Here is a 72,089-nt window from a genome sequence, read left to right as displayed (position 1 = left end):
TGGCCCAGACCAGAAGCTGGGGAGCACTAGAGCATGCCTCCCTGCTCTGCTGGAGTAGACAACTTGGGCCAAGACTAGCCTGCCCACCCGGTGAGGCGGTGTTTCCAGGGGAGATGCAAAGAATCCTGGGATGCTGGGGGACTATGAGTTAACTTGAATCTGGAGGGGATCTAGGGCTGAAGTTCAGTAAACTGATTTAACCTAAATCAGTTAAGTCTGATACTACATCCATCCAGGTGTATCTTAAACTAGTTTCAGCCATTTTGAAAGTGGTTTATATGCACTGAACTTCTGTTGTGTTACAAATATATGTGCGCGCCAGGTCTGACCCGGGTCGCTTTCGTCGCTCTGCACACAGGCTGTGGCCAGCAGCCCGGGCAGGCCGGATCGGAGAGGGCGGGCGCCGAGCTAGAATTAGGCACAGACACGTAACGGTTGATTTTAAGATTATTTTACTTACACCGAGATGGTCGTGGTGTAGGCTGAGAACTTGCTTGAGTTGCAGTTACAACAAAAAACATGAACACACGTGGAGGTTGCAAGGCTCCACGCAGACAGAACACGAACAATCACGTGGAGGTTGCTAGGCTCCACGCAGACAAACTCCAGATGTCCAGGACAAGCGCGCATTAAACTCGTCGTTACGTCTTATAGTAGGCTCCGTTCGAAGACGGGAAGAGGTGGGCGGTGGATCAGGCCGCCAAACCCCTCTGAGCGACACACAGGGTTTCTATTACCCTGCCGCGCACACCCAGAGTCCCCACGAGATGGATGCGGAGTCCTCTTCGGCTTGGGTGGAAACTGCTCGAGCCTCTTATACAGCTAGCAGGCCAATCGCTAGCTGCCACATGTGAATAATTTAAAACTAGCCAATTGCGGGGCACGAATTTGCATACGACGAGCGGGAAACCTTTGCACCGTGCATTTCTGTGCTGCAAAGGAAATGCACCCTGCAAAGATCGCTGCAAAGTGGTGGGAACACTTCCCTGCACGCGGGTTCTCTGCGCAGCAGAACTCCTCCATGCAACGAAGCGGTATACCCACGGGGATAATTCTTAGTGCCGAAGCACACACAAAAAAATCAGACCTTTGGGTCATGACAATATAAACTGGTCCAGGTCAGGAAATTCAGCAGTGGGGGAGAGGTGGAATCTGCACGCAGCTGGATCCAGCTTTGTGGGCCAGTGATGCACAGCAGCATCAGGGCCAGGCCCACACCCCACCCATCTAAATGAGGCTGGGCTGCTCCCTGTCTCAGTTCTCTACCCCCCCCCCCCCCACTCCTTCATCCTGCACATCCTGTCAGGCCCAGGTTGCTCTGCCCCACAACAGCCTCCCGTGCATCAAGATCAGGGACAGGCTTTTCCCTCCCCTCTCCCTCCCCCAGTGCATCTGGATCAGGGCTGGGCTACTTCCTTTCCACACCATGCATCAGGATTAGGGCTGAGCTGCTTCCCACGTCCCCCCCATGCCTAGATTGTGGTTGCACCACCCCACCCCATTGCCCTCCCCACATCTCCCAATGAGAGCAAGGCTGGGCCATTCCCTATCCATCCCCCCTGGGCGGCCAGATCAGCATTGGGCTATGCAACCACCATAGTCAGATCAGGCCTCTGCCAGACTTAGCCCACCAGCCAGATTCAATCCACAGATTTGGCACCACCCATCCTACTGCTGCATGAAAAATTTAGGCACCACTGAGCTATACTAACCTATTTTCCATCAGTGTTGTGCATGGATTGCCACAGTATAACTATAGTATAGATAGTAGTCTTGTACCATATTACTATATTAATACACCAGCAGAAGTTTTTTTTACTGTATACAGTTTCTGGTTTCTCTGTTTTGAGGCCACTAAAAAGTGCTCAATAATAAGAGACAAAGTTACACTGTATTACAAATCCTTAGTAGCAATATCCAAGGTAATGGCTTTACCCATAATGATTTGTCATGCAATTTTTATTTTCAAAGCTCAAAATTAATTACAAACATGAAACAAATCATGCTGTTAAAGCATATATTACAAACAAATTGTGCTCTCAAAATAGATAATTTATATCTTGGAAAAAGTAATTGATAAACCAAAAGTGGTCACAAATAGCAGTAAAAAATGAAGAGCAAAGCAATCCTCCAGGGATTAAATATCAGAACACTTAAAAGCGGAAAATAACATCCATAAACTGGGACCTTTGCTTCTTTTATCACATGCTGTAAATAAACCATATGGCTTTGTGGGTTTTGTTGTTGCTATTCTTGGAGGGCATGTCTAAAACAAAACCTTTTGCCAGTGACAAAACATGGGCTGGACTTCTGAGGGAGTGCCTGTCTCTTCTGAATGACAGCAGGAAAGGAGAAGAAGGGATTTATGGTGAAAGCAGTAGTGAGATGATTGGGGTTCAATTCTTTTTTCTGTCACAGACAACATCAGAATACTGTGTTGATCAACAGTCATTCAGTACCAAGGAGTCTGACCGAGGTCTGCTTCATTCATTCTCTGAGGTCTAACTGCTCAGGATTGTGTATCTTGAGCCACTGCAAAATACAACTACTGGGTCCAAATAGGCCCTGGAAAAGGCACTTAAAGACACTGTTCCCAACCTTTTCCTTCCCAATCAAATATTTAAAAAATAACAACTTGGAGTCAGCATTAACACAATACAGAATTTCCAAAACATATAACCACCTATTAATGAATAATGTTCAATTAACCTCTAAGGTTTCCTGTGCTGTTGCATGGACTTGTGGGTCTCTCCTGAAACCTTTTTGCCATCCCTGCTATTCTGGTGGGACTGATATCCTATTTGGAAGAGTCTGTGTTATTCTCAAAAGACTAAAGAGATACATTTATAAAATTATAACACTTGTTTATTCAGAGAGCCTTCTTAGCCTACTAGTCTGCTGTTCCCTCCTGCAATCCCCAGGGCCAATGTAACAAATTATACATAACATTCTTAAATGTATCCACACACAGTCCACATTGCATTGTCATGGTACCTCAAGACTGGAATGTGTGTAACTCCTTCAGATTCTCAAACGCTTCATTAAGATTTTCATCTCATCTCCATGGGACATCTTTGCATGCTAGAGTTCTCAGGTTAACAATACACAGATTAGGCACATTTTTCTCACCCTTCCAAGGAATCACTATATTCTTCCTTATTTCTTGAGGCAAGCATATTGGTGATGTTTCAAACTCAACTGCTATCTTTGGGCACCTCCTTCTCTGTTACCTTTTAACCCAGGCAGTAGCTTAAAGATGGGTGAGTGAGCAGTGCAGGGTGGAGGAGCCAGAGGGCAGAAAAGTAGAGACAGTATACAATACAGGAGCAGCACCCAGAAGTTCACTGCTGTGGGGGGGAATGACATTTCCTTCGTTGCTGCCAAAAGTTACATCAGTGGCAAAAAAAGGAGACATCTCCCCCCACAGCAATGGACTGCTCACTGCTGCTCCTGTACCATGCACTGCAATGATCTAGGGTTCAGTACTCACTAGTTTCACCTTTAAACCCAGGAAAGTTATTTTCCTTGTACAGAATTTACATTCTAGCTCATTGCACTTTTGACTGCCAGCCATAGGCGGTGGAAGGAGAGGGCTACCGGGGCTCAGCCCACCCCAAATGCCAGGGCAGCCTGGCTACAAGCTGCTGCAGAAGGGGAGGATGGGCGCACACATTCAGATACCCTGTGCAGCCAAGATCGCAGCAGGCAGGTAAATTTCTTTCAATCTACTTTCTTCATGACTGCCTGGGCTTGGGGGCACTGGGGGAGGAGGGGACAGACTGAGACCCTGCTCTGGCTGTGCAGGGCCTGGCAGGGCAGGCACAGGGGTCCTGGGGGCTCTGTCCCCTCCATCCTGGCCGCGCAGCTGAGGCCGGCCCTGCTCCAGGCCTCCCCAGGCAGTGCAGGGCCGGGACTGGGACCAGTGCAGGGAAACAGCCAGGGCCAGTGCGGGGCTGTGGGGTGCCAGATTCGTTGGCATGGGGGGCACTGGCACTAGGCAATGACCCTGGGCATAGGGGAAGGGGCAGCTGAACAGGCACAGCAGGCCCAGTTCTGATCCCAATCCTGGGCCCAGCTTGGCTCCACTACTTTCCAATCTCCACTACCAATCCCTGCCCGGTCCCAGCCCCAGCCCCACCCCCACAGCCCTTTCCCCTCCCCCCACCCTTTCCCCCACAGACTTTCTTGTCTGGGGGCACACATGCACCCAGCCCCCTCCCCCCCCCCCAAAAAAAAAAATGTTTCTCCCTCCGCCTATGCTAACTGCTGTTTCCCAAGCAGTTCAGAGCCTCTGGGTATGCTCTTCTACTGCTTTTCTCCAGATCAAAATTTTACCTTGACCTCAGTGCTATCTACACCATCAAAAATGTCTTGTGCTTTTCACTGAAATGCTTCAGGTGCTAAGCACAACCCAAATAGAAACAATATCTCCAAAGGGAGCACAGAACCTGCAAAACACGCATGCTGCTTTTCTAAGGATACCTGCTAGGGCCTGCTGAGACAGTGCATATAGAAACATATCTGAATCAGACAGCTCACAAAGATCTGGTAAACATTCCCTCTGCTCATTCATTTATTTCCTTTGGGTCTACATAGAAGCAAAGGGTTTCATCTGTTTTTTTCTACAATGGCCAGTGAGTTCCTCAGTATTTTGATTAGTCTTGCTTTTTGATTCCCAGAACAATGAGCCTAACTAGCATCTTTTTTAGTCCCTGCCTTAGGATGAGAATGATTTTTGCCCCCTATTCACTAATTTTTTGAGAGCTTCCCTCTTTTCTGAAAGATGCCCTCAAATGCTTCCTCAATAGTATTGGTTCTTTATCCCATCACTGAATGAAATCAACACCATACAAAAATTTTCCTTCAGTGACTGTACTTTTCCCCCTCTGGTATTATTACAAATGGTATTGTTTTCCAATTTAGTTGATTCTATATCTAGTTCACAGATGTCCATAGTGGGGACAAGCTTATCTATGTAAGCTATTATGTCTATCTATTTCCTGTCTACTGCGAATGGCTTTTATTTCAGTGCTAATATTCCTGTTACTGACCTCACATAAATTTGTGCATCTCGTCCAATTTAAAACTCAATCATACTTTATTATTATACTCTATTTATGTTTATTCCTCTTCTGTTGTAATCTTGCCCCTTGCTCCTATAAAGAATCCCTCTGGGCTAGAGGTACTGTTGTCTTCTCCACTGTCCATGCTGCGCACACACTGTTCATGCTTGCAAACTCTTGCAATTCTAGCAACCTTTTCCAAATGTTGGGTTTTGCCTTAGCTAGTGTTGCTTGCCACAGCATATGTAGCCCCATACTGTTTTGGGGATTCCAAACAAAGCTTGGAGCTCTACATTCCACATAGTATTTTGTATTCTCTATAATGTTCATAGTGTCAAAGCTCTGTTTATCTGTAAGCTTCAGCCTAGACTGGGTGAATTGTAACTTGTCAAGGGTTAATTCTGGGTTTACCACTAGTATCTCTCTCCAGAGGCATAGCAAGTTAGCTGAGTGCCTGGAGAGTGGGGGGAGTGTGGAGGTATGTGAACCACTCTAGATGGGAGGGAAGGGGGATTGTGGGTGAGGAGAAGGGAAGACTTACCTTCCTTGGCTACTACTACTACTGCTGCTGCTGCTGCTGCTGCTGCCACTACCACTGCTGTAGCAGTGTCAGTTCCTCTCTGGTGGCAGCAGTCCTGTGGCTGAACTCTCTGCAAGCCAAGGTTGATGTCCTGTGTGCTCCTTCCCTCCCCACCCCCCCCCAACTCCATTCTTCATCTGCTCTGGGTTACGGCATGGGGGAGCTACAGCACATCCTGGCTTCTTGCAGGATTGGACTCCAATGTTTCTTCTGTAGAGAATACTCTATTTATTTAAACATGAAGGGGAAAGAAAAATAATCGACTACTTAGCACACACCGTTCATTTTTATATCTGGGCTTTCCCTCATTTACATCCTTAAGTCTTCCATAGACACAGCTGACTCTTGGTTGTTATTAACATTTTTTCATGAATTAAGATCTTCACTGTTTTGTTTTGTTTTTTAAGATATGAGCAAATTACACTCTCCAGTGTGTAACATACAACCCAGACAGGTAATTTTGACTATTTGTATGCACTTCAGGTTTGCCAATTACTTTTCTAGGCTGTATATTGCCTGTTTTGAGAGCATAATTTGTTTTTAATGTTAGTTTCGACAGCCTGGTTTGTCCTTTGATTTCTTTCATAATTTTGTAGCAAGTTTTAAGCTGACAGGGCTGGATTCTCATTCACACTAAAACCACTTTCCACTCCTGCTCTAAACTGAGGTGTACCTGGGCACTTCTACACCCTGGGCAGTGTCAGTGGCTAGAGCATGGGTGGGCAATTATTTGGGCCCAAGGGATACATAGGGAGTTTTGATGAGCTGTCATGGGCTAAATCATCACTCCCCCCAACAACAACTCACCAAAACTCCCTATGGGGCTGTGGGCATGCAGGGAGCAGTGTTTGGGAACAGGATGGGTGGGTGACCACCATCTCCCTTCCTCCTGCCCCTTAAGGAATGCACTCCTTGTAGAATGAAGTTACACCTTGGACCATTGTTAAAAACTGCATTGAAATTGTAATTGTAAAGTGATAAAATCTGCGGTATTGGGCTGGTCCCTTGAGTGAATGCAAGTATGAGTCAATAGATAATTGAATGACAAAGCAAAAGCCTCTGGCTGTTAACTGACAATAACCTAACCAGAGGAACTTACCATCACAAAACTGTACAAGCCATTTTAAGCTAATCTAGCCACCTGAAACCTGCAAGGACACAGCCATTCAATCAATCAAGTCAAGGGTGGACTCCCAAAACTACACCATTGGGCGAAACCCTCAGTGACTGTGACTAACAGCTGTCATGCACTACTCTAGGCCCACATGAGACAGCGACCTCCAGATTGGGCAGCCAAGATGATGCTGGGGGATCACACAAGTATGCCAGAAAGGGGTAAAAGGCAGTGAAGCATGACCCTCAGTAATGCCCTCTCATCCAGCACCCGACCTACGAAGACAAAAGGACAAGCAAGTGACCCCTTTCTGGAGAAGACATCACCCTGGAGGAAGCTGACCATCAACAACAGACTCTAGTGCCTTGGATAAGTGTAAACCAATATTGATGCTACACTACTATTGCAGCAGTTGTGTGTGTGTGAGTCTATGTGTGTGTGTCAGTGTGTGTTAAGGTGGCCGGTATCCCTCATAACTCAAAGTTTGCATTGATGATTTTATTGGTAACTTCACATCCCATACAATAAATTAGAATTCATTATGATCCTGTGAGTTGGTCCTTTGTAGCCAACAAAGGTACATTGGCTCCTTGTACATGCAAAGGAGATTTAATTTGGTTTAGTTCTCTGTAAATTAAAATGGTGAGTTTTTAAAAACACTGTTTCAATTTAGGGAGAATTAAACCGAACAAAACCCCCATGGTGTGTACACAAGTGGGGGAGGGAGGCAAGCTGCTGATGGGGCACTTGAACCGGGTGGTCCTGGGGGGCACCACAGCCGCAGAGGAAAGCACTGGCCCCCTCCACAGCTGCAGAGGGAAGTACGGCCACCTACACAACTCAGGCAGGCAGGCTCCAGGGAGAAAAAAAGATCAGGCTTGCCGCTTTTTTTTCTTTTCTTCAGTGGAGCCAGCCTGCACAGGTCCCAAGTTCCACAGCCAGATTCCAGCACCCTGTGCGCTGTTGCACTTTGTCAGGTAGCAAATTAAACCATGGAGGTGGTTTACCTTGCTACATACCAAAGTCATTTAAAGCAGAATATGCCACCAAGCGTGCAAACAGCAACGCCATCAAATTGGAATACACTGCTGAGTGTGCAAATAGCAATGCCATTAAAGTGGTGCAAAAGGGCATTTAAGCTGCTTTAAAGGCCATTTTTGTGATATGTACAAAGGCCCTTAGACTTTTTAGTCCCATACACAGGGTGTAGGAATCTAAACCTAACTTCCCCATGAATTTTAGGAATATGTAGCCTCTGAGTTATAGATATGGATCACTCTGCTAGGTTAACATATGTCCATAGTGAGGACAAGCTTATCTATGTAAGCTATTATGTCTATCTATTTCCTGTCTACTGCGTATGGCTTTTATTTCAGTGCTAATATTCCTGTTACTGACCTCACATAAATTTGTGCATCTCGTCCAATTTAAAACTCAATATAAACACCAAACAAGAGAACAATCAGTGTCCCAAGGGCATTACCATCTAAACATATTTCTTGATCATGTTAATTGGCTCATACTTTTATGAATTATCAGAAATTATTTGGGTGGTGACAAATAATTACTCCTACCAGGTAAGCTTGTATTACAGCTGCTTTATGTCAGCAGAGCAGAGCTTGCCAATCTCTTGCCTTTTCCATTCCTGTATCATTCCCAAAGGCATTTTTTAAGGGCTAGATCCTGTATCGTTCCTTTTCCATTCTGGTATCATTCCCAGGCATTTTTTAAGGGCTAGATCCATTGCTAAGTGGGCACATCTACACAAGATGCCATAATGTGTAGTAGCCTATTCTACTATGCATTAGCACATCATATCAAAAACTGTACTAATGAATTAGTCTACTGCTCATTAAGCATCACAAAAAAGCTGTTCACCTTTGCTACTGTGCATTAGGAAGGGCTACTGTGCCTTTATGTAGTACCTCATATTAGAGGTACTAAACTTAATGCACAGTAGCAAAGGTACATTAATGCACATGTAGACACCTCCACTGACACCTAACTTTTATTCCCTCTGCCTCTTAGTGGGCATGTCTACATGTGCATTTACTGTGCAGTAAATTACTGTGTATTAAGCTACTGCGCAGTAAGTGGTTTTTATGTCAGCATCTACACACGCAGGTAAACAGCGCAGTAACACCATGTTACTGATTTGATTCAGTGGAGATTTTGCCTGATTCGGGAGCCAAATCTCTGAATCGAATCAGGAGACCCTTTCATCTCTCCGAATCAAATCTGAACCCTCTGAATAGATTTGGAGAGATTTGGAGGGATTTGATGATTCAGACTTAGACACAGCTTTAAATGTTTTTTCTACATACCTCAAGGTACCAGGTGTGGCTCGTGAATCATGAGATGCTGGGGTGGATGGAGCATCCCACAGGAATGCGCTTGGCAGCAGACCCAAAAGTGGACCAGAAGCACTGGGGGGGGGGGGGGGGGGTTCTCCCGCACGCTCAGCAGTGGACCGAAAGTACTTCCGGCCACTTCTGGGTCCACCGCCAAGCAGACAGGGCCCACACCTCTGCCCCCCCCCCCCCCCCCCCCCGCACTCCTGTGGGACACTCCATCTGTCCCACCATTGTACCATTCATGAGCTGTGCCTGGTACCTTGAGGTATGTTGAAAAAACATTTAAAGCTGTGTCTATGGCCGAATCACTGATTCTCTGAATCAGCATTGAATCTTCAGAGTCAGATTTGGCAGAATCGAATCACTGTCCCCTGATTTGGGCTGAATCCAAATCCAAATCCAAATCAAATATGGCCCGTTTCACACACTCTGCAGTATGGGCATGCATGTGCAGATGCATGCCCATACTGTGCAGTAATTTTTGGTTACTGCGCAGTAACCTAAATTACTGAGCAGTAACTGTACATATGTAGATACACCCAGTGAAATTCACAACATCCAAGCTGGGCAGATAAACTCCCTGCATTATGCCCAGGGGACAGTTAGCCTTCTAAGATGGATGCCAACACACTGAACAGGGAGAGGTTTGTACTAGCTTGTAAGAGATGCTGAGAAGAAGGCCATGCATGGTTTATGCCCTTCTCAGGGATATACCAGTAGGTCCCTAACACTGTTCAGTAAAAAGACTCTGATCTCCTGGCTGGGATTTACACTCATGAACCCTCTCGTAGAGTTAGAAGTCAAACCCTCTTCTTTCAAAACTTAAGGGAAGTATTCAGTACTTAAAAACACAGCTGGAAAAGGAGGGAGTGCTGCTTCTTCTTCCTTTTATCCAATACCAGAGTTGTTAGAGCACTCATTTAAGAAGAGAAAAGTTCAGGTTCAATTTGAACCTACATCCCCCATTGCATAAGTAACTTCTCTAAACACAGGAATATTGGATAAGAGAGGTTAGACATCCTGCAGCATGGTTAGCATAGGGTGAAATACAGTCTGTGCATATCTACTGGATCAGGTCACAAAAATAAGACAGATGGCTGGACCTCTATTCTGTGCACTATTCTCTATTCTATTCTCATGGCACTTAAGAAGGAGCTAGATGCCAACAGGCTCAGCATGGTCAGGATTTATACATGCAGTAGAAACTTAGATCCCCAGAAATTTTAGCTATCTGAAAAATTATGTAGCAGAAAGGAGAGAGAAGGGTGAAAATATCAGTGGCACCTGAATGTTAGACATCCAAGTACTAAAGCCTCTCTTGTGAATCTAGGCTTAAGGTTTTTTTTATCCATTTAAAATAAGAAATATGTAGTTTATATATTTTTTTAATTATTTTGTTGGAGTAGTTGAACCAAAGAATTGTTTTTCCTTGGAGAAAAAGCACAGTGATTTTTGGCATGCCACATGGGCATGACCAGATCTATAGAAACTGGATCTAAGGATGCAGAATATTAAATCATTATGGAACTTCCATTAAATTTGTGTCCCAGGGAGGGAATCATGAGAAAGGTGGCTTTGTGCTTGAGGCACTGGACTCAAATGAGTTGGGTTCAACTCCCAGCTCTGCCTTGTGTGACTTAGGGCATGTCTACAGTATAGCAGCAGAAAACTGTTTTGCCACTGAGGAAATATATGCCACAAGCTGTTGCTTTTTGAGCAGGCTTGAAACCTGAGCCACATTTTGTCTGTCAATAAAATCATTATGCTGGCATTGAGAAGGATGGACAGAGAAGCTAACAGAGGTTAGTTAGGGGCAAGGAAATAATCTGAGGCAAACTACTTACCAGTATAAATATACATAATGGGATAAGTTTGTAGGAGAGACAATCTTACTTGTTTTAAAACTATATCTTATTAAGAGTAGTGTGTGTATCTGGAACCCTGCATGGTTGTGTCTATAGTGCAAAATGTGCCATATGGTTCATATATATGACTACAGAACACATCATACCAACTGTGCAGGCCGGGGGCGAGCCGGGCCCGTCTTTGCGCACGCGGACTGTGGCCAGCAGCCCGGGCACGTGGGGCCGGAGAAAACCGTGCGGCGGCAAGGCACGCACAGGCTAGAATTAGTCACAGAGGCGTAATGGTTGATTGAAAAGATTATTTACTTACACCCAAGATGGTCGCAGTGTAGGCTGGACAGTTTTCCAGGTGCAGCTCCGCTTGAATCCTCGTTGGAGGACTCTGACAAATTCGGTTCTTTGGCCCGGAGTTGTTTAGACTCCACAGGTTCGGCAATTCTTCCCTCACGGAGTTGTCGAAGCTCCGTGGGCTCTGTTCGGTTCCCAGGTCCCCAGAGCTGTTAAGACTCCATGGGTTCGAAAATTGGGTATATAGGATAGGGCTACGTCTAGGATTGCGCTCGGCGACGGGGAGAGGCCAGAGGCTGTTTAGACCTCTGTTGCCTGCTTAAGAAAGGCGCGTTGGGTCTGCAAGGGTCCGCATCGCTTAGAGATCTTCACACAGCACGAAGTCTCCTCCTCCTGGCGAGTTCTGTCTCTCTCCAGCTTTCCCCTCTCTCCGACTTGGGCAGAAACTACCCAAGCCTTTTGTAGGGCTAGCAAGCCAATAGCTAGCCGCCATGTATGCCTTTATTCAGAACCGGCCAATAATGTGGCGCAAATCTAAATACAAATGGCGGGAACTCCTTTGCACCGTGCATCTCTGAGATGCAAAAGAAATGCACCATGCAAAGAAGCTGCAAATCTGGCGGGAAATCCCCCGTTGCACCGGAGTTCTCTCCTGCAGCAGAGAACTTGATCGTGCAAGGAAGCTGTAATTTTAGCGGGAACATAATTTAGCGTTGCCGAAGCACACACAAACAACAAATCACAACTTTGGGTTGTGACACCAACAACCTCTCCAACACTGAAGTGCAGCACAATGACCTTTCACTACCAAAGTCACTTTGTGTTGCTACTTCTCAAATTAACAGTATTGGAAGGGATTTGGGAAGTGAAATTTGGAGGGAGGGAGAGGGAGAAGAGCAGCAAGGAGTGGGGTCACTGGTTCCTTTTAATGATTTACAGTAGTTGGGATCCTCGTCCTATATAGAACAATGGAGCTATATAGACTTCAAAGGAATTATACCACTTGAAACCAGCTGAGGAATAGGACCAGTATCTCCCATCAATACTGTATCTGGCTGTCCTTTACAGCATTGAGACCCAGTGAACTCTTCTAAGACCCTTCCACAACTTCACTAAACTCAGAAAACAAATTTACCCCAAAAGGATTTACACACAAGGTAACTACCAGGCAGGGTTGTGACACCTCCAGAACCAAAGTACACCACCCCGCTAAGGGTTAAAACAGCTTGTAAACATGGAATTTGAACTACTTCTCCCTTGGCTCTAAAACAGGCAAATCTTTTTAAAGCAGCAAGACTCCTCAGCAGGGTTTCTCCTCCACCCTTCAAATAGCCAAAGATTCGTGACTTACATGAGAACAGACCCTTACTCTTTAGTCTTTTGCCATCTCATTCACCTGACAGCCTCCTCCACAACAGACATCTTATCAGACATGACTGATTGCTGTAATCTGTACTCTGGGCAGCCATTAAGCAAATTACCTGAATCATTGCAAGGATTAGTCTCATTAACACATGATTAGCATCAAATTAAAATAATGAGTGTTTAACTTCTGATGTCTTCCAGTTGTTTGAACAGCTTGATCAGCCACACCAGGCTGGCAGGGAGGTGATGGGTGTCAAGGAGTCAGGGAAAAAAAAGGTAGGCTGCACCACACAAGACAGAGTATAGTTCGCTAGCAAAATGAAGCACAGGCAAATTCACAGCAGACTGCCTGTGTGGTTCCCCTCATCCCCCACAAATGGTAGAGGCAATTGTCAACCCTGACCCTGCTCCACGCCTGACACTGCACTGCCTCTGCTCTTGTGGAGCAAGGTTTTACATGATAATGTCATCGTCACCTGCCTCTCAATCCCTCACTTGTCATTTTCAGAGGAGGTTTTGCAATCACAAGAAGGCAATTCAATAAAAGGGTAGGAAAATTCCTGTGTTTAAAACTTACAAACTGAAGGTGAAAAGAAGCAGGCAAGAACCAGGATATGTTTGGTAATATCCATTATTAGACCTACTAGACCATTTGGAGAGATGTTAGACAAGGTTTCAGGCACACAATGGCCTTCCTCAGGTCGCGTGTTGTGTCTGAAGGATTGTCTAACTCTTCTCCCAAATATATGGTTTGTATAAGAAAAGAGATTACCTAACTAATCCTGCTCTTTAATCATTCCCTGAACTACAACACCAATACAAACTGATGCGGCAAGACAGCCATTCTTTATTTTGTCCTGCCTATTTATTTACTTTGGTATCTGACAAAATAACATGATTCTAATCCCAAATTCAGAAGAGCACATGACTTCCATGAAACTGCACACATACTCAAAGTTAAGGATGTGCTCTAGGGCTGGATCCAAAGCCCACTGAAATCAGCCCCCCTAAACACTTTGCTGAAGTGGAACCTTAAACATTAGGGGTCCCATCCTATGGGGACCTATGTTGCTTGTATGCACTGAACAGGGAGGATGTAGGCATGTCTCTCAGCATGTGCCCACAATGAATCCATGTACCACATGGGCTGGATTCCCACCTAGCAGCTGAAGCGACCTTTGAGAACCACATGCTAAAGCTCTGTGATAACACAAGCGTATGCATCTTGCTAGGCATACTTAAGCATATCTGCAGTCCCTAGTGCACATGTTTCAAAGGGGAAAGCATACTGAATGGGACTGGAAGGTGCTCTTTTTTAAAATTATCGTTATGAACCCCCAAGCTACATCTCTCCTGACACTAAGGACACAGTAGCAATGCTACTGGAATCTAGGCACAGCTGACACCAGTCCCCTGTAAGCTTAAGTCTGGATTTTGAACTCACGCACCATTTTTTCCCCTAAGGTAACCCCACTGTCTTCAGGGTATTCTTCCCTCAGTAGATCTGGCATAAGTGATGGATGGATCTGGCCATTTATTACTGACAGGGGGCCTGCAACTGGGCTTTCCTGGGAATGACATGAAATGAGTTTAAAGGGCAGGCAGGCAGACAGGCAGGCAGGCTCCACTTAAAAAAATGACCGTGGCCAGAAAAGAAGGACTCTAGACATGGCAGAGGAAAACATCTGGAAGGACAACATGTATACATGACTAACCTGTGCAACACTTGATCATGCTGGTGAGGGACCATTCCCTTATGCAAGAAGTCTCCTTGAAGAGTAAGGACTGCACAGTTGGGCTCACATTTAGTTCATGATTCAGTGCACATCAACATTTAGTCTCTCAGGAGAAAAGTACGAACTTGCTTCATTTTGATCAATATTTCCCTTCCAGGTCAATAATTATTGATGTCACCTTCAAAAGAAGCCAATACTTTCTGATTATTTACATTAAGGCATTACTTACAGGGTAAGCTGACTGAGAATCAGGCCCATTGATTTAATAGAGTTTATTTGAATGACAAAATATTATCCAGTGTGAGTAAAGGTTTCAGAATCAGGTCCATGATCATAAATAGCCATGCATGCCTCTATCTATATTTGCCTATATTCCTCTGTCTGTTTGCTTATATATGCAAACACATATTTTTTTGGTTTGAGGCACCAAACCCTATAGTATTCATTATTTTAAGTAATGGAACATTCCACATTAAATGATTTTACTGGCAAATTTTCCTCTCTGCTGAATTCTTCATGATAGCCTTATGTTTTCCTTGAGTGTGTTCACAGCTCAATTTATATGGATATGTACTGTGGATGAGGGAAGAAAAAAAGAACTGCCTTTAGGCTGTGTGTAGATGAAATGAGGGTTGTGTGTGCATGACACTTTAAAGCGGGCTAGATGCTTTTGCATCACTTTAATGGTGTTGGTTCTTGCACACCTCGGTGGTGTATTGCACATTAATTCCAGCCACTGTAGCAAATTCAGCAGCGTAATCCACCTTAAATGACTCGGGGTGCAGCAAACTAAAACTCCTTTAAGGAGTTTTAGTTTCCTGTGCCTACAGCCATGGAGTGAAGCACTGGGCTTCATGCAGCTCCACGGCACTACAGGAAGCCCGAGCAGGCAGCCTGACAGCACCTGAGGAAGGCAAGCTCTGCCCAAGAAAAACGGTAAGCCTGATTTTTTTTCCCCCCCTAGAGCCTGCCTGCCTGAGCTGCACAGAGGCCCAGGACTTCCCTCCATGGCTGCAGTGCCCCCTAGGACTCCCTGAGCTGGGTGCCTGCAGGCAGGTGCCACCTGGGGAGGGCCCACCGCTGCCACAGAGGGAAGCACATTCCTTCCCCTCCCCTGCAGCCCAGGGGCTGCTCCACCCACGGGCAGCTCACCCTGCCCTCCCCACTGCTGGAGAGGCAGGTGAGTCAGTGGGGTGTGTGCACAGCACAGGGGTTTAATAGGTCCTAAATTGAAGTGGTGTTTTTAAAAACCCACAATTTCAATTTAGGGCCCCCATTTCATCTACATCACACCCTTAATTTGTATGACCTGCATAAGGACCAAATAGAGCAAAGCTCCAGGATCATCCCAGTGATCCCAGTGGTGGCAAGGAGGATTGGAGTGTAGACAGATTCCTGGACTTGCTATGCCTGCTGGGCAGCAGTGATGGCCAACTGTTCATGGGGAGTATGCTCCACCCCTTCTGTCTCCACAAGGCATTATGCCTGCAATGCCCTCTCTCTCTGGAATGTACTGAGCTTATATCACACCTTCCCACCAAAAAACAATGCTGAAATGATGACAAAGTTCCCAGTACTTAAAATTCTTAACTTAAATAAGTCAGGACTGGACTGCCTTTCACTGTATGGGAAGGGGACTAGGGATGGAGATGGGGATGTGAGGCACTCTCCCCTACTGACCCTCCAATAAACATGTCGCTATCTCACAAGAACAAGTCCTCAATTACATCTCTCTACAGGGTACCCCTAACCTGCCACACCCTTGACCTAATCCTTTGACTAGCCTGGAATAACAGTTTGGCCATAACCCTGTGTCTTCCTTACCCCATGTTGTCCACTTTGCTATGGGGAACCATGCAACCCTAAGTGCAGCTCTGCCTGGGTAATACACAAGCACTACAGTTTTGGGGGAGTTTTCTAGTGGCCCCCCCCCCCCTCCACTTCGCATCTGTTTCAAGTGATTTAATTCTAAAAGTGAAAAGGTAGAAAAATCCCATAGACTTCAGTGGAGCCAAGATTTCTCCTTTAGTCTGTATTTGACAGTTCCTCCTGAGTATTTGACATTTCAACTTAAAGCCATGTCGGTTAGTTTTGACTGGACATACAGGTCATATGATGGGCTTCTAATTGTTAATTGGATGATTATTATTCCTTAGAACCAAGCTGTGGGAATGAACCCTTACATCTTCACAGTTATTTACAACACTCTGTAATATTGGCTTGATTTTTGCTGTTTTAATGACCATAAGATCATTCACAGAAAGCAAAGAAAGCAGCATCACAGACATGGATATAAATTAATTTAAAACTTCAGCCTGGTATCTGGGAAAGTTTTGCTTCAGTATTCACATACAGTCTGCAATTACCAACAATGATTTTGAGATCGGTTTATGATTTTTTGCCCTGTGGAGGTTAGATGGACTGACCCTTTATAGCTAGCCTGGACTTTTCAGCACAATTCCCATTAAAGCTGATATTTTTCAGGGAAGTTTTTTCTTTGTTCCCAACCCAATTTTTATTAATGAAAAATGCCCACATTTTTCATTTGAGGCAAAATAAAAGTAATTGTCCACCTACATCATAAAAACTCTTTTTAACAAGATCACCAGCAACTTTTCCTTTTCCCATACAAATAGATTTTTCAGTTTTAAAAAAGGATATTTTTTTAAGGATTTTCTCTGAAAAATAAAAACATCAGTCTGCAAAAAAGTCAACATTTTGAAGTCATTTATCGTTTCCCATGTCTGAAATATCTGTCTCCATTTTAATTGTCTTGAACCTTTTTTTTTTAATATTCTCCTCAATAGTTCAATCAACCACCCCTGCAGGAATAGCCTCAGGAAGTAACCATACACCGCAGTGATCCATGGTTACATCCCAGCTTCCCTGATGGTAGAATTGTACCAGTCAGAAATTACTATCTCTTCACTCACTCTCTCTTGTAGCACGTCTGTAATGGCTAATGTACTGTTGAGGATGGATCAAAATCTCTACTTACTTGGCCCCACCCAACTTACTCCATGTCCAGCTTCTCCAATTTATTTATACTCAGGAAACTGCATTCAAGGCGGTTCTTGTTCCATCTTCTTATTCTACATGGCTAGCACTCCAAGGCACAATCTTTCTTTTAATAAATGACACTGACCTCTTCAAAGACATCTGGAGCTCACAAGACATTCAGCTCCTCCACTGTAACAATGAGCAACTGGAACCATAATCCTTGTAATCCTGAAGTCTCTTTGAAGTCAGTGGTCCTGTCTGAGTACAGAGGAAATCTAAGATCCAAACCTAAGTCTACAAGCAAAGAAACATTTCTCTCTTGATGAAGAAATTGACAGAACATGTGCAGCAGCCAATGTTTAAACCTCAACATCTTGGTTATTTATTCTTTAAAATGCCACAAACCATAAGTACATATTATAGACAAATCACTTGTCAAAGCTCTTTTTAAATTTAATTAAAGCCATTTTTTATTCATGGCAGTGCAAAGAAGCAACTTAAACAGCTAACATTTTTCACACTTGCATAAAATGAAAATAGCCCAACTGAATTTGGCAAAGCATGTAACAACAGAAAACCCAAGCAAAGACTATATATGTGCCAACTTTCATTTTAGCAGAGATGTTACTAATGAGTTTTATACACACAGAGACTCCCAGTATATGTTCTTCTGGGCTCCTAGCTAGATTTATATTTAGATCGCAACACTGATGGCTCATTGGAGGTGGACAAACAACCATGCTTGTCTTTTATTTTTTTAGTGTTATTTCTGATTTACTCTGGTGTAAGGAAGTAATACTCAGGACTGTGTTTCAATTTAATAAGTAGAAGTACATTGCCCTAGAGGAGGCATCACCCTCACAGACATTCCTATTTTTTTCCTTATGCTTATGAGTACAATTTTACATTGGCAAAACGTATGTGATCCAGTAATTTATCCACCTACCTGACCCACTTGGGTTGCATCACAGTGGACCAGCTGAGCACGTATCTTGTTCTGGTGGTAATACAGTATATAAAGCGCATGAAGGCTAAAATCTCTGTAGGATTGCTTTCATCCCAATGCAGTTTACTAAATCAGTTGTGTGTTGTACATCCATAAGGAATTGCAATGGTATATGGGAATAATGAAAATTGTATTAAGCAATTACCTCTGTCAAGTACCTCTAAAGAAATACTGCCGCCATAATGGTACCAGACAGACCAAGTACAATTCTACCAATATATTAAAAGATCACTTCTTTAAGCAACTAGCCTTAGAACAGCCCTTAGAGTGGTCATTAAGGCACCAATTCAACAAAAGTTTTAAGCACACAATAGCTTTGCTGAGTAGTGGTGGACTCCAGGTTCTCGGCCTTAAGGCAGGTGTCATTCAGTTTCTCATTGGTACAAAAAGGGATTCACACATGCCTGTGTAAGTGGGTTCATATCTTGCACTTGTGCATGTGTTAAAACCAGCAGTAGTCAGTTTGCTGAGTTTTAGAGGCCCTGTCCTAAACAGTGTACAAACTGATTGGTCATACTGTAAATCAGCCTGGAGTTACATTTTCAGTGCAACTTGTGACAAAGGTTCTTCAGACAAGGTTTTTTGGGGTAAATCCAATATCTTTCATTAGACCAACTCAAATAGTTGGAGTTGGTCTAATAAAAGATATCAGATTTACCCAAAGAACCTTGTCTGCCTATGTCCTTAGACCAACACTGCTACAACATAAACCCCTGAAAGGTTCTTCAGAAAATTATGAGGTCCTTGGTTACACATGCCTATTCCCACAAAATCATTGTAGAGTTCTAAAAATGTCTTTATGTTCAGAAACTCTGGTGATGGGCAACAGCAAAAACCATAACAGAGATTAGACCGACCGACCGACCAACCGACCTGTGGAAATACCTGTCATTCAAAACTTTTAAAAAAGGTGATAGTTCAGTAGCAGGAAACAGCTTTCAAAGCCAGTCTAATTGGTGAAACTGACAGGTAGAAAAGAAAAAGACCTAGCCATCTTCAAACTGAACAAAAGTTCTTTGGATTCCCTGAAACACAAACATAAAATGCCAATAAGACATTTCCTCAGAGGCTCTTTGCTCTGCAGGGCCCACTGGAAATCAAGAATTCTGCTTCGCAAATATTCTTTACAGAATGGAACAGCTTGAACAGAAGAGATTAGAAGAAAGAGACAGACTTCCATGACAGCCCCATGGTTAGAGTACTCATACGGGGTGTGGAAGATATGCTTTAAGGACCCTTCTTTACAACAAAGTATCACTATTTAAAAAGGAAAACAAGGGGGACCCAGAGAATTATAGACCAGTCTGCCTGACTTCAATACCTGGGAAACTACTAGAGCAAACTCTAAAACAGTCAATTCGTAAGTAACTTGAGGGTTACAGGGTGATTACAGCAGGCCAACATGGAATTGTTGAGAACAAGGTTGATAACTTTCTTTGATGGGGTAAATCATTTGGTGAATGAAGAGAATGGGGAAAACATAATGTACCTGGATTTTAATAAGGCTTTGGGCATGGTCCCATGGACCATTTTCATTAGCAATATCAGCTATAGATTTACCAAAAAGTGGATACATAATTGGTTGAGTAACTGCAATTCTCACACACTTGATTCTGCAGTACCTCTGGGTGCCTGGTTTCCTATTCTATTTGCCTCTCTTGGGCCAAACCCAATTCACTTAAAAGATCATCTTTTTTATATGTAACTTTTTGAGGGGGTTTAATTTATAAACCAGATAAGGAATTCCACAACTGAATGCTGCATAGTTAAAATGCCAATAACATTAAGTTCAGGCAGATCTGTTTAAAAGACATCCCATTTGCTATGTTCAAGCAGCTGTTCCAGCTTACACTGCTAAGGGCTATGCTAACTTAGGAGAGAGGCAGATAAGTGCTTTAAGACAGTGTTTCCCAACTTTTCCAGCCCAAGGCACACTTACATAAATAAAAATTTCCTGCGGCACACCTGTTAAGGCATTCCCCATCCTCATACCTATTGTAGCTCATCACCATGGCAAAACTCCAGGGCATACCTGTTCATTTCTGACAGCACACTTTTGTTCTGTGGCACACTGGTAGGGAAAAACTGCTTTAAGAAGCCATTGGCCAACTCTGATGCTATTGAAGGATGAACCCTTATTCAGGGCTTCATCAGGGATGATCTTTGCAATATTTAAACCTAAGATGTGTCAGCAATACCACACAAAGCAGACATATTTACACAGTGCCGTAGCAAGGGGGGAAGGAGGGGAGAACGAATGGGGCAACCTCCCTGGGCACCAGAGCAAAGGAGTGCCAACAGGTGCCTCCCAGTCAGGGCAGGGTGCAGGGCAGAGCTGTGAACAGCTCGTTTGTGGGGGCACAGGGACAGGAGAAGGGTGGTTCCCGCTTCTGTATGCACACCCAGGCAAGCATGGCGGGGGGGGGGGGTGCCCCCCTGATCTGTGCATGGGACAAAGGCGAGCTGCCACTGAGGACTTCGTCCCGGGCACCGAACTTCACTGTGTTTACAGGGGAGGTTCTATCTATCCTTTTAAGTCCACCTGTGATTGCCCTGAGTCCCATTCACCTAAGCAAAGGTGCCAGAGGCCAAAATGTGGATATGCCACCAAGCCAACATTTGGGTAAGAATGCCTTAGTTCAGGTGAGTCAGTGTTCTGTTGCTAGGAGCAACACTGATTTTTCTATTTTAATTAATGCAGTTTATTTTTGCAAATAAGAGTGACTGCATATAGAACTCCTCCCTGTTCAAAATAACAATCTCAGGACTGTTTCTATTATGGAAATTAAACCATGCACCTACAAAATATTTCACAGGGGAAAATAAAACAACATATCTGAAATCCACAGTAAGAATATCCTATGTTCTTTTAACACATTTTTGTACTGGGAGAAAGATTTAGGTAGGGGAACTTCACGAGTACATTCTCATAGGTACGATAAACAGCATTAGGAGAACACAGAATAGTTCTGGTCCTTTGAGAAGGAAAAGAATTGCTGCCTAGAAACCCATTAAAGTTTTGGTCTTCTAATCATGTATCTGTCAGTTCTACGCATGTTGTACATAGATCAGAATCCAGCACCCTTTTGAATCAAAATTCATTCATGATGTAATTTATAACATAAAGTGGGAGTCTGAATGCATGAATAGACCAGCAGGAATTTTCCAATACTGAATGCCAAATTCTTTACAAGAACGTTTATCTCCCTGGTTAGCAAAAAGAACCTTGCTTTGGATCTCATTGGAGTGCATGGTATCAGAAGAGGATCCTAGATAGAGGAATTGTACCCAGGTCTAGAAAGCCACAGCCTGGATCTCATTTACACCAGGGAAAAATGCATATAAAAATGTGACCAAGTCAGACTAGTGGTGTTTTTGCACTTTAGTACATTATCTGCACGGCAATGGAGAACTGGACCCACAGGTCTGATTTAACTGATGGCCTTAACGGCATATCTTGGAGTGATTTGGGGAATCTATGTGCAAGTTATGCATTCAGGTTGCTACCTCCTCCCCATATGTATATCCTACTGCAAACTCCATTTGAACGTAGATCCTATTCACTTTCTCTGTTGTCTTTTGCCTGAATGTGATGTGACTGGAAACATTTTTGCACCTACTACTAGCATAATAGTGTTTTAAAACTTTGACAAGCATCCATTCACAGTAAAGCATTTGCAGAAAAAGAGATAGCTACATCTCGGGGCAAATCATTTTTAAGTGTAAACTCCAGGGGTAACTGAACAACAGCTTACTTTATAGGGTGCTTTCAGCATTTGCTAAAACAGATAAGGTCATCTGATAAACAGGACTAAACATATGCCAGCCCCTCCACTGCCCAGTGCCACCACCCAGAGCCCAAGGCTGTGTGGCCCTGGCGTAAACTGCTCTACTCTGGCTCAAATTGCTGCTGTCCCGGGCACACGGGTAGACACTGTGCCCATGAGTAGTTTACTCCAGCTCAAACTGCTTTGGAGTTTATTACTTCATATTAATCGCACATGTAGATTGGCAAGAGCCAATATGAAATCATTGTTAGTTGGCTAGTGGCAAGAAAATATAGCTCGTGCTGGTCAAAGAGCCTCTTGAAAAAGACGAGGACAGAATATTGACGCATCGTACTTAATCTTGTTGAAAAGCCAAAACAAAAGAAAAGCCTGACACTCTTGAGCAACAAAATTCAAAATGTCTCTTTAAGTTCAGTGAGTTTTCTTGCTGTTACTCCACTGGCTTAAGGAGAAATATGTATGAAACAGCTGAATGTCTTGTTAATTTATCCTCCCTTCATCTGCTTGGCTTTTCACTCTCTGAGTGTGGTTACTGCACGTTTATTTAGCACTGGTATAAGCAAGTACTAAATAAATGGAGTTACTGTGCAGCAGCACCAGTGAACGTCTTCTAAGTGATGCTACTGCGCAGTAGCCTAATACTACTGCACAGTAGTGTCTCAGCATAGTTTTTGCCATGCAATGCTACTGCAAGGTAGTATCGGTGTGCTGCATGGTCAGTGTCTCATGTAGACGCACCCTCTCTGCCCAGTCTACCTAAGATTGGACTGTAGAATCTTAAGGTTAAGGTTCCTGGGCCAGATGGTGTAAAGCACTGTGGTTCCACTACTTCATTGTAGCCACACACACTTACACATGACGATGCCATGGCTTTATTTTTTAACATGTGCCTAAGGAATCTGTAAGGGCTGTTTTTAAAACTGCTAAGGGAAAGGGAAGAAACATGCATGCAAAGGAGAACAGTGCTTAGTGCAGATGATTAGAACAACATTTGCAAGGATTCAGCATGTGTATTTAATACACATCAGAGCTTAGCAGTCACTGTGACTGCTGATGCTCTTCCCAGGAAGCCACTTCAGCCAAGCTATTTCATTTAACATCTGTTGGACTTCATTTTTAATACTTGTAATATAAAATTCTTGGGGTCTGCTCCACCAATGTGTCACTACAGTTGTGCATTGGTAGGTGAGGGAAGGAACTACTATTTTACCATATACTCGCTACTGGCCCACTGTTTCCATTTTAGAAACTTGACAGAGAGAAAGCACTCACAGAGAGAGATCACCCAGAGGCATCTTTCTTTCATCCACGGGAAGGGACATCGCATGCCAAAGGGCTCATAATATGTAAGGTCTGTATGAACTTCTCTCTATACCCACTCTTACTTGGTATTTACCAAGGGTTTCCAGATCTCTCAAGTAGGCTGCTGGTGGTAAGAATCACTGCATTGGTGTTCTAGTTTCTAGCCACATCCTTTTGCCATCATTGTGATTCTGTGCCTATCTTGCTCCTTAATCATTAGAGCTGTCCCATATAGACTGAATAGTTGAATCCTCACCACTAAAATTCTGAGCTCTCCTCTCCCCTTTTCTCTTCTGTTATTGTCCAATCTAACTCATTATTTCATCCTTGATCTTCTTTGAATTACTCATTTCTTCTGAATTTCTCCCAAATATGAATTAGGACCCTCCCTAATTATAAAGTTCATCATAACATTTCCCTAGCTTCTACTAGAAGGAGCTATTAATTGAAATCCAGAGTCATTCTTGTACCTGTACAGGGAAACAGGAGACAACTAAAAATACTCATAAGCTAATTTTTCCATACAGGATTGTGCCTTTATCTGTTCTTTGTGCTGTTTTAAGGAGAGATTATGGACATCTTACACCTCATATGCTAATAATACCCAGCCTTTTATTATAGGGTTTCTCATTTAAAGATTGATAAAGATACATAGATCTATCTACATATATTACATAAAGCAGATAACATTACAGTAGAAAACACAGATATTCCAGCACACCAAGGCAAAGACACTTGAAGCACACCATGAAGTGTACTGGAAACGCAGCTGGCAAGCCTTCAGGGAGGGGCAGAAGAAGGGGTAGAGGGAGAGCTGTAAGATCTGCCCCCACAAACTGAGATGCAGCTTCTTTGCTACAACAAGCAGGCATGAGGCTTCCACTAATTCTACAGGCAACAAAGAGAGGGGAGCAGTGCCAGTGCCACGGTCTGTGCCTGAGTTTGCATCCCCCTCCAAGAGCACCAGTAATAACCCCACCCACCACTACCACCATGACAACAAACAGCAGCACCAGCATGACAGTCTCCTCTACCCCCATTTCACTTCCCAGCCTGAGCCTTCCACTGCCAGAGGAAGAGCTGGAGCTGGATCTGGATCTGAGTTCCATAGCAAGGGAAATTCTGGGAAGGAGAAGGAATCATCATCCTCTTTTTTTGGATCTGGAAATATGGTAAACCTACAGCCGAGAAGATGGGCAAGAATTGACTGTGCAGGCCCTGGTGGGCGTGGGATGGGGGGAGGCAAAGGAGGGGTCACGGTGGCAGCGCCTCCCCGCCATGTGGCCCCAGTGCCCCCAAGTGCCCAGTCGGGCAGTGTGCCTGATGCGTGCTTGCACCCCACAGACAGCAGGGAGGGGGAAGCAGTGGGGAGGGAAGGGAGCTAACCACTGAGATGGCAGTGGTGAATGGGAGAGGAGTGGGGGGGGTCACAGTGGCTATGCCCCCTTGCCGCCCAGCCCCAACAACAGCTGTCAGGGAGGGGAAGATGGTGGGGGGGGAGGGAGTGGGGATGGAGGCAGGGGGAAGCCCCACTGCTCAGCAGAAGAGGCAGAGGCAGATGGGGGAAGGGAACCCCCGGGCCAGATGCTGAATGAGGAGGCTGTGGTGGTGAAGGGAGGGTTTACATGGCTGCCCTGCCCCTCCCCACCCACCCTTCAGGGCTGGCCATGTAAACACTTCTTTGAAATTTGTCATTCATGATGAGCAATTGGCTAGTGTTAACATATTTATTTACTTTATAGAGGTATCATCAGTGATTTCTCAAGTTACAATATATGGAAGAATTTGCCTCTAACATCCTTATTATCTTCTGATTCAGATAAAGTTCTTTCCTGAGTAAGAACTGCAAGAGTGAACCCAATCATCCTCTGTCCTGTGGTATTTTCCTACATACTTCTTGTTTACTCAAGGGCTCAAAGCTATTAGTAATGGACATGAGGTTTTTTATACTCATGAATGAATACCAAAATCTTTCCACATAGTACATAACCTAAATCCTCTTTCCAAGTCTTGCTATTCCCTTTTCTTAGGCTCTGCACTGAAGAGAAGGTGCTGACAGCTATGCTTCACCCCACTTATTCACAGTTCCTGCCTGGCCTCATAACTGTTTCTGCTATCAGCAAGACCCACACACCCACTACAGAAGAACAGGATTCAGCCTTTAACTTGGATCTTCTATTGGATTTAGCACAGTCTTAACCAACAGAAGGGGAAGAGGTGACGTGATTATGTACAGTCTACATGTATCTAAATGGAGAGCAAGGCTTGAATGACCACTTAAGTCTAGCTGATAAAGTTGTAACAAAAGGGAGTAGCTGAAAAACTGAAGCAAGGTTTACTTAAACTAAAAACAACAAAAATAATTAACCGTCAGCTTACCAAGAATTTAGGGTGGATTCTCCATCGTTATAAGTGTTTAAGTAAAAAATTTATTTTTTGTGAAAAGATGAGCTCTGGTTCAAGCAATAATTAATTCAGTGAAGTTCCATAACCTATGTTATGCTGAAGTCAAACTCAATGAGCACAGTGGTCCCTCCTGGATTTGTCTATGAATGTACTGACATTGGGGAGCAATGCCTCAGATCTTCCTATATCTGCATCCTTAGCCCATTCCAGCTGGCATCTCAGCAGGAAAAGGAAACTTGCAGCACTAAGAAAATTAGCACCATTTCAATGTGATATGCACTATGGCTGAGATGAGCAAAGGGATTTAGATACCCATTTAACACAACAAATTGCTTCCCATCTTTTCTCTGTGACAACACTGGTGTCACTGTAGCACATGAGGCACTGTAGTATGAGTCACTGTAGTGTGTTTATAGAAATAATGCAAGCCTCAACTTTTTGTTAGGAATTATCATAATCCAGTAATGACCTATTTAGCAGTTTTAGGACTATTCAAGTCTGCCTTTTTTTTTTTAATCTCTTTTCCCCTCCAATAGATTCATAGATTTCATAGACATTAGGGGCTGGAAGGGATCACATAAGATCATCAGGTCCAGCCCCCACCCCACCATAGGCGGGAAATCAGCTGGGATTAAGTGACACCAGAAAGAAAGAAATCCAGCTGTTTTTTGAAGGAGTCCAGAGTAAGTGCTAGCACCACCTCCGGGGGAAGTTTGTTGCAGACCCTGGACACCTGCACCGTAGGTAACATTTTTCTTATGTCTAGTCTAAATTGGCCTTCCTGAAATTTTTGGCTGTTTGACCTTGTTATCCCTTGGGGAGCTCTGGTGAATAGCTGTTCTCCCAGGTCCTGATGTACCCCTCTTATATAACTGTAGGCTGCTATCAAGTCCCCTCTGAGCCTTCTCTTCTCCAGACTGAAGAATCCCAAGTCCCTCAGCCTCTCCTCATATGGCCTTCCCCCTTCAGGCCTTGGAGCATACTTGTGGCTCTTCTCTGGACTCTCTCAAGCTTCTCCACATCCTTCCTTAAGCGGGGTGCCCAATACTGGATGCAGTACTCCAGCTGCGGTCTCACCAGGGCCGAGTAAAGTGGGAAGATGACTTCCCTGCTTTTGCTTGAGATGTATCAGTGGATGCACGCCAGAGTTTGGTTAGCTTTGCCAGTCACAGCATCACATTGGTGGCTCATATTCATCTACTGGTCAGTCAAGACCCCAAGTCCCTTTCGGCTGTAGTGCTAGTGAGCGTAGCACTGCCGAGCCTGTAAGTATGCTGGGGGTTCTTCCTACCAAGGTGCAGCACCTTACACTTCTCTGCATTGAAGGCCATCAGGTTTGGTTGGCCCACCTTGAGAGTGTGTCCAAGTCAGCCTGTATCCCTAGCCTGTCCTGCAGTGTGACCGTTCTCCCCCATAATTTGTTATCATCTGCAAACTCAGTTCACATCTGACTCCGGAATTCCGATCATCGATCAAGATGTTAAAGAGTACCAGCCCAAGTATCAAGCCCTGAGAGACTCTACTGGTCACCTTGCACCACGTTGATTTGCTGTCTTCAACTAGTACTCTTTGCGTCCGACCCGGAGCCAGTTGCCTAGCCATTGGACTGTATGATGATCAAGGCCACAGTTCTCCAGCTTAACCATGAGGACATCATGGGGAACTAGGTCAAAGGCCTTCTTGAAGTCCAGATATATGATGTCCACATTATCTCCCTTGGCCTTGGCCAGGGCACATGTTACCTGGTCATAGAATGAGATGAGGCTGGTCAGGCAAGACCTGCCAGTCACAAAGCCATGTTGGCTGGCCTTCAGAAGCGTGCCTTCTGTTAGTGTGGCGTTGATGGATCCCTTGACAAATTTCTCCAAGATTTTTCCAGGGACAGACATAAGACTGATTGATCTATAGTTACCCGGGTCATGCCTCCTCCCTTGCTTGTAGATAGGGACCATGATGGCTCTTTTTCAGTCATCCAGGACCTTGCCTGAGTGCCATGATTTTTCAAATATCTCTGCCAAGGAAGATGCAATGATGTCTGCCAGCTCTTTCAAGACTCCTGGGTGCATTCCATCTGGGCCCACAAACTTGTGAATGTCAAGTTTCTTAAGGTGTTCTCTCACCTGATCCATATCAATTTTAGGCCTGTCATCTGCTCCCAGATTGGTTTATGCTGTTCCTGACAGTGTGATCTTCCTGGGAGGGTGAAAAACCAATGCAAAAAAGTAATTTAGGAGATTGGCCCTTTCTTGGGCATTGGATGTCAGTTGCCCCATTGGATCTCTCAGGGACCCAATGCTATCTTTGTTCTTTTTCCGACTTCCCACATATCTAAAGAAGGACTTTTCGTTGTGCTTGATTCCTGTAGCTAGCCTAAGTTTGGTTTGTGCCTTGGCTTTTCTCAATCACTCTCTACAGGTGCAGGTGAGTATAGAGTAGTCCCCTTTGGTAATTCTTCCTATTTTCTAGCTGGTGTAGACTACTCTTTGAGCTTAATGAGGTCCAACAGATCCTTATTCAGCCATGGGGGCTTCCTTGCCCATTGACTGCATTTCTTGCGAGATGGTATGGCTTTGCCCTGTGCTTCATGGATTATGTTTTTGAGAGATGACCATACCTCATGTACTCCCTTTTCTGGGTGGGGTATGGCCTCTAATTGCCTGCCTGATCAATTCTCTCAGTTTGCAAAAGTCAGCCTTCCCAAAGTTAAGGACTTCTGTTTTACTGAGGGGTTTGCCTGCTCTTTGGTGAACTAAGAAGGTAACCAATTCATGGTCACTGTCACCAAGCTTCCCCTTGATCCAGTGATTGCTCACCAGGTCCTCCCCTTTGGCCAGGACCAGATCAAGCAATGCCTCTCCCCTAGTCAGCCCAGAGATCTCCTGGGTTAGGTAGAGGTCATCAATGCACATGAGAAAGCTATGCGACCTGTCAGATTTGGCTGAGTGCTAATGCAAGAGATGTCAGGGAAGTTGAAGTCCCCCATGATGATCATGCATCAGGAGTGCATGGCTTCGACCACTTCCCTATTGAATTTCTGATCTAGGTCTTCCTCTTGGTGAGGAGGTCTATAGTAGACTCCTACAAGTAAGTCACCCTCCCCATGTTCTCCTCGTATCTTGACCCAGAGAGTCTCAAGATGCCCTTTCTGGTTTGGAAACACAATCTGCAGGGAGGTGAGCTGATCCTTGATGTAGAGAGCAACACCCCCATCCCTCTTCCCCACACAGGGGTCCTCTGAGGTTGTTGGGGGTCACTGGAGGGCTTCAGGGTGCAGGGGCGTGACGGACTTTCACCCGTGCATCTCTCGCTGCTCCCAGAGCCAAACATGTCTTTCTCCCATGCACCCATGTCTTTCTCCCATGCACCATCTCTTCCTACCTGTGATCCACATTTCTCTTGCCTTCTGTCCTCCCCTCCAACTTCTGAGGGATTGAGGGATGACTCTTCTGTGTAGAGCAGCTAGGACCTCCTTAATGTTGTCTGCCATGGTTGTTGTTTTCCACTTGTGAATTGAGCAGGAACATTGAAGACAAGGACAACTGGCAAGGTTGCCTTGTCTAAACAATGAGTTGCAGGGGTAGTGCCTAACCACTAGACAAAATCTCATGAGCATGGCATTTGGCTAACAGATCTGATTTTCAGCCAGACATTCCTCTGTTCCAGTAGCATAACTGGGGGGTGCAATTTAGAGTGATAAGCCCATGAAGTGGCAGTCAGTGGAGCAACAGTTGAAGTCTTTGAGTCTCCGGTAAAACTCGTCTCCCATGCTTGCCACGCACACACACACACACACACACACACACACACAGCTCTCCAGCCCTCAACACAACTTCCCCTACCTCTCTCCTAATCAGGACTCCCTACCCAGAACACTAACAATAAGTTTGCTAATTACACCTCTGGTGTGTTCCCTCTTACTTATTTGCTGAGCCTGCCAATTAGAGACTTCTGGTACAATAAAATAGCATCCCTAAATCTGTGTGCTGGTGCACTGTACGATGCAACTGCATGGCCCTCAGTGACACCATGATCCCCAGATACCCCTCTGAACCACATTTATTCCCCTTCTTCCTGCTCGCTCCTAGTAAGCAGTGATCGATTAGTGGATGATGACAGGCATGAATTCAGACTCCACACAACTCCTGCTAAATTGGACTAGCCAGGCCACAGTAAAATGTTGACTCTCCCCCTCCTGCCCATATGTGCCAGTGGGACTAAAGGGAGCACCATATCCACATACTGCTGCTTATCTGGATGTTAGGTCCAGGGAACCAGAACAAGAAAATAAACGGGGAGAGGGAGAGGGTATAACTGTGCAATTCAAGTAACAATCTGTATAATTAAACAGATAAGTTACTATAAGTAATTGCAACTTCCTAAAATGGCATTTATTAAAAATGCATCTGGACCTCAATAACCATTACCTTCTGCCACCTCCAGGTATAGAAAATTATCCAAGAGTAAACGATTACCTATGCTATAAATTACCTACAAAAATTTGGGCTGGGTTTTTGCCAATCACCATTCCAATTAATTAAACAAAAGTGACTAGCTGGCTTAAAACCAAATATGTCCTCATCAGTATTCATCACCACTTCCAACAGGATGAAGAGGGGGAAAAAACCATCCTAGAAAGGTTAGGGAGAAATTAAATGAAAGGAATGCAGAGACAAAGAAAAATGTTCCCAAATTTAGTGGTGGAATCTCTTTCTTGGTTGCTTCCTCCACTGATCTGTGGTCTGCAGGCACCCTGTTATAATCAGCAAAACATTGTTACATCTACAACAGTTTTTGATCTGGAGCCTGCCCATGACCCCATGAAAGTCAATGGGAATGTTGCTTCTGAATTCTGCAGAAACAGGAAAGATGGAGTCTGTTGTATTTGCCTAGAGATAGTTAACATTAAAGCACATTTTTCAGAAGGGCTGTAGAGTGAGAAAAATCAGTCAAACTTGTGCATGAGGGCAATGATTTTCACAAGATATTAATAATTTGAAGCCAACCTGAGATACTTTTAAAGAATCTCATTTTAACCTGGTAGATGCTTTGTTCTTGCTAAAGATCAGGCTGCTCTAAGGCACCTCACACTACAGGCTGAAAATTTTGACACCTCTGAAAATAAGGCCCTTCATATGCAGAACTGCACATTAGTAGGAAAACATTTTCAAAATGTGCACAGACTTTTTAGGACTATGCATGCTGAATAATAAATCCCTGAATTTTCCAATTCAACTGCTAATGCATTTTCTGTTACATGCAGGGACTTTTAGATGTTAAAGCATGCTACAAACATTTCTAATGGCAAGATTGCTACTAACTGATGGTGTAGTAAACTAAACGTGAAAACAGACACCACTTACAGAACAGTGCTATAGGAATTGCTAATGAAACCACAATGGAGACAGAGAAACAGAGGGCAGTGACATAAGTGAAGGCTTGTTGTGTGACTGGGCCCCTGCAGTGCTCTACAACCATGCCCTAACAGAAGAGCATAGCTCCAGAGCACTTTAAAAATGACTGATTGTGCAACAATCTGAACCCTCAGTACAACTCATGGGGACTCCAATCTACCCTCCCTACTCTCTGGCACAGGCTAGACAAACCCCAGACAGAGCTCCCACTGCTCCCTTCTCCCCCTCCCATTCTGAAGACAGTACCAGAGCTGGAAGAGGAGTGGGGGCAGGTCTAGGGGAGAGCAGCTGCAGACATGCAGCCATTCCAAACTGGAGCTCAATCCCCCAACCTTTTGGATGCAATAGCAAGTGTTTTTTGCGTTCGGGGGATCACTGTAAATGTGAGAGGTTGGTGACATGCTGCCTGGAGCCAAGTTGTCTCCTCCTGCTGGAATGGGATGTGTTTTGTCCCTAGAAACTCACCTGCCACATCTTGATGTTAGAAAGAGAGATGCCAAGACACTATTCTTGAGAGACAAAAGATCTATTATAGGCTCATGAGGTCAGCTTCTCTTCGCAGGGCTCCACCATCCCCATACCCTGCCGTAACCGCACCTGATGTTCCAGACGTGTTGTTCTTCATCTATTGGACTAAGGATTCCAGTCCCGGTCTTATGTACTCCCTGTGAGGGTATACCTCTATCTCAGCCTCTTGCCCTGTTCTTCCCTGCATGGGTCCCAAGATGGCCATTCCTGGGTTCAAATCCCACCCTTAATCTTCAGGGCCAACCAGATTTACCCCTCTCCAGGGTGTAATCTCATCCTTGTTTCCTTGTTCCTCTAGGTTCCTGAGAAGGTTAACTTCACTCCCTGGGACTGAACACACCAATGGTGAAGTCCCCTCCATCTTGTTGCTGGCCCTCACCAGGTAAGTCGGATGCTGGGACTCTCCTCTGAGCTGCAGGGTTGGTCTCTCCCCGCATAGGCTCTATCTGTCCTCTCCAAGTCTTCTCTCTTCTTTTCTCCCTGGGACCAATGCCAACCACTCTTTTGGTGTCCCTTTAAATTTCCTTCCTGAGCCAGCTGAGCTGACCCTGGCAGACTGTAATTTGCCGTCTCCCCCGATTCCCAGCTGCTCCTCCTTTGTTTCTTTAGTGTGGCTCTTTTCTTTTTTCCTGGCCGTCTCTCTTCCCCCTGCTCCGGGCTTGAATGAGGGCAGCGGGGTTTGCTGTGGCAGCCTTTGATCTGTCATGGCCCCAGATGATTCCTCTAATCAGCCATAGATGTTAGGGTTAGGGTCAGAAGGGACCTCAATAGATCATCGAGTCCGACCCCCTTTTGTTTTTTGTTTTTGTTTTTTTTTTAATTTTTATTTATCAAGAACAGCTAGCCTATGATTTAGCTCTTCTTCATCTTCGAATACTCCAAATGGCTTCATTGCTTCAGTTAATTTCTGCGTGTGAATATAATCTATTTCCTTAGGAGGAGCCAAGCTAATTGGAGATGTTATTCCATAATGCCTTTGAGGCTGGTTCTCCAGCCTAGAGTTCCCGCACGTCTCCTTCATGGCCGCCGCTCACGTGACGCCGGCGCACCCTTCGCTCGGCACCATGGTGTAGCATTCTTCCTGCCCAGGTTTACCACCATTTTTCTTTTCTTTGGGTTCTCCCTTGGTAAGTTTCTCTTCTTTGTTTCATCCCTCGAGCTCTCATGACAAGGTGTTTCAGCCACCCTGTCACAGTAATTCATGACACTTCCTGCAAAGACCCATGAGTTACAGTGGGGAGTACACATCTGTCAGTGCCCAAAACACCTATGAATCCATAGCACACTGTCGATAACAGAAAAATTCCTAGTGGGTGCATCTACACATGCAGTTGATGTGGAACCAGTTTATTTGCATGTAAACTACTCACAAGTAAATGGTCTTAGGCAGGCATCTATACATGCAGGGAACCGGCAGCAGATTTGCTGCTAATGGCAGCAAGCTGCTTCTTCTTCCTGGGGCCCTGCAATGGGCCCCTGCCACCACTGCATGAGCTCTAGGGAGGTCCTAGCCCAGGGGTTGGCAGGGAGCACCAGGAAGCTGTCTCCTGGCTGGGGCTGGGACATTACACCCTGATCTCATGGGCTGCCCGCTGCTGGGGCAGGACAGTGTCTCCCAGAAGGCAGGGAGTTCCAAGCCCTCTGCTCCTATCCATGATAGGGATCTCCCAGGCCCCACTCTGCCTTCACAATTAGGGGATGGAGACCTGAGAGATCGTTATTTCCCGGTGCCGGCCCCATGACTGCAGAGCTGGCACTGGGAGGTAAAGGCCTCCCAGAGCCGACCCTGGGGTTGTGGAGCTGGTGCTGGAAGATGAGGATCTCCCTGATCATGATCCAGAGCAGTGGGCTTGGAGGTCCCTGCTACCAGGGCAGCAAGACAGTCCCCACCCAGGATCCTGTGGTGGAGCCCTCCCTGGCAGTAGGCAGCTCTTGAGGGCAGGGAGCAATCTCCCACCCCCTGGTGGACTGATGACTGGGAGCAGATTTGCTCCTGGTCAGATGTCTACACAAGCACTATTGTGATGTTACTAATCAGGAGTAAATTTGCTACTTGCATTTGCAGGTAGCAAAGTTACGAGTAGTGAGGTTCACTTTGTAGTAAGCATGTTCATGTGTAGATGTACATACTTACTGTGCAATAAGCAACACTACTGTGCAGTTAAGCATCTTGTGTAAACATGCGCATTGACTTCAAGAGGCTTGGGATTGGGACTCATTCTACATGCCCAAATACACAATTGGTTCTTTAAAAATATAATAGCAAGGACCAGGCCCGAGAAGACATTTAGGTGTCTAAAGTTCCTCTGATTTCAATCTTTCAGACTTTCATGGGAGTTTACAGATTAAATCAATGGGTGTTTAGATGTCTAAATATCTTTCTGAGTTTTACCCTAACAGTATCCATTATCATTAAAACACATGAATCAAGCTGTGTCTCTGTGCAAAAATTTATAGTTATTCAGCAAATCCTCTGTAGTTCTACTCTTGTTATAAATATCAAAACCAAAAGGATGAGCAAGATTGTGTCACTTTTACTGATATATACAAGCACTTACTAATACAAATTGTTCTATTGATGTCAACAGGACTACTCACATGACTAAGTACCCTCTGATATACGTAAAGCTTGCACAATTAGCCCTTGCTGGAAATTCTCACATTAAAAAATGATTGAGAAATGAATACATACAGCTTTCAAATTCTTACCCCTACAGGTATTTTGTGTAAGCATATGGTACAGCATTTCTGCCTTGCAACCCAAGACAATTTAATATCAGATACACAGTGCAGTATATCAAATGTTTGTTAATACAGACATCTTCCCTTTCTTTATTCATTCTGTGATGAGTTTGAATGTGTGTCTCTGAACCATCACAAATTACCAGCATTAGAAAGAATTAGAAAACATATTCAGAACACCTTCCTCTTAAGCAAGATCCATTTTTTTTCCAAAGCTTTGCATCCCATCACTAAGATTTGTCTTAGGAAAGAAATTGAGTGACACTAACACCTCATCCTGTAGACAACCCAGCAACACTGCCTGGAATACAGAATACCCATATTTAAAAAATAAATAAAAAGGCATGTAGGTCAGATTTCTGTGAGATATCTCTTCTCAGGACAACTACCCTTCTCTGTGATAAATAGAAATGTGCATTTAGTTGAAATGGGACTTAAAAATTTATTTCACAGTGATTTTTAGTACTTGTTCTTGAAATCAGTAAGACTTCTCATGCATCATAGGAAAGATATATTGAAGCTATAAGCTCTGACAAAAATGATGATTAGCAGCCATTGGCAGCTGTTTTGGAGATCTCATCAGAAATCTTATTTCACACCAAACAATTCACAATGAAAATCACTAGAAAGGATAACCTAGTACCTTCCGTTTCACTTTGAAATCTGTTTGAAAAAAACTTTTCTAATGGGGTTCCCAGATATTGAGTTATTAAAAGACAACAAAATATTTCATTGCATAAACTTATTTATTCATGCAATCATGAATGTGGTGCATGGTTGATATTACATGCATGCCATAATTAAGTCAAAGTCTAAACCTCTGTGAATGTGCTAAGCAGAAATCTTATATGCTGGGTTATAAGGGAATAAAATGGGTGTTGCTCCCAGGAGCAGCAAGTCCATGTCTGACAGGCTATATTGATGACAACAACACCTAGGAGTGCTTTGTTCTTTCTCTTGGTTATGTTAAAATAAATTCATTTACACTTTAAATCTGTGTCTATACAGCAGCATGTGGGGTTGAGAATGGGGGACAGAGGGGAGGACGGTCAGGAGTGTGGGGGGGAGGAAACGTGGACTGGGTCAGGGGTTTCTGCCTCCATGTCAGTGGTTTGGGGAAGGAGACATTACGCACCATCACCTACGTTTGAATCACCCCACCCCCTTGGGTGAGAAGGTTAACTATACCTCTTGGCAGTCTAAGTTTGTGGGGGACCAAGGCAAACAGCAATCCACATTTTCAAAAAGATTTCACAACAGACCTCCAAAAGCCATATGTGGCACTACACAAACAGATTGACAGTGAATCATGGGCAGGGACCAGGAGGGTTCCAATGGGAGCCCCCTTTGGAAACTGTATGAAGATCAGTGAGCTTGGGAATGCTGGGAAATGTAATCCAACCCCCCCCCCCCCCCGAAGCCAGAAGAGCTGGCTGCCACCACCAACACTGACAGCAATTATCAAGCAACCAGGCAGCACGAAACACCCCCCCACACACCCCCGGCCCCGCTACTCTAAACCCTAAACATTTTATGATATCATAGTAGTTATCATAGCAGTTATCGTAAATAAAAGAAAAACACAAATATTTGTAACATGGTGGGATGGGAAGGAAAAGGAACGGAAGAGGAGGATTCATGGAGCTTCTCGTTGGGATTGTGATAGGGTCTTTGGGCTTGCGTACTGACAGAGATAGACCAGACTGACTGAGCATAGGCAGGAGCAAGTGACAAGGATTTTGGAGTGACCATACCCAGGGGAGATTCCAAGTGAGAGTCCGGACTGTCCAGTGAGAGTCTGGGGGTGTGGACTGGGGAGATTGGTTGGTTTACGTGCGCCTCCTGCTGCAATACATTAGGAAAGACATTGCAGGGGTAAAGTGGTATTTGACTCCCCCCTGTGGGGGGATGACACACGCCATTCATGCAAACATAAACACTGTGTCGTGCAAACACAAACACACCACATCAAAAAAAAGCCGCTTTAAAATTTTCAGGCACTCTACATTAATGCCCATGTCATCAACACATGCCCTGTGGTAACAATTCGCAATCACCTTCAGTTGTTAAGTCTGGACCCAGTTTTTCCCAGAGTTCCATGGTGTTCAGTTACAGCACTTTAATTCTAGTGTATGTCTAGTACAATCTCAGGTAAGAATAGGGAAGCTCTTGAAAGCTGTAATATATAAGTGAAAATGCTGATCATTTTAAATCAGTTCACCTTAGAATCTGGCTGAGTTTCTAAGAGTGCTGAGATCTTAAGGATCCCTTTTTAATGTCAGAGGAAAATATCTTTAATGTTGTCAGAGGAAAGAACCTAATCAAAAGAGGACCGATGTCAACAGCAAGTCTTCCCACTGACTTACTCAGTGAGCCATGGATTGCCCCTCTCCCCCCAAAAATGTGTATGCAAAGCACTTCCAAGGTAATTATTTAAAGCACATATCTGTACATAGAAACAGAGGGTTATTTGGAAAACAATACCTATACAAACTTCTAGCTTATTGAAGGATGGAGATATATTTAAGAAGAGAAAGAAAGCCTCAGATTATATTTATATACCTCCTACAGGGCAAACATCATTCCTGCTTCTCATATGAGGGGTTATAAGCATTACTTTATCCCAATAATGTTTAATTAACAATATATCTTTTGGCTACTTATGATTTGCATAGTTTAAAAAACTACTGTATGCATTTTATTAACAGCTTTCAAAATGCAAAACCCAATTTCCTTCCTTAAATAAATCCCATATTACAGTCTGAAGACACTGTATATAGCTTTAGAAAATGTTCTGGATCTACTTTAGAAGGCTCAGATCATGAAAATATGTTCCCCAATCATATTTGGAGTAAAACTATTCCAAAGTACTCAAATCTCATTTATATCCCAAAATGAAGTCCCTAGTTACTACTGGAGACACATTCTGGGCACTTGATTTCATTACTAAATTGAAGCTGTTGGATGCTGAGCTCTTCAAAAAACTGAATCTGACATGTTCAAATACACAGTACCCTCAACTCTCCCCTCTGTTATGGGGTGCAGAAGATGGATTAGGGACTAAAATTACTCAGAGAAAGTTCAGTGGTAAATATGGAGAGGAAGTGCCCTTGCAGATCCATTGACAGAATCCTTTTGCCATTTAAAGACTTTGTTCTCCATTGCCTTGTACCTTATACTGATGTAGAGGGAATGTAACCTTCTACTACACTGACTTCTCACAGATGTAGCTGACAACTGTTAGGTGGAGAATCAACCCCTCTTTGTGGTCAGAATGTACTACAAGATAGAACTTCTGGAGTGAGAGTTAGTGCTGCAGAACACTTCCTTTATGCTGCAGTTCTTTTAGATTCTGATACAATTGATTACAAAATCCTTAGACGCAGGTGTCACAGTGGACGTAGTCTTTCTGGACTTTAGGAAGGCCTTCCCCACTGTCTTTCACCTCATTCTCATTAAAAAACTAGGGGGCTGTGGCGTCGACACCTACACAGTCAATTGGGTCACTAACTGGCTGGAGGGCCGCACCCAGAGCGTGGTGGTGGACGGGTCCCATTCGACCTGGAGGGATGTGGGCAGTGGGGTTCCCCAGGGCTTGGTCCTTGGGCCTGCACCGTTCAACATCTTCATCAGCGACTTGGACAAGGGGGTAAAAAGCACCCTGTTCAAGTTTGCAGACCACACTAAGATGTGAGGGGAAGTGGGCATGCTAGAAGGGAGGAATAGGCTACAATCAGACCTAGGCAGGTTACAGGGGTGGGTGGATGAGAACAGGATGGGTTTCAACACTGACAAGTGCAAGGTGCTACACCTGGGGAGGAAGAACCAGCAGCATACCTACAGGCTGGGAAACTCCCTTCTTGTCAGTGCAAAGGCAGAAAAGGATCTTGGAGTCATTATTGATGCCAAAATGAACATGGGCCAACAGTTTGGGAATGCAGTCAGGAAGGCCAACCGTACCTTGTCATGCATCCACAGATGCATCTCAAGCAGGTCCAAGAAGGTGATCCTCCCCCTCTGTGCAACACTGGTCAGACTGCAGTTGGAGTACTGTGTGCAGTTCTGGGTGCCGCACTTCAGGAGGGATGTGGACAACATGGAGAGGGTCCAGAGGAGGGCCACTCGCATGATCAGGGGGCAGGAGGGCAGGCCCTATGAGGAGAGGCTAAGGGACCTGAATCTGTTCAGCCTCCACAAGAAAGGCTGAGAGGGGATCTAGTGGCTGTTTACAAACTAGTCAGAGGGGACCAGCAGGCATTGGGGGAGTCCCTGTTCCCCCGAGCACTCCCAGGAGTGACAAGAAATAATGGTCACAAGCTGGCAGAGGGTAGATTCAGACTAGACATCAGGAAGCACTACTTCACAGTCAGGGCGGCTAGGATCTGGAACCAACTTCCAAGAGAAGTGGTGCTGGCTCCTACCCTGGGGGTCTTTAAGAGGAGGCTGGATGAATACCTTGCCGGTGTCGTTTGTCCCCAGTACTCCTTCCTGCCAGGGCCAAGGGTTGGACTTGATGATCTGTTCAGGTCCCTTCTGACCCTACCAACTATGAAACTATGATTGAAGAAACAGGCAGAAATTGTGCAAGTTTTACCATGCACTTAATTCATTACCCAATGGAAGGGTCACATTCCTAGATCCACTACCTGGAGTATCCATACTATTAAAACACTGGAGACAGTCATGCCTTCAGTGCTGGCATCTGCTAGCCTGAAACTTGCCTCCTGCTGAAGCTCTACTAACTCAAGCAGTTAGAAATTTTCTAGTGGAATGATTTTGTCATCATAAAATGCACATTCAGCAAAAGCAAAATGTTTCTACAGAAAACTGTAGCCTGGGACATCAGTTTTGAATGAAAAACTGAAAGCTGCATTTTGCTAAGGTAACCTCTTCTGTGTGGAAACAGAAGGGTTTGATTTTCCACTTCAGAATGACTTACCATGCTCTAAAGAACAAAAATGTTGAAGTCAGTGCAGAATGTTTCAACAGACTTGAAATGGTTTTTTAGTCCCTCGGTTTATAGAAATTTAGAAAAGCTGTTTTTCTTCCATTTCATAACAAAAGAAACTGCAAAACTGGGCAGCTCCCTTGTAAATGAAGAATCAAGCTCCTGGATATCTCTGTCACAAAGGTCTTGGCAGATCTCCATCTTATAAGTAGTTTCACAGCCCCCACTCCTTGTTTACAGTGCACCAAACCTGCATCAGTGTGGGGAGAACATAGTGGCTGTTTTCAGTAACAAGGCATACAGATGCCCTCACAGCTTTTTGTGTAGAACAAGTGCATTTAAATGAGAATATGCTCCTCTATGGGAGCACACACAAAGGATGGAAGGAATTGTGCTCAAAGCATTGAATGGGGACTCAGGAAATCTTGATTCAAATTTCTAGTTTCTGTCCAGATTCCCTGCAACATTGTGTCTTGGCTGATTAAGAGGACCAGTATTTCAAAAATATTTAGGGACTTGGTAAGATTTTCATTAGTGGTCGGATAGTTAGGGTTTCCTGATTTGCATGCTGCTATAGACTCATCCTAAAGGCTACCTCAGGTAAACTCAGTTGTAAATGGATACCCAGTCATTCAGGCCAGGAACTCTGGGGCAGCTGGATGTGATACTAGCCACATTATTCCTTTGTCTACCCTTGGTTATAGAAACCAGAGTACTGTAATCATGATACCTTGATGAGTCATTAGGTTTGGGTGTACTTTTTACTTCTTTTTTTTTATCTGAGTGGGATTTTCAGACCTAGCTCTCAATCTGCATCTTAATGTACCTAAATACCTTTAAAAACATGTCCCTTTATTGCACTGTGCCTTGGGTCTCCTTTTGTAAAATGAGAATGATTCTTTACCTCACCTACCCCCTTTCTGTCTTGCATATTTAGATTGTAAAGTATCAGGGATAAAGACCCTATCTATTACTATACGTATGAACCAGTTCCCTCCAGGATGGGGTCCAATCACTTCTCAGTATTACAAATATGAAGGTGCTTCCATCATAGGTGATGATACCTTTAAATATTTACAGATCGTGAGGTGCTGTTATTTTCCTGATACTGTAGAGCCTCAGTAATGAATGTTTGCCTGTTGTGAATCATTTCAAGAGTGTTACTATTGTTCATTCTGCTGTTTAAAAAGATGAGTTACTTCCTTTAAAAAAAAAAAAGCTGCCAGTGGCTACTCTCTGGCTTGAAAAGTTTAACTCAGAGCTATTCAGCCTATAATACAATGCTGCTGGCCAGACTGCTAGGCTTGGGCAGAGCTCAGCTGAACTTTTTGGGCTCTGTGCACACAGAGATGCATGCATCTCATTGTCAGATCAGGACCCAGTCTTGTAAATCACTTTCGTGATAGTTATTAGGGACCTATTTTCCTACCTCCTCCTCTCCCACCCACCACACACTTTGTTCTTATTTCTTTTCAAGGTCACTTCTTGTTTATTCAAGCATCCCTTGTGTTTGCAGATTGTCTACTGATGCCAGGGCTGGTTGCTTAACTTTAAATTAGTTTCCAATAAAGCAGTGCTTGTACCTTTCAGGGAAAAAAGCATCGTTTTTAATACACTTGTAACTAATGCTGCTGGTCCTTGGGGAAGTTCAAAGGACCTCAAAGGCAATAGTTCTCTGCCCAGGAGCAAAGAAGCCATTACAGCTTGTACTAGAAGATTTAATAGGTGTCATAATTTATCATGTAAACCGAAAAGTGTTTCTTAATTAAGTGCGTACGTTAATGAATTTTTTAATTTGATCCCTGTAAGTACCTTGCTATACTAATTGCAATATTCTACACATTAGTCATCCGCTGTTGCCCTTGGCTATTTTCTACCCTGAGAGGGAGAGATAGAGCTTTTCAGTTAAAGTTCATTTAACTCTTTCCACCCAACAAATTAGATTTCTTGTTACTCACATTTGAGAGTGACAGCTGCTTTTCACTCCCAACAGAGCTTGAAGGATGCAACCCTGCTTCTACATAGGCTTGGGGTTTTGCACATTCAAAGAGAAGGAAAGGATGCAGTCACTGAGGCAAAATAATGCACTGCATTTTTGGAAATTAAGAATTTGTACCTGGTGCTGAAAGAAGAGAGGCTAAAGGAACTGCCTGGATGTTAAGATAAAGGTATCCCCCAGCATGATTTTAGATAAAACATTTCATGCCTCCATTATAAGAACTGGATTGGAAATGGCTTTCCTGCCTCTCAAACATTTTTGAGATTTCAAAAATGTTTCCATCTTGCATCACAACAAGCCTGAGAGATTTTGATGCTTCCCATAAATAATAAGGTGTGGGGAGGTGAGAGAGAGACATACCCATGTCAGGATAGTTATCAGGTGAGTGGTTAGGGTATTAACTTAGAATGTAGGAGATATGGATTCATATACTATAGATTATGCACCAAATTCTATGTCCAAGCCTCTGATCAATCAGGAGCAATTCTGCTATTCTATCTACAGACAGTAACTAAGACCAAGGCCCAATTGTTTTGCATACATTAAAAAGCGTAGCAAAAGACCAAGCTCCCATGTTAAATAGCTGAGAAGGACAAATGTCAAGAGACAAAAAAGAAACACATACAGGCAAAAATATTGGGCCAACACTAAAGAGGACATCAGAGCCAAGCTAAAAAGGGATGCCTCAGTTGAGGGGTCTCATCTCACGTGAAAATAAATTCAAGGTCACTGCCCTACACTCCAGGGCTAAGAACAGACAGTTACAAGGCCCAAGGCTGAAGCAATTCAATCTTCACAGGTTAGTCTAAGCTGCATAGACTGAACCAATAAGCAAGTGAAGAGACTGTAATAGTAAGGGCTTTGCTTAATGCTCATAACAAGAGTTTTGCATGCTGACTCCATAGTAGGCCGGTATTATAGCACGTAGCTTCTTGCTCTGTGAGCGTGACCGAACCATGAACCTAGATAGTAGAATGTTGTAATACAGCAGAATGCAGTAAACACCAGGTGTGTTGGATCACGACTCATCCCCAAATTCTTAGCTTGAGATAACCAAATCCCTATTTCGAGATAACGTAATTTACTCCAGACTATATAAGCTGTACATTCTTAAGTTACGGGAGTTCCTCAAACTCTAGCAAGAATCCTGACTTGTGCAGAGCCTGGCACAAGCTATCGCATCCCCGGGATCGAGACACTCTAGGGCCAGGGGAACTATGTGGGGTGGCGGCTGCTGCCTAGAGCCGATGTGAAGTGATCATCCTCTCTGCTCTGTCCTATTGCCTGCCTCTGCGAGTATCCTTAAATAAAGCTTTGCAAGAGTGAGAACAACCGTGAGTACGTCCTTTGTTCAAGCACGGGGAATCTTCTGAACCCAGTAATTCATTCCAAGACAGAGACATTCGCTTCTGTTTCTGGAAATGTAGCCACATGCCCAGGCCAGAAGCTGTGGGTGATAGACCATGCCTCCCTGCAATGCTGGAGCAGTTAGCTTGAGCCAAGGCTACCCCACCCACCCTGTGAGGGGAGAAGGGGGGTGGCAATGCAAAACATCCCAGGATGCTGGATCACTGTGAGTTAACTTGAATCTAGAGGGGATCTGGGACAGAAGTTCAATAAATTGATTTCACCTAAATCACTTAAGTCTGATACTACATCCATCCAGGTTTATCTTAAACCAGTTTCAGCCACACTTTGAAAGTGGTTTATGCACACTGAACTTCTGTTGCGTTACAGATTTGAACCAGTTTCTGATCATTTATACCAGTTTGTGTGTAACTTCTGTCCCTAACCCAGGTCATTGTAAAACTAACATGCCAGATTGGTAAAACAGTCGTTATTGAGTCAAAACACCTCATAACATTGGAGGCAGATTTCCTGCAAGGCTGAATAAGGTATTTTCGGAACCTGGTCCCAACATTTTAACATTACTTTTCAGTGATACTTTTAAACCACAGAAAAGCTATTCTTAGAAAATCCCTACCTCTGATACACCTGGTGATCAAGTCATTGCAATTCTTCCCTAGCTCCTCCCCAATTTAGCTATTGCAACGTATAGTGCAGGCTCCACATGGCAGAATAGCCATTGCTGCAGCCCGAGGAAACCCCCAGAACCCCAGGTAAGGCTGCTGGCCTCAGCTTAGTGCTGGCCCCAGACTCCCCTACTCCATTCAGGGTAACTTGCTGCACGCCAAACTGTGTGTGGCACAGGCATGCCCCAGGTACAAGCAGCAGTGGCGCAAGGTGCACTGCTGCTACTTGTCCCTGCAGAACCAAATATCCACATTCATCTGGACGTGGCCTTCGTGTCTGTGGTTTGTGCCAAATTCCTAAAATAAAGTGCTTTGGTTTACAAATACTGACACCTGTTTATTTCTACTTTTAGTCCCCTAAAAATAAAAAAGATGAGAGCTATGGGTAAAAAATTACAGAATTAGTCCTTAAAACTGGGAGACTGCAATGTAATTTCCAAGAATTGGCCTCCCATTGGTTTTTGACAATGAGGTCAGGCACCTACCCTGCATTATCTAGAGAATTACACTGCAGTAGGGCTTGTAATTCCACACCAACATTTTCTGCTACACTTGCTATCAGCCTCATACACTATGCACACCTGACTTACTTTATGTTGAGATCCAGAAGCTATTGTTCTAATTATTAACCTAGCCATCAAGACTTGGAATCAAATCAGCCTCTGGACTCAGGGAGACTGAACACTGCATTACAGGTTTTTCTGCCACTTCTCTGAATGCATTATTGATTTGCTTTTGCTGGAAGTTCTCCTGACAAGCTTACACATACAATTAAGTGGATTACATAGAACATGTTTAAATAGCCTAAGAACTTCTTAAGCCAAAAAGGCTTTGTATAACACTATTGCATCGTTCATTCACTTCCCCACTTACAAGCAGGACTTGTGAAATTAATAGCAACAGCACAGCATAAAATACATCAAGGAAGGGAGACTCTATACTTGGGTGGCTGTCACCTGCTTTTCAACCAATTTCAAACAGTGTTGCCTACAGCATCCTGTTGTATTAGATAAAATGCAACCTGACACCTTTCTTACTCTATTATGCTTGGCTGCTAAAATCTTGAGATGCAAACCTTGTGATTTTTTTTGTAGAGGAAACTGTGTCCAATAATTGCCAGAGGTTAGATCTTGTTTGTTCATAGGCAGCGCTCTGCCTACATAGTCCTATATGTGCCATCAGATGCTGTCATTAACAAACAATTCCTATTGGTGCTTCTCAGGTGTTTCATCACTGATATGATGTCTTATTACTCAGAAGAAGCAGTGTGTATTAAGGGAAATAAAGTTGGACTCTCAGACTTAGTGGGAGCCTAAACCAACATAACTCCATTTAAAAGAGTTTACATCAGTGGGAAATCTGCCCCAAAGCATTTAATGTAGAAGCATTATTTTAACTTCCTAACCTACAGCTCTACCATAAGAAAACACTTGAGAGTTATCGATTGAACAAAGCATGTACAATATGGGTTCTCCTAATACAATAGGCCAGAGTCTCAGCTGGCATAAACTGATAGATTCCTGGCTAGACGGTTTTACCCCTCTGCTTAAGGTCTGACTGATCACCATATTTGGGGAAGGAAGGGAATTTTACCCCTTATTCAGAGTTGTATGGACTGTTGGGGTTTTTGTCTTCCTTTGTAGCAGAAAGCATGGCCTCTTTCTTGTATCTCTTGAGCATATTTTAACAACTTTTGCCACAGCAAAACATTGGCCACCATGATCCCCCTGCTTTATCTGTGGCAGGTTAAGGTGTTATGTCTTGTTGTTGTGTTGTGGTTGATTGTGTAGTTTTCCTAATAGGTTAGACAATTAATTTGTATACGATGGTTTGGATAGGGATGATCCTGCCTCATGTGTGACTTCGGGAGATTCCTTCCAGCCCTACATGTCTATGATTTTTTGTTCTATGACAGCTCCAGTGATGTCAATGGAACTATGGAAACTCACTATAGTTTGAGGTCTAAGCCAATATATAAGATGAAGATGAGCACTTATTTATTACTAGCAAGGTAACTTCAGTTATCGAGTCCCATCAATATGAAAAGAACAACACATACAAAAGATGAGCCAGATTTACCCTTTAAGAATTGTTGAGGAAAGTAAAACAATAATGTTCTATGATTATATTATTTACCTTCACACATCATGAGCTGGCCTAATTATATCCACCAAACAATATCTTTTGCATAGTTATGGAGTCATTAGAGACATGCTAATGGAAGATCTAGCCCTGTATAGGTGCCATGCTTTAACTTACTTGCTTTCAACCTTGGACCTCTTAATATTTTTTCACACTCTTTATACATCCACAAGCATTTGTGAATAAGAAAACATTAAAGTACTAATCTTAGTTTTGATTTGGCCAAAAACTACTTTCCTCCCTTGTATTTTTGTATTGTGCTAAAACTCAGCAGGATGAGCCAACACTGAACTAATCATGGAAGTCTCTCTCTGGAAAGAATAAAAGATAAGATAATAATTCCATTTCCTAGGAAAATTGTCTTCAAAAGCAGAGCTTCTGGGAAATCTTAGGAACACACCCAAATTCAAAGTTATGGCAGATGCCAATGTTGGGGCCAAATTCTATGTGACTTTCTTGATTTCTCTTGAGTTACAAGGATCATTAGTCAGGAAAGAATTTAGTTAATACTCTCCATTGTAGGGAATTAGCTGCAATGTAAAATCCTTCCCCCCAAAAAGTGAACATAGTAGCTCCAGATTAAATATTATGTCTATCTATGGATTGTTCTCTTTATCCCTCCTATGATAGAACAACAAATGAGTTATTCCTTATAACTCTCCCCTGACCCAACATAACACTATAATCCAACAAGAAAAAAATTATATATAGCTGCTTCTACACAGCTGGCAAATAACACTAAAACACCCAAGTGCTCTATGAAATGGAGGGTGCCAGCACTGCAGCAATATGCCCCATTCATTTTAACTTTCAATAAAGCTAAGAGCTGTTTAATCTAGAAAAGGAACATACAGAATGAGTAAGAAATGCTTTTGCCGCTTCCAGGTTTCTGGATACCTCCTCCCCTCAAGAGATTTGTTTTTTAATTCTTCATCCAGTAACAATTAATACAACATTTCTGGGCAAAATACAGAGGCTCCACAACAAAGATGATTCAAGAAAGGAAATTCAACCACATTTATCTTCATCATATTAATGCATTCTAATACAATGATATATCTGGAGTGACCTGATCCTGTGATATCAAATCAAGGATATTGGGAGGTACCCAACTGTAGCCACCAATTCACCTAATCTCCATTTTGCCCCTTCTCTACAATAGCAAGGGGATTAAAACTTCAGGGTCTAACTCTTACAGTATTATTCAAGCTGTAGTTGTTCCAATGCAACAAGCTATACAGACATGTTTCCCTACCTGTATGGCGACCTATTGACTTCAGTAGGGTTCTAAATGGACATGTGGGTCCACCAGCCCTGACTGCTGTGCAATGTCAGGGCACTAAGCACTGACAGCAGGAACACACAGCATTTACTGGGAATTCATGACTAGTTTGAGCAGGAGATGATGGTTTCAGGCTCATCAGCTCCAGTTAGCCATTAGTCCCTTGCAAATACCCTGTGCTGCTGCTGTTGGCAGATTAAGATGAAACTATTTTGTTCTGAAAAGGTCCATGGAGCTTTTTATGGGCAAAGTGCTTTCATTGTGGAGACAGGGCATGCCCACAGAACTGATAGTCTCAGCCAGCTTTCTCTCTTACTCACAATGTTTAATACAAGTCGTTTGAGCCTTTGTAGTAAGGAGTAGTAAGTGGCTTGATCAGAAACACCGTCTTAGGCTGGCAAAGCTAGTTGATCACAGGATCTCCCCTTCGCCCCTCTCCACCCAGACAAAAAAATTGATGTGTACTTTTTCCTCAGTTTAGGTCTCTCAATTGGGTGCCATCATATTGTTGAAGCCATAGCCTGCAACTTGTAAAAAAGATTAAATACATGCGTTGGCAATTCAGCCAAAGCAGGCACATCTACTGCTGATAAACACTCTGTCAGTTCTTTGTCAGTAGAAATACAGTATCAGTGAGTTTTAAAAAATAGACAAGATGCTTCCACCTATGAGGGAAGCTAACACTATCAATTTGGGGTGGGGGAAAGTCTAAGTATTTTGCTTGACTCACTTAATTGCTATGGCTTTGAAATTAACAACTTAATTCAGACATACAAAAATCTGAGGGCTTTTCCTTGACTAAATTTCCTTTTGGTTACACTAGAAAACTCCAAGGTGAATCAGTAAAAGTTCTGGGTGTTAGTGTAGAGGATTTGTACCAAAAAACTGTAAAGCCATCTGAAGCAGCCTTCAGATGGATTCCTCCAGCCTAGGGAAAATCACTGAGTGGTACAGAGGTGAAGTGATGGTTCCTTGTCATGTATCATGGCACAGCTGATCTGCTTCATTGGGCGAAACACATATCATCATGCAATCGTAGGGGATGAGTCTGCTTGAGTGGGGAAATCTGACTTCCCTGCTCATGGAGAGGCACCACAAGATTCCCTGTGGTGTCTCTCTGTTAGGGGTGAAGGCAAGCAAGCGCTCTGGGAACTTGAGGGGCCCTGATGCCTCTGAAGTACCTGCCCAGGATGGCTGAAGAACAGGATCAGCTCAGGCTGCCTGTACTCTCCCACCACAGAGCTAATAGATATCTGCCAGAATAAAGTGGCAGCATCTATTACTAACTTTTGTCATACTACTAAGTTTCCTTTTGTGTGGTGTGACAAAGAGTAGCAATGTTTATTTGATCGCTATTTGTACCCCAATAAAAATGTTATGACAGTGTAAGTGAGACAGTCCGGAGACATCTGTTTTCACCCTGAGTTTCCCTATGAGACTGGCCCCTTGTGTCCGCTGGCAGTTGGGCAGATATCAGGGCTAGGGACAAACATTCAAATAGCCTGTGCCTGAATTGATTCAATCTTTGCAGGTTAGGCTGAGTCAGTTTGTAACTGTACAGCCATCCCCTCATGACTAAAGAAACACAGGCCTATGCATGCAGTGGCTCAGGCCAGAAGCCAGGGGAGCTAGGTCAACCTAACCTTCCCTTCCCTTCCACAGTGCTGAGCTGAGGGGGGAGGGGGCATGGCCAGGTCCTGGTGGGATGCTATGATTAGGGAGGGGTTCCCCCCACCGCCTTGATAACAGAGCATTTATCAGCTCTGTTATTATCAGCATTTAACACCCCATCAGAAAACAAAGCCCTTTTCATTAGTTCATGCTCTTCTTAAACAATGTTTTGCAAGGAAGGGAATATTCCAAGGAGGGGCATTACCTATTGATTAGCTTCAAAAAACCCTAAAAACACTGTTCTGTCTACCTTACACAAACACCTCTCAGCATTACCTAGCATACTACATGCTGGCTACCACCCATGCTGTACAAGGAAGGGATCCCTGCTTCAGCTGTGAGCAGCAAGGGGAGGAGGGGGCAGGGGGAAGCAGGAGGAAGCCAGGCAGATACTCTGTGCCTGCAAGTCTCTGCTGGAGCTCCAGCAAGCAAGCAAAGGGGAGGGGCCAGCCCTGCAGTGGAGCAGAGAGCCCTGCCCAGCCCAGAGAGCATGCCAGGATGCTGGGGGAGTTTAACTTAAACTAGGAAGGGGTCTGGGACAGACATTGTATAAAATGGTTTGAGCCAAATCAGTTAAGTCTGATACTACATTCAACCAGGTTTATCTCAAACCGGTTTCAGCCATTTTCAAACTGCTTTATGTGCACTGAATGTCTGTTCTGCTACAGGCTTAAACCAGTTTCTGATCACTTAACCTGGTTTATGAGTAATGTCTGTCCCTAGCCTAAAGAAGCAGTGAAACTGAACTGATACATGCTGGTAGCTCTAAAAACTTCAGACAGCCATTTTTTGCCTCTACTGCTGTGCTAACCACAATTCACCAGTTCATCAGGGCCAGACCAGAGGATCTGGCCTTACAATTTAAAGATGTCCGAAGTTAATCATAATTATAGTTATAGCACTGATTCTCAGATCGAAATATTTTGGAACTGCTACTTTAAGAGGAAATGCATAAATGGATGGGGAAATGATAAAGCCAACTGATCTGCAACACTACATTCACCTGTTGAAACCCTGTTCTTAATGACAGAGCACCAATGCACAATATTTCTCATTCTGTAATATTTTGCAATTTATGTTACTCCTCCTTTGAAATATTAATATTTTATTCCTATTTCTCCATATCTACAGGAAAACAAAATCTTGTAGTACAGCAGTGACACCATTGGCAAAATAAAAGAAGTGCAATGGCTACTAGTTTCCTAGATGTTTGTGATGTTTATCCCATTATTAACAAATGTGGAAGGTTTTAAGTGATAAACCTGTGTTGTGAATGCAGCAGCAATGAAACTGTCTCCAGCTCCAAAGTTGTCTTGTGCTATTACTTGCAGATCCAGTGTGCAAGAAGGGAAGCCTGAATCTGCTTCAGAAAGTTTTGCTTCTAACCTTTGTCGGATCCTGCATTTCTCTGTAGGCAGGCATATATACTACTGTTTTCAGCAAATCAGAACTTTGACATTCTGTCTGTCTGAAATCTCTTTCAAAAGATATTCTCTATCCTAAACTCTTGTGTCATAGTCTGTCCCCAGAAAAACAGCTGCTATGTTACCTTTTCCATCCAACTGCACACTAATAATAAAAGATGCAATCACTGTGTATGTTGTGGGAGTCTTTTAAGATCCTTTGGGACAAGAGGAGGCCTATACCTACAAAAAATTATAATTCTATGGCATCATGGAAAAGAAAGTATAAACTGCAGTGTTGCTGTTTTTACATCAGATCAAAGGAGCTCAATACTCGGAGGAATATAGGAAATAGTACTCTTTGTATTATCTAACAAATCCTTATAGGCATATGTTGTTATGTAGAACCTTAATTACTAATACGTTCTTACAGTGCCAAAGCCTGTAAGAGGACAATGAAAGCTAATTTTGTAACTGTGTTTTAAGTGCCACCAGAATGTCAGTAGATGTGTCTACACCATTCATGCAGACACTGCAATGACTTTCAAGGGCTGTTGCATTGTACTAGATTTGAGAGGCTGATCTTCATTAAGGCAACAGTTTTAAATGATTAGAACTGATTTATATAAATTTTAATATTCAATATTAAACCATTTTATATGTGATTTATATAAGTGTAGGTTTTCATCAGTATTAAAAGTACTGTTAACCTGAACAGGATAGAAGATATTCATTCATGCACCCTTTGATGCATAAGTAAAAGTAGAATTTTGGCACTATTTGTCAATGCCAGATTAATACTTCCTAATGTCAAATGCAAAAATGGGTATGGACTAGGAAGATCTTGACAGTGGATGCTTAAATAGAAAAATACACAAACAGTAAACAGGAATGCAAAGGATGTACTCATGCATTATTAGTAGAGCCAAGTGAGAGTTCTATGACTATTGTAATTTCAGTGAAAATACTGCTATTTTTTTTCTATGACTCTTGCTGCTCTTCAAGCAGCTGATAGGAAAGACAGTGTGGTCAAGTAGGAAGGAAACTCAATTAGGGCTAGGATAATGTAGGTTCAATGCCTGGCTCCATAAATGAACTACTAGATGACTTTGGGAGTCTCCCCAGCACCTGCTTCAATTTTCCCATCTATAATACAAGATTAATACTATACTCGAAGCATCTTGAGTATTGATGAAAAGTACTATTTAGGCGCTGTGGAATATCACCATTCGATTATAATACAGTGATCAACTGTCTTGAATGATTTTGAATTTCAGAGGAAAAAGATATTCACTAGTGAATAATTGTTTCTTTGGGAGCATTCCCATTGTTTTCAGTATGACATGGTTGTCTGCAACTTCAGGGAAATGGACTCAGTCCAGGAATTCTCTTCAGTCCTCTGTTTAACTAGCTAAGCAACATACTCTACTGCCACCTCCACTTTTAAACAGCTCACAGTCAGCCTACAGATGCATCTGTAGATTCCACTATTCCACTTGCTCAAGGTACCTTGTCTACTTCCTTTTGATCTCAGTACACCTGCAAAGTACTTGTGAAAAAAATCATTTCCTATACAGTGCTGGTTTGCCCTTAAAGAAGGTACTTTTTTCCCCACTGTGTAACTAAAGTATTGTATTCAATAGGGAACTGGTTGAAGCTGCATGCTCCCGATGCTTGATCGTCATAGGGGACTTCAACTTCCCTGACATCTCTTGGGACGAGTGCATGGCCAAATCTGACAGGTCTCATAGCTTTCTCACATGCATCGATGACTTCTACCTAACCCAGGAGGTCTATGGAGGGGGTAGGCATTGCTGGATCAGGTCCTAGCCAGAGGGGAGGACCTGGTGAGCAATCTGTGGATTGAGGGGAAGCTTGGTGACAGTGACCATGAATTAGGGCCATACCCCCCCAGAAAAGGGAGTACATGAGGAATTGTCATCACTCAAAAACATAACCCTTGAAGCACAGGGCAAAGCCATCCCTTCTCGCAAGAAATGAAGTCAATGGGCAAGGAAATTCCCACAGCTGAATATGGAACTGTTGGACCTCATTAAGCTCAAAAAAGTAGCCTACAGCAGCTGGAAAACAAGAAGCATTACCAAAGAGGATTACTCTGCACTCACCCACACCTACAGAGAGTGATCGAGAAAAGCCAAGGCACAAACCAAACTTAGGCTAGCTACAGGGATCAAGGACAACTAAAAGTCTTTCTTCAGATATGTGAGAAGTAGGAAAAAACAAAGATAGTATTGGGCCTCTGAGAGATCCAACAAGACAACTGACATCAGATGCCCAAGAAAAGGCCAATCTCCTAAATGACTTTTTTGCATCGGTTTTTTACCTTCCCATGAAAATCACACTGGCAGGAATGGGACAAACCAATTTGGGAGTGGGTGACAGGCCTAAAACCAATGTGGATCAGGGGAGGGAACACCTTGAGAAACTGGACATTCACAAGTCCGTGGGCCCAGACAGAATGCAACTGAGAGTCTTGAAAGAGCGGGCAGACATCATTGCATCCCCCTTGGCAGGGATATTTGAAAAATTGTGGCACTTGGGCAGGTCCTGGATGACTGGAAAAGAGCCAACATGGTCCCTATCTACAAGAAAGGGAGGAGGAATGACCCGGGGAACTATAGACCAATCAGTCTGATGTCTGTCCCTGGAAAAATCAACTGGAGAAAATTGTCAAGGAATCCATCAATGCCAAACTAATGGAAGGCAAGCTTCTGAAGGCCAGCCAACATGGCTTTGTGACTGGCAAGTCTTGCCTGACCAACCTCACCTCCTTCTATGACCAGGTAACATATGCCCTGGACAAGGCAAATGATGTGGATATCATATATCTGGACTTCAAGAAGGCCTCTGACCTAGTTCTCCACAATGTCCTCATAGTTAAGCTGAGGAACTGTGGCCTTGATAATCATATGGTCCAATGGCTAGGCAACTAGCTACAGGGTCCGTCTAAAAGAGTACTGGTTCAAGGGAGCAAATCAACGTGGCGCAGGGTTACCAGTGAAGTCCTCAGGGCTTGGTACTTGGGCCACTACTCTTTTACATTTTCATCAATGACCAGCTGTGATTCAGATCTAGGTCAGACCTAGATTCAGATCTGGAGTCAGATGTGAACTGGCCAAGTTTATGGACAATACCAAATTTGGGGGAGGGCTGTCACACCGCAGGACAGGCTGGGAATACAGGCCAACTTGGACACACTCTCAAAGTGGACCAACCAAAACCAGATGACCTTCAATGCAGAGAAGTGTAAGGTGCTGCACCTTGGTAGGAAGAACCCTCAGCATACTTACAGGCTCAGCAGTGCTATGCTCACTAGCACCACGACTGAAAGAGACTTGGGGGTCTTGTTTGACCACAAAATGAATATGAGCCACCAATGTGATGGGGTGGTGGGTAAAGCTAACCAAACTCTGGCATGCATCCCCCTCAGATGTATGCCTACAACATACCTACTTAAGTTTTGTGATACCTTCTTTGCTGGTACAGCAGCCTCGCAGTGACATGTGTAGGTTGAAAGAGAGAAGGCAGGAGGAGGCTAAAAACAGTTATTATTAAGTTACTAGCCAGGTGGGCTAGGATTTCCTATTTCTCATTATCTCCCAAAGGAAATCAGGGAGCCAGGCATACAAAGAATAGAAGGGACCCAGCCTACCCTTAATCTATAAATATTTAAGTAGTCCCTCCTCCCCCCTCCTCAACAACATATGCCAGTGTCTCCTTCAGCTCATAAAAGCCAATTCCCTCCTGCTGTTTGTGAGCACCAGAAGTCTCTGAGTGGTGATTAGTGGATTACGTGCATCACAGGGACTGACTCCAATCACTTTTCCCCTGCAAATTGCTGAACCTCTATGCAGCAACACAGTGCAGAATGGGCTTTACCACTGGGGCCTGGTCCTCATTATAGCCAGAAGACTTCAGGAGTTTGTTTATGTGGCTGGAACATCACCCTCATGGGCAGCTAATCAGCATTTCCCCAGGGTTTCTGCTCTTTGAATACTTAAGGGTAATCATCACCAGCTAACTACACTGAGACTAAAGTCTAAGCAATTTCACCAAGTCAACTGACAACAGCTTGAAGTAATATTAGCACTGTACACAGAGACAAGTGCTCTCCACACAGTGATGCTGGAGCTTCACACCACTCAATAAATCAAAGCAACATTCTCAAAAGCTTACCATCAGTTCTGAGCCATTAATTTTTTCTAGGTCTTTGACACAACTGCTTGAGAGCTCTATAACCTGCTCTTTTGAAGTTAAATTATAAAGAGCAGCTTCCCTGAAGGTGTTAGTCTAGTAACCCAGTTAAGTCCTTGCCTAAATATCTAAAATAAATCACTGAAGACCTGTGTGAAAGAAGGTTTCCTACTGTGTAATGTGCTAGAATTAGCCACTCCCACTCCTAAGGTAATATAAACAAAATAGAAAATCAGAATGTGAGCTAATTCACAAACCAGATTTCAAGGAAGCTGTCTAAAAGCAGGGCTGTGGTAGGATGCCCTAACTGAAAGCTATCAGAAGGCATATTAGATTGTGCCTGAAAAATAAGTGCATTCTCTTAGTTTATCCTGCTATTTAAATTAGTATAATCATTATAACATTTAAGTTATTGGGATTCCCATGGCATACTGAATTGCCCCTTTGTCATCTTCCATGTGGGATGACATCATGTACTTCTGATGAAAACGTGCTACCTAGTAAATCATCTTTCAATAAGTAATTTCTTACTCAAGGCAGGAAGCTACATATGCCTATTATGAGTACAAACCTAGAACAAGCCACTGTTGTTTTTTTTAATCAGTCCCTGTAGCACCAGGAAAGTTGGGCTCCTTTCCTCCCTGGCAGGACATCTGCAATACAACTTATAATGCCAGACATGCCAGAAGAAATGTACCATTTAATTCCAGATAACTACAGTAGGGCTGTCCATAGGATGTACATGGAAGACAGGGACCAGTAATTATTCTAATATTATAAAAGCCTAAGTCTGTCTGTGTCTGTCCATAATACCTTATTCACGCTGTAGTGTAAACAAGCATTCAAACAGGAGCTGGCAGAGTGGTGGAGCACTGCCATGATGGTGGGGACACAGGAGACGGTGGGGGGGCTAGGCCAGCAGAGCCTTGCCTCCCCCTCCCCCCTCCCTGCTCCCTGGAGGTAGGGGCAACAGAGCAAAGGGAACAGGGGGGGTGAGGCCAGCAGCACTGGCCTTGCCCCCCTGGCCCTGCTTCCTGCAGGTGGCAATGATCGAGCAGAGGGGGGGCAAGGCCACTGGACCTGGCCTTGGCCCCCCTTACTCCTTGCAGGTGATTGTGGCGGTGGCACAGGGGGTGAGTGGGGTGGGGACACCATGGGGGACAAAGCCATGGCTCTGGCCTCAGCCCGCCCCTCCCCCCTTCCATCCTTGCCACTTGCAGAGCCCAAAACAGGATGATGCGGCAGAGGTGGGTGGAGGAGTGTGCCCAGCATGGGTTGGGAGAATAATGGATGTGCCACAGCTGTGGCAGTAGGGGGAGGGGAGCAGTGGGCCCAGGCCCCAGGCAGGGGGGCGGAGAACCAAGCCCAAGATGGGGGAGAAGCCAAACCACTGCGGCAGTGAGGACAGCGGGCCCAACATGACCCAGCAGGGGAATGGGAGGAGTGGGCTTGGAGCCAATGGTGGGGTGGATGGGGATGGGGAAAGAGTGGGCCTGGGCCCAGGACTGAGGTAGGGAAGAGATTCATCCCCCCCACCTCTAGCCGCTGTCATGTCAGGCCAGGCCTGCTGCTCCCCACCACCGCCGTGGTGGGCCAGCTTCTCCCCTGGCTTGGGCTCGGGCCTCCTCCCCCCTCGGGCCTGGGCCCACTCCTCCCCACCCCCGCGTCAGCCCTGAGCCCACTCCTCCCATTTCCCAGCCACCACCACATCAGCCTGGGCCTGCTGCACTCCCCACCCCAGGAGGCAGGCTTCTCCCCACTGTCAGGTCTGGTCCTCCCCCACATTGGGCCCGGGCCCACTCCTCCCCTCCCTCCGCCGCTGTGGTGGGAAGGAGGGAAGCAGGCCTGGACCCCAAGCAGCAGAAGGTAAAGAGATGGGCGGACCCAGATGGGGGGGGCGGGTCACGGGGCTCCATCCCATCATTCCTGACAGGCAATTGGCCAGTATAACAAATACATCTGTTATTAAAACTAAATAAATAATATGGTTAATTAATTAAATGGTATTAATTAAAAAAACATTTTATATGTCCCCACCACTGCAGCTATTCCTTATAACCAAGTAGGGGAATGATATTTTTACAATAAGTTTTCCATGAGCTCTTCTCAGAATACATCTATAGTGGCGAGGTGAATGGGGCAGTTTAATTAACAAAAGAAAACCTTTAATCTTTTTTTTATTTTGCAGGGATGGACAATTCAAAAATCAATTATAAGGCTGGGAAAACAGTTGGTTTGAAATGTCCAGCTTCAGTGATTCTAATCAAAAAGGGCCAGACTTCCAGCTGGGATAAGTCATCATGGCCTCAGAGAAAGTCCTATTAGTCCCTAACACTACTCTAATAAAGTTCTACTCCTAGATGATAAGAGGGCATACAGCTGTTTGTGTTTTCTCTCCAGCTAATGTTCTTCTTCAGATACTACTTGCACTTCCTCATTTTTTTGTCAAATACAGATAAGCCTGAAATATATTGCTTGGTCAGGGACAGACACAGGGACAGAGTGTAGAACCGGGCCTTTAGGCAGCTTGAGAGGGTACTTTCTTTTCCTTGTTCTCATCCTTATCTTGGGTATGCCTGCAACATTCATCCCAGATCTCCATTGAGAAACTGGAAAAATGTATTTTAACCTGTATTTTATGCCTATGTTTATTATGATAAATTATAGTCGAGGTATAGGTATAGGCCCCTCCTGGAGCTACTTTTTCACATTGCTGAAGTGACACATGAATAATGCCATTGGAGTCAATGGGACTACTTCTGTGGTGGAAGCTAAATATAGAAGTTACATCTCCCCCTCCTCCACTCTTTCCCTACTCCCTCCCTCCATTCCCCCCTGGAGAACCAGAGAAGACTCATGCCTATAGGCCCTGACACGGGTTTCCCAGTCCAACCAGCTCCCACAGGAGGGAAATGAAAGCCAGGCATCCTGCTTTTCCCAGCTGGGAAGTGGAACATGGGCATTCTGTGCCATGGTCCTCACTGGGTCTTGAGGAGCTGTGAGGCTTCTGGCCCTGGATGGGGGAACGGGTCCAGACAGGGGACTCACCAGAGGTCCCTTGGTGTCTCCCTTGTCTGCAGGCTCCATGTTTGTGTGCAGGAGGCCTGGTCATGGAGCCTGAGATGCTGGATCCAGGATGGTGAGCCAGACACCTACAAAGCAACGGAGATGCATGCGTAGGTGGTGCAGGCAACATGAGGACCAAAGAAGGCCCTTAATGTGAGGGGTTGAAATGGACAGGTTGGCAACTGCTTGCACAACTGCCATGGCACTTGAATGAGCTGTCTAGGACCAGGAACACAGGGAAGGTCCAACAACAAGGTCTACAGATGGCCAGCTTTTGTCTGAGGGAGGTTGCATGCACCCCTACAGAGCTGAGAGAATCATAGCACCAGGATAAGGAGTTTATGCACAGGATCAAAGACCACTTGGGATCCAGCTATGATACCCCTGAATGGCACCAGCACCATTTCCTGCAGGGAGATCATTGTCCCCTGGGTTAGAGTGGTAAGACAGGCTGCTGCCTATTAGGGCTGTGCAAAACTTCAATCCCTGATTCAATTTGGTGGAGATTCGGCCTGATTCGGTGGCCAAATCTCCAAATCTGAATCAAATCAGAGGACCCTTTAATCTCTCTGAATCAAATCAGAACCCTCCAAATTGATCTGGAGAGATTCGGAAAGATTCGGAGATTCGGACATAGACACAGCTTTAAAAGTGTTTTCTACATACCTCTAGGTAGCAGGGGCTTGTGAATGCTAAGATGCTGGGGCACATGAAGCATCCCACAGAAGCATAGGGGGCACCCCAGTGCACTCGGCAACAGACCCAAAAGTGGACCAGAAGCACTTCCGGTCCACTTCTGGGTCCGCTGAGGAGCGTACTGGGGAGCCCCCTGCATCCTCCCCCAGCTCGGTGACTTACCAGGCCTGGGGGGGGGGGGAGGGGGACACCCAGGGTCCCCCTGTGACCAATCAGCGAGCCAGGGAGGTGTGGGGGGGTGGGCCCAGCATGCTTCCCAGCTGGCCTGGAAGTACTTCTGGTCCACTTCTGGGTTTGCTGCTGAGCATGTGGAGGGTCCCCCCACACTCCTGTGGGACACTCCATGTGCCCCAGCATCACAGCAATCATGAGCCATGCTACTACCTCAAGGTATGTAGAAAAAACTTTTAAAGCTGTGTCTATGCCTGAATCACTGATTCTCTGAATCAGCATCAAATCTTCAGATTCGGATTCAGCTGAATCGAATTGGGGACAGTAATCTGAAGCAACAAATCAAATCATTGTCCCTGATTTGGGCCAAATCTGAATCCAAATTGAATAGGGCCCTCTTCTGTCCCCCTTCCCCCTCCAAACCATGGAGAGCACCACTCCAGGGATTCCGCACTTAGGTGGCATGCCCAAGATTCCCATGAGGGAATCTGGATGGTGGCCATGGAGGAATGCTCCATACCACACATTGATTTGGAGATGCTAGGAGGTGGGGGCCTCTGGAACAGGAGATATGGTACATGGGAGCTGTTGACCCATGGTCCAAGGAGCCAGGAAAGCATGCAGTGAGACCAGCTGGGAGCATCAGTGAGAGAGAGGATGGGCACCAGGATTCCCAAGACCCATTGCCAGGGCTGGCACTGACTCAGCTTGGCTCCAGAGCCAATTTGCTACACCCAGCCACTGGTGGTCACCAGTGTAGGTACAGGGCCCCAAGGGCAATGCAGGGAGAAGGGGTGTCCCACCAACCCTTCTTGGCCAGGCCACTGCAGGCCCAGGTCCCACTGTGGGGGAGCAGCACAGCCACTATGAGGATAGGCAGTTCTCTGACCCAAGCAATGTTCCACAGTCCTCCTTTATTTTGCACATGAAAAGTTTGGCAGCTTGTTAATTAAACCAAGGGGCATCAGTTTCATGCATGGCACTCCCCCTGCCACCCCAAGGATTTGCGTTTGTTAAGTTGAGCCCCGCAAGGCTGCCCTTACCCCCTCAACAGCACCTGGTGTAGATGAGTCTTTCCCCACTTTCTCAATGTTAACTGACAGGAAGATTCCAAGTTCTGGAGTGGGCAACATTGCAGTTTTTGTTAATAAACACACTAAAAGTCTGGCTGCTTAAACATGTGATTAAAACAAAGCACTTCTCTCCTTCATGCCACATTCCCCTGCACCCTAGTGTGTGTCCCTGTTGGGGGATGGGAAGGGAGAGAAGAAAGGAGATGGTGCTCGGGCAGCCTAGTTTGTGGGTAGTGGCACCCATGATGCAGGGCCAGAGAAGCCCATAGCAGGAGACCCATGGCCCAGTGCCAGGGCATGGGCACTCGAAGTCCTTGGGCCCTAACTCATCCAGGGGGTGCTCCCAGTCCACACAGGTGAGGAGGCGGTTGGCCAGAGCTTTGCAGATCTGGACAGCCTGACACAGTGCAGGCCCAGGGCCACACACATCAGAAGGGGACTCACCCTCTCCCCATCCCTGTGCCATGTGCACTCATAGTGCCAGACCCATTCCATAATTGAAGTTCCGCTTCCAGTGGTGCAGCTGCCTGCCATAGGGCCTCATGAGCCAGGGCAGAAGGGGGTAGACTGGGCCCCCAATGAGGATTGGGGGGATGATGACATTGCCAATGATGGAATTGGGAACCCTGGGAGCATAGCACCTGCTCTCCATCACCCCGGGGAATGAGGAGTTGCACAAGAGGCAGGCATCATTCCCATCAGCCACATGAAAGTCAGCCAGCCTAGTTGTGCCCCAGATGCCTGGTTTCCGTGTGTGTGTGTGTGTGTGTGTGTGTATCCAGGATGCCTGGGCTCTGTTTGTATGCGGGGGGGAATGCACGCATGCGCACAGAACTCAGGCATCCTGGACACACACATGGAACCCAGGTGCTCGACATATGCACACACTACCTGCTGCACTTGGAACATGGAAACAGGCTCCAAGTTCCCTGTGATGTGTTCTGCTTCCTCCCAACCTAAATAGGTATACTTAAAGTTTGAAAGTTAAACACTTCTGCCATGGGCTTCTTGAATGCCTGTACTTAGCCTAAGAACTCCAAATTGTGTATAAGGTCTGCATAATTTACTTCTCAATCACCGTATGGATCTTTATTGGGAGGTGGGGGGAGTTGGAGTTCTGAACCTCAAATCCTGATGTCATGTGTAATCTATTGGCTGGCAACCAGCATTCCTTCATGTGCATGGTTCTGGTTTAACCCAACCAATGTACTGCATCACAGCAATGCTCACAGTTTTCTGTGTTCTATGTGTCTGGGTGAGGCTGTAATTGGAAATACTAATTAAAGGCACAGAAAAAAAAAGGCCTTAGAGATAATTAATAATCAGCCTAGCGCTAGGTTAAAGCCATGTTTTAATTGGCCTGTAATGAGGCAACAAAGTATCTTTGATTTCATTCAAAACTAAAAATCCTGCTCCAGGTAAATGAAACCAGTGTGTTCACATAAAGATGGGTAGTTATCAACCTGGCTCCATATGGCACTATAAATTATAAAGAGCAGTTAATGAAGCAGTGCCAAAATTAAGTACTTCACAACCCCCACTTACATTGGTCTCTATATAGCATTGCATTCTAGCCATGATTCCCATGAAACCAATCTAAAAAGCCTGACAAGCCAGACTGTCCCATCCTATGTTAGAACACAAGAGAAGGATTTTTTTGCTATGAAATCTCTAAAAGGATTCTCATTGTGATATCAGGTCAATGGCTTGTTCCCTATTCACTAAAAAACTGCTCCAAAGTTTTCCTATTTTGGGAACAGGCAGGCAATGCCCTAATCCCTACTGTGCTGGAATGAGGCCTACCAGAGCCATGCTACCAGAGGATCTGGCCATGACAGCATCTGAGGTCCCCAAGGAATGAAGAGGGAATGCAATACAGAAAAGTTGATACAGGCTCATCTTCTATTGGCTTTTATGGGAAATTCCCATGGGAGTGGAAGAAATAGGGTGATTTACTTTGCGTATGGTCCACTTGATCCTTTCCCCTACCCTAACTCACCTCCATGCAAAACTAACTGTGGAGTGAATAATCCAACTCAAAATTGGTATTCTCTGTAAGTTCTCACCTACCAAACTTTCCAGAATGAAGACCCAGCTGCAAAGTGTGACAAAATATTTGTGAATATGGGTGTGGCAAGTCAGGCCTTGGAGCAGCCATGTCACTCCTAGCAGCCACCTGGATCCCGCCTTACTCACCCGCTCTGGGATCTAAGAGTCCCACTCTGTTGTCTTTCCTGCCACATCTTGGTGTCATAAATGGCTGCCCCTAGAGGTCAGGGGGTTTCATTTAAGGTCTTAGGCCCTTGTCTGAGTTAAGACCCACTGGCCTTGACCCACTTTATTCTGGTTGGGCCCTTCTTCCTGAAGTCCACTGTCACAGGACCCTAGGCTCCTGCGCCCCAGGTCCATCCTCATCCTTCATCAGCTCTGGGCCCCTTGGCTCTGGTTTCATCACTCATGAGCTCTGGGCCTCTCAGCCCCGGTCTCACTCTCATGGGCTTTGGATGTCTCAGCCCTGGTCTCACCCTTCACAGGCTCTGGGTCCCTGGCCCTTTCCTGTCCAGGACCCTTGTGCTCCTGACAAGACCTCAGGGTTCCCAAACCCAAGTTGGGCTGTTCTCCCTGCATCAGTCCACAGCCCTCTAGTTCTCTGACCTCAAGCCAGGCTGCCTTCACTCCATCCACCCTCTCACTAGATCAACCTCAGTCCAGAGCCGCCCCTTGAGCAAGGTAAATAGGGGCAACCAACCTGGGTGCCACACCTTGGGGGCCCCGCGAAGCCAGGTGGAGTGGCCGCGGCCCCTCCTGTGGGTCCCCCACCTGGAGCTGGCAGCTCAGCCCCATGCTGTGGAAGAAGTGTCTGGTCTCTCGCCACCCCTTTACCCCCTTGCTGCACACTGCTGGCTTTGCATCTGCTGAAGAGCAGCTCATCCAGGCACGCAGGATCTGCTTGGCCCCAGGCACCAAATTTCATTGCTACAGAACTTCTGTGCTCTGCCTTTGTGGGGGTCCCATGGCCCCACACAGTATTAAAGGGGCCCTGCACAGCTGATTTGCCCTGGGCCCTGCACCCTGCTAGGGTTGGCTCTGACTCAGCCCCCTGGGTCCCTGATCTCAGGCTGGACTGCCCGTCACAGTATGCCCCACCAGGCTCCCCTTCATGACCTCCACACCTCCCCCATAGCCACAACCTAGTACTCCACTATCCAACTTAATCACAACTGAAATCCATCCTGCTCTGGGTCATTGCCTCCCCACAAGCTATAAGTCTCTCTTGGCTCTCTCCTTCCAGCTCTACAGGACAGCTCAAGTACCTGGCAGTCCATCTCCTACAGTCAGTTTCCCCAGGAGCGCCTCTCCTTGAAGCCTGCAGAGGCCAGAGTACCCCCTTTGCCTTATGCCACAGGCTTATATACCTCTAAGCTCTACCCCTTCTGGTCATGTGGCTTCCTAGCCACAGACAGGGGTTTCCTTTTTGCCTAATGTCCAACCTATGTTCCTCTACTGCAACCTCCACACAGCAGGGTTGACCTGAGGCAGAATCTACTTAAAGTGACACAATGAGCATCCTTTCACAAGCTAAAATAATACAATTAGCAAACTTTGAAAGAATCGTCATGATTAAATGACAAAGACACTTCTGTGCAATTTTAAGTTTTGGAGCCCAGATTTCTTGTTCTGTCTGTATTCAGTCATTTCCCATACAAGAAACACCTCTGAAGTATACATTCCTCTGCACCTACCAAGAATTACATGGAAAGCAAAGAGGTGACTATACGTTGACTTTGGCAAGGATTTTGATATGATCACCTACAACATTTTTGCAAGCAAGCTAAGTGTGGGTTGGATGAATGGAATGTAAGGTGAATAGAAAACTGGCTGGATTGTTGGGCTCAAAGGGAAGTAATCAATGGCTCAATGTCTAGTTAAATAGCCACTACTAAGTGGGGTGCCCCAGGGGTTGGTACTGGGGCCAGTTTAGTTCAATATCTTCATTAAAAATCTGGAAGATGGGATGGAGTGCACCCTCAGCGTGTTTGCAGATGACACCAAGCTGATGGAGCAGTAGATATGCTGGAGGGTATGGCTAGGATTCAGAGACCTCAACAAATTGGAAGATTAGATCAAAAGAGGCAGTTAGGCAGAAGGTAGGGCAGGGTGGCACCTTTGAGACTGACTGGTTTAGAGAGGCATTAGCTTTTATAGGTGACAGCTGCCATCTGATGAAGTAAACCATCGCTTATGAAAGCTTATGCCTCTCTAAACCAGTCAGTCTCTAAGGTGCTACCCTGCCCTGCCTTCTGTATAGCAACTTACTGTATGTGCACTTTCACTGAAGCCAACTTTGGAATAAGATGCTATGAAGCCAAATTCAATATACCCAGATCTGACCGTTTGGGCACATGCACACACACAATTTTAGAAAACAAGTGAACATTCAAAGATTTTCTAATTCCTAACCTTCTTTTCTCTTCTAAACATCCTTGTATTATAAAATTAATCTCCATAAAAAGAAAAGCATCTCCCAAAGACTAAAGTATACCTAGTAGCTGATACAGAGCAAAAAAGCATTTTTTTTGTTGCCCTGTGGGGTCAGTCCAACTCCCAGGATCTCAAAATTGCGCTGCTAGACAGGAGGGTGCAGTGTACAACTGCACATACACAAACACAGAAATCAATTAGGTGCATACACACACACACAGTCAATTACCAGCCTAGGCATATGCACAGCTGTCACCAGTTTAAACACCTACATACACACACACTATACAGACCAAAAATTAGACCAGAATCAATTATCAATACCTGCACACCCAATACACACACACAGATCACTATGTAGCAAAACCCCCAGTTTTTCTTTTTTTTATATATATTTATTTTAAAATGCATTCCCTCCCCTTTCCCCAACCATTTCTGACTTTTTCTCTCCCTCTCTATTCCCTATAGATAAATATAAGTGAGCTCAGACTTAGGATAAGCTTTAAACATTTTTATTTTGGTAGCAAGTTTTTGGTTTTGGATATCCACTGTTTTATATTGTACTATTATTAGGTTTGTATTGATGTTTACTGTTGTATATTGTATTATTATCATTTTCGTATGGATTTTTATTGTTTTGTACGGATATTGTATGGTTTAGGCCTGCGTTTGTAAGTGAACCAAAGTCATGTCAAGTTTCCATTTTATATGTCAAGTCCCACCTTTATCCTCTGTCTGGGCATCCCATGTTGCAACTGTATGAGTCACGTACCCCTCCCATGTAAATTGGTTCCCCAATGAATGAGTGTGATTGGGAATGATTGAAATATAATGGTAACAGGCCTCTACTGAATGGCCTGTAATGACTGGGCTATCACCTTGCATTGATTCACCCAGGAACCACAGACCTCACCCAGGAACAGAGACAAGACCAGCATTTGAAAGACAAAAGACCATGCAAAACCAGAAACTCTCACCATTACAGACACCCGAAACGGCACATCCCTGCATGCAGCACACATGCCCATTACGCCAGGGGCTAACCCTTGCCTGGGCATGCCTCCTGTCACTAGGGTCACACAAGGTCTGCCCCTATAAAAAGGGGCAATGAAGACAGACCCAGTGGGACGCCCTCACCATCTGGACCAGCACCATGCCACACCACCTATCCACCCAGAGGCCCTGCCAGCAACCCCACTCTGGACAACATCTACTGGACAAGGACCCCTTTCCAGCCTGGATAGGTAGATATTACCTGCACAACACCTCCTCCTACAATTTGGACTCTCTCTCTCTCTCCTCCTGGACTTCAGTGGACTTCAGCCCCTGCACCAAGCCTCCCTAACCCCTGCTATCATTGTGTGTGTGTGTGTGTGTGTGTGTGTGTGTGTGTGTGTGGGTGCAAAGGAACCAATTTGACATTGTGTCACCATCTCCCCTGTTCAATAAAACAACTGTCATTTGCAACCCCAAGCTGGGTCATGTTTTACTAAATCCCAGTCCCTTCCCTATCTTAAATTCCAGCCTTGTTCTCTCTCTCTCTCTCAGCTCCAGTCCCCACCCTCTCTGCTAGTTTCCCGATCTAATCCCAATTACATCTCCCCTTTTCTGCCACCTCTCAGCCTCCCCTGCTCCTACTGCCTTTTCCCTGTGACTTTCTGCTGGGTTTCTCTGCTTTCCTGCTGCCCTGCTGCCTGCTGCTTTCCTGTGATTTTCTGCTGTCCCTCTCTCTGTTTTCAGGCTTCCCCCGCCCTCCTGCAGCTTCCCAGTTCCTATTAGCCAGCAGTTGGAGCCTTGCTCCAGCTTCCAGCACCTACTGCCCTCCCTGCAACTTCTCTAGCTGCCCCGGAGCCATCCTCTGGCTCCCCACACCCAGAACCCCTCTTTAACACCCACACTTTCCCTTAGTTCCATTTTCCCCTCTCCAGCACCTACCTTTTCAGCTCCTCCTTAGCTCTGGCTCCAGTTCTAGCTTCTGTGCCAGCATGCTTCCCTGTTCTGCAGGCTTTGGGTGTTGTCTTTTAATCAATTAAGATCAATTAACCTAAAGTTACCCCCAGCCTCAGTTCTTCAGCCCAGGCCCCTCTAGTCTACTGGTTCTAATTCCGGTCCCGGTGACTTTCATTTCCAGTAACTTTAACTCCCTACACTTCTACTTTCTTACCTTAACCTTTCCCAGGTATCCCAAGTACACCAAGCACATGCATACATACACATCACAACACCCAAATTAGGAACTCGCCTGTGTGTATGTGTAGGTGGATGGTATGTGTGTGAATTAGTGAATACACATACACACACACACACACACACACACACACACACACATATATATATATATATATATATATATATCATTGTGTGTGTGTGTGTGTGGTATATGAATTGGTAATCCACGTATGTGTATTGGATGTGCAGGTGCTGGTAACTGGTAACTAATTCTGTCTAAATTTGGTGTGTGTAGTGTGTATGGGCTTAAACTGGTGATAGGTGTGCATGAACCTAGACTGGCTAGTTTGAACATGTGTGTATCTGAGTTGCTAGTGTAAATGTGTGTGTGTGTATGTGTGTGTGTGACATGGTGTGCATGATATACGAATTAGTGATCTGTGTCTAACTTTTGGGGTGTATAGTGTACGTGCTTGAATTGGTGATAAGTATGCATGTGCCTATGCTGGTTTGGATGTGTATGTGCCTGAGCTGGTAGTGTGTGTGTATGTACCTAATTGATTTGTGTGTGTTTTGTATATGTGTAATTGTGTCACACCCTCCTGTCTAACAGCTCAATATTGAGATCCTGAGAGTTGTCCTGACCCCCCAGGGCAGCAACTAATTCGTATATCATGCACACACTGACATATATGTATATCAGTTCACATACATACCACTCACCTACACGTACACACAGGTGAGTTCCTAACTTGGGTGTTGTGATGTGTATGTATGTATGTGCTTGGTGTGCTTGGGATACCTGGGGAAAGGTTAAGGTAAAAAAGTGGAAGTGTAGGGAGTGAAAGTTGCTGGGAGTGAAAGTTACCAGGACCGGGATTAGAACCGGTAGACTAGAGAGAGCTGGGCTGAAGAACTGAGGCTTGGGGGTTACTTTAGGTTAATTGACCTTAATTGATTAAAGGACAACACCCAAAGCCTGCAGAACAGGGGAGCAATGCCAGACAGAAGCTGGCACAGAGGCTGGGACCAAAGCCGGAGCTACAGGGGAGCCAAAAGGTAAGCAGGGAGAGGGAAACTGGGACAGAGGGTGCAGGGGAGCTAGAGAGGGTGCTGAGGGAACTGGGGGCTGGCTCTGGGAACCAGGGGTGCTGGAGAGGGATTGCCGGGGAGCTCAGGAAGCTACATGGGGAGGGGCTGCCGGTGCCAGGAGCTGGAGAAGGGCTCCAGCTGCTGGGAAACCTGCAGAGCAGCCCAAAGGAGCTGCGGGGAAGTTGGTGGCAGGCCAGAGGACTGTGGGGGGAGAAGGGGTGGCTAGAGAAGGTTTGTGGGAAGCTGGAGAACACAGAGGAAAGAGGGAGAGGGGCAGGAAAGGTTGGGAACAGAAGGTGGAGAGAGAGAAAGATAGGGAGAGGCAGCAGGGGGCAGAAATGAACAGGGATGAGAGGCTAAAAGTGGCAGGAAGAGCTGCAGAAAGACTTGGGAAGGAGGCAGTGGACAGCAGAAATGGGGCCAGGAGGCTAGAAGCAGCAGAAATGGTGGGAAGGGCTGCAGAAAGACATGAGAAGAAGGCAGTGGATGACAGGAATGGGACTGAGAGATGGCAGAAAGGAACAGGGCCAAGAAGCTGCAGCAGGGGAACAGAGAAGGGACAGAGAGGAGGCAAAAAGCGGCGGAAACAGGGCTGAGAGACGGCAGAAAGCAATGGAGCCAAGAGGCTGCAGCAGGGGAACAGAGAGGAGCTGAGAGGTGGCACGAAAAGTGGGGTGGGGAAGCTGAGAGAGAGAGACAGAGACCAGAATTTAAGATGGGGAAGGGACTGGGGCTCAGTAAAATACAAACCAACTTGGGGTTACAAGTGACAGTGGTTTTATTGAACAGGGAAGATAGTGACACAGTATCTTTTTGGTTCCTTTGCGCGTGCACACACACACACACACACACACACACACACACTGGCAGCAGGGATTAAAGAGGCTTGGTGCAGGGCTGAAGTCCGGGAGGAGAAAGAGAGAGAGTCCAAATTGGATGAGGAAATGTGCAGGTGATATCTACCTATCCCAGGCTGAAAGTTGGTCCTTGATGACCATTCGGGGTCTCCTTCAGCTTGGTGTTGTCCAGAGGGGGTCGCTGGAAGGGCCTCTTGAGTGGATCAGCAGCGTGACATGGAGTTGGTCTGGTTCAGATAGAAATGGTGTTCCCACTGGGTCTGTCTTCACTGCCCCTTTTTATAGAGGCAGACCTTGTGTGACCCTAGTGACAGGAGGCATGCCCAGGCAAGGGTTAGCCCCTGGTTTACTGAGCATGTGTGCTCCAGGTAGGGATGTGCAGTTTCGGGTGTCTGTAATGGTGGGGTACAATGGCAGAGTTACTGGTTCTGCAGGGTCTTTTGTCTTTCAAATGCTGGGTTTTTGTCTCTGTTCCTGGGTGAGGTCCGTGGTTCCTGGGTGAATCAATGCAAGGTGATGGCCCAGTTGTTACAGGCCATTCAGTAGAGGCCTGCTACCATTGTATTTCAATCACTCCCATTCATCCAGGAACCAATTTACATGGGAGGGATACATCAGTCGCACAGTTACAACACTGGGGATGCCCAGGCAGAGGACACAAGATGGAGGCTTGACATACAAAATGGAAACTTGACATGACTTTGGTTCACTTACAAACACAGGCCTAAGCCATACAATATCCATTTGAAACAATAAAAATCAATACGAAAATGATAATAATACAATATACAACAGTAAGAATCAATACAAACCTAACAAAACATTATTTACAATTTAAAAAAAAGGGGGGGTTGTCATAAGAGTATATAAGAACTTAGCTTACCTAATACTACTAATAACTATTTGTAAGGGATAGAGAGGTCAGAAAGAAAGTTAGAAATGGTTAAGGAAGGGGAGGGAATGCATTTAAAAAAAAAAAAAAAGAAAAACTAGGTGGGGGGTTGCTATACTTTAATGCTGACAACTGCAAAAAGTACCGGTCTGGCCACAAAACATTTATGTACATTGTTCACAATGTCAAAATACTTAGCAGTCTCATAAACACACACAGATACAGGCAAACATTTGGCATTGCTAATAAATATAAAATGTCCCTCTTCTTGCACATTTTCTTTTCCAGATGAATTATCTTGCATTTTTTTATCTTCAATGCTCACTTTAATATGTTTTCCATTATCATCAGATTTCCAACCATAAATGAAGCCTTTAATTTCATTAGTCAATTAAATAGCACAAGAAAGTACTTCTTTAATGCTAATCAGCTTCTCATTACTGCTTGATACAGTACATACCAATGTAGGAACACTGTTTATGCAACTGAGATAAATGAATGTCTCTAGAGTGTGCATGGCACAACATACATAGAAATGCAGAGTTGTCATTCACTTAGCTTATACACAGAGTTGGTTTGATTTTGTAAATATCTTTAAAAATTACAAAAGGACACTGGTTATGAAAGAACATCTGTGTGATAATCAATGACCCTCTCTTGGTCACTACCAAGGACTGACTTGAACCTGAAAATCTTACACATTACCTCAGGTTGTCAGTGGATTGGGCACAAAAGGAGGATACATAGAACACTTAACACACAGACAATGGCTTATGGGCCCACCATTTTTTGCCCAATTTAACCTCCCTGAATGCCTGTACAATTAGGCATTAAGTTAGGTTGATCTAAATGTAACTTCTGTATGCATGGACAGATCTAGGATTTTGAAAAGGGGGTTGCAGATAGTGTGGTGCATCACCACATATGTCACAACACATATTTTTCTCCAGTTAAAAGGAAACCAGGAACTTTACTAATAGGCTAAGGGCCTGGGGCTATATTATTCAGTTTAAGTTCCAAGCAAAAACAAATATAATTTTATTGGAATGAGCATTAATTTGCTATATCATTTATTATGTATAAAAACAAAATAAATTAGGCAAAAATAATCAAAAGATTTTTCATTAGCCCTGGAGTCATTAGAATTAAATGTACATCTTTTCAGATTTATAAAACACAACCTAGCCTTCTTGAGCATCTTGGCAGGGCATCTAGTGCTTCACTGAACGTTATTTCCACATCTGAGTTAATTTTGCTAGCTAGAGTTAAAAGCAATCTGCAGGATTCTAAAATAGGAGCTACATTACCAGAAGCAGCCAGTGGACAACAGAACTGCAAAACAAAGGATAGCTTGACTAGCGGACTCATTAAAGACCATAAAAAATGAGAGAGGGTAACCTGTGGAATGGAGAGCTTCGGAGTATTCAGGTAGATCATAATGTGAAAAGATGAGAAAAGCCTCTTATGAGCTCGCGCAAGAATGGGAAGAGACCCACCTGCATCGTCATAGCCAGCAGTAAAAATGGGTGCGCAGCAGCTGTGGGAGCCCTGCTTTACCAGCTATTGCTCTTTCTGTGTTAGTCCTCCTCACAGCCACATTGGTACTTCCAGCCTGCTGACTTCACTGGAAGGGGAAGAACATGAGCGGAGAAAGGCAGCATACTGGGTAGTGCATCAGGACTCCAGAACCAGTACCCTGGGAGACGGGGAAGGGCTGACCTCAGCCCAGGAGGTCGAAGGAGCTCCAATAACCAGAATCCCCACCAATGAACATACTGTTCCCAGAACTGTGGAAAAGACCAGAGAGAGGTGTGTGGCAGAAGAGGCAGCTTTGCACATAAAGCAAGGTTTTGTTTTCAGTTTCAGTTTACTTTCTTTTGAACTTTCAGAACTTTGTCCCTGAATGGAAGGGAACACTGGCTGAGAGACATAGCTCCACTGTTTAGGGACTGAGTCAAATAAATGTGGACTGGGAGGAGGACTCGCCCCATTATGAGGGCTGACTGATCTGGCAGGAAAGCCAGGGACTGAGTTAGTTATGGCCCAGGGCTGACATAAAGTGCCTAAATTTGTTGGTGGGACTTGACACAGGTTTTTCCCATGGTTTTCCTTTTTTTCTTCTGTTTCTATACCTGACTGGGCCAGGCCTCACATGAATAGCACCACAACCCTTAGAGAAGACTTACTTTGTTTACAGAGGTCACAATCACCAGCCATGAAGGCCTCTATGGCCAGGAAACTTACCTGAGTTTCAGCTCCACTGGTTTGCTTTCATTCTTCATTTCATTTCCATTTTTTGATCCCTAGCTTACCAACTTTTGTGGTGGTATAGATAGCTATATCCATGGATCAGGCCTGAGATAACCACAAGCCTAAGAGATAAGAAGAACACTGGGTGCTGCCCATGGGACTTAATGAACACCTTACCAGCTGGGTGGTGCAAGGAAGGGGAGTAAGGGGAGGTAGGGGCCCCGAAGAGGAACCAAACTGCATGTACCCAAGTTGACTGCTCAGCAGATTAACCACCTCCAGACTGATAAATCTTCAACACCAAGATGTGGCAGGAAAGAATCGGGCAACCTTTCCTGAGCGGCTAAACTGGGTGAGCTTCACTTCCTCACAGTCTCATCAGGCACAGGGCCGCCAGGGCCCTTGACCATATCCTGTGTTTAGGAAACACATAATGAGCCATGATGTCAGCTGACTCGCATACTGCCGTCTAAATAGAAATGCTGCTGCCACTGCCAGGCAATTAAAATTATGGGTGGACCAGGAATCAACGTGGGGTACAATGGTACCACTGCACCCCCTCTGGACCCAGCCCTGTCTGTACAGACTCTAAAAGTTTACAACTTTGCCACAAAGATAGCCAGACTTTCTGAAAGGAGAGAGAAGAGTGACTCACTCCAGAAGATGCTTTATAATAAAACATGGATACATGTGAGAACTTTTTTTTTTTAGTTTTATTTTCAGACTTAACTAAATTGTCATTTAAATAACATATTGAAAGGTAAACTGCCACCTGCTCCTGCCAGATGTTCTGCAAATCTTCAGCACCACTTTATGCGTGCAAGGGTACTGTGGGAAGTGGCACACTGGACCTCAAAAGTATTTATCTCCCTGGTCTCCTGCTGGGCTATAAGGAGGCATCCTATTATGCAGATTCTTCATCAAAATAATAAGGACCATGCTCCAATTAGCTATGTAAATTAGAAAATATAATGGCCATATTCCTCTTTTTATTGTTCCTAAGATCTGAATATGCATAAATACAATAGGGTACATGCAGTGTAGCTCTCTGAAACTAAACTTCCCCACATGAGAGGATTTTTACTATAAAGATGGATTTC

At 44.7% G+C, this 72,089-nt stretch overlaps 2 long non-coding RNA genes across 2 annotated transcripts in view; both read left to right on the top strand.

The window, feature by feature from the left end:
* Positions 1-32,637: 32,637 nt before the first annotated feature.
* Positions 32,638-50,219, top strand: LOC109285861 (uncharacterized). Its single transcript, XR_002093758.2, has 2 exons — positions 32,638-32,933; positions 49,955-50,219. It is a non-coding gene; the product is annotated as an uncharacterized LOC109285861 (long non-coding RNA).
* A 16,624-nt stretch (positions 50,220-66,843) lies between these two features.
* Positions 66,844-72,089, top strand: part of LOC109285864 (uncharacterized) — a 10,325-nt gene continuing 5,079 nt past the window's right edge. The window contains exon 1 of the long non-coding RNA XR_002093761.2: positions 66,844-66,957. This is a non-coding gene — a long non-coding RNA (uncharacterized LOC109285864). The remainder of the gene's footprint in view (positions 66,958-72,089) is intronic.

Source organism: Alligator mississippiensis, chromosome 2 (assembly GCF_030867095.1).
Source record: "Alligator mississippiensis isolate rAllMis1 chromosome 2, rAllMis1, whole genome shotgun sequence".
Classification (NCBI taxonomy): domain Eukaryota; kingdom Metazoa; phylum Chordata; order Crocodylia; family Alligatoridae; genus Alligator; species Alligator mississippiensis.
This window is presented reverse-complemented; position numbering and strand designations above follow the sequence as displayed.